The 55,851-nt window shown below is 32.0% G+C and overlaps 2 protein-coding genes across 2 annotated transcripts; one reads left to right on the top strand and one right to left on the bottom strand.

The window, feature by feature from the left end:
- Nucleotides 1-4,608: 4,608 nt before the first annotated feature.
- Nucleotides 4,609-43,971, bottom strand: LOC127729519 (structural maintenance of chromosomes protein 1A-like). The gene is made up of 27 exons (XM_052237357.1): nucleotides 43,693-43,971; nucleotides 41,595-41,671; nucleotides 40,202-40,348; nucleotides 39,375-39,523; nucleotides 37,175-37,343; nucleotides 34,675-34,887; nucleotides 33,500-33,585; nucleotides 32,905-32,953; nucleotides 30,851-30,967; nucleotides 30,135-30,349; nucleotides 28,805-29,018; nucleotides 28,300-28,511; nucleotides 25,695-25,857; nucleotides 25,019-25,077; nucleotides 24,270-24,465; nucleotides 21,096-21,164; nucleotides 20,526-20,659; nucleotides 19,985-20,106; nucleotides 19,630-19,715; nucleotides 17,131-17,349; nucleotides 14,460-14,657; nucleotides 13,867-13,979; nucleotides 13,145-13,313; nucleotides 12,392-12,570; nucleotides 11,941-12,010; nucleotides 8,863-8,973; nucleotides 4,609-5,173 (listed from the first exon to the last, which is right to left on the bottom strand). The coding sequence occupies exons 1-27, from the start codon at nucleotides 43,802-43,804 to the stop codon at nucleotides 5,072-5,074; spliced, it is 3,750 nt and encodes a 1,249-aa protein (XP_052093317.1). The 5' UTR covers nucleotides 43,805-43,971; the 3' UTR covers nucleotides 4,609-5,071.
- A 176-nt stretch (nucleotides 43,972-44,147) lies between these two features.
- LOC127729622 (RIB43A-like with coiled-coils protein 2) lies at nucleotides 44,148-50,528 on the top strand. The gene is made up of 6 exons (XM_052237476.1): nucleotides 44,148-44,363; nucleotides 45,918-45,999; nucleotides 47,014-47,244; nucleotides 47,423-47,655; nucleotides 48,427-48,654; nucleotides 49,540-50,528. Exons 1-6 carry the CDS (start codon nucleotides 44,247-44,249, stop codon nucleotides 49,786-49,788), a joined length of 1,140 nt encoding a protein of 379 aa, XP_052093436.1. The 5' UTR covers nucleotides 44,148-44,246; the 3' UTR covers nucleotides 49,789-50,528.
- The last annotated feature ends 5,323 nt before the right edge of the window (nucleotides 50,529-55,851 follow it).

Here is a 55,851-nt window from a genome sequence, read left to right as displayed (position 1 = left end):
CAAGTTTGGTTAAATTTTGCCCAGTGGTTTCAGAGGAGAAGATTTTTGTAAAAAGCTAACGACGACGGACGACGGACGCCAAGTGATGAGAAAAGCTCACTTGACCCTTCGGGTCAGGTGAGCTAAAAATAATCTCTATGGAAATGAGATATATCAATGCTAACAAAACTGCACACTAAATACCACTGACTAACCATTAGTGGTTCCCCTTAAACTGACCTACTCACAAACTTGAGCATGTGAGTCAAGGGTTCAAAGTATCATCAAACAAAAATTTCCAGTCTTGCAGATTTAGACATCTCTTAAAGGAATGACTGTAATATTTTTTCTGTCTATTCGAAATAACATAATAAATGTGGTGCACACTGAATAACCCGCGTAGCGGGTTATTTTAAAGTGTGCACCACATTTTTTATGTTATTTCGAATAGACCGAAAAAATATTAGTCATTCCTTATAATTTAATTCTAAATTCCATTTTAAACCGGAGTAAATCATGAAAAAACGTTGACGACGTCACGGTCACATGACTAAATTATGTCTATGAGCTGATAAACAAAACACTGTCCGCCAATCAGAAGACGCGTTACATCCAAAATTAAATTATTACAAAGTACAAAAAATATCATATTCCTTTATATAAGTCAAGAACTGTATATTAAGAAATTATTGTGTGCATTTATTATTGCGATTTGAGAGGAATGGACAAAAATGGGAGATTAATTGTTGCGATTGTAGAAACATCTGCATACAGATATATGAATCAGATTTCAGAATACGAAATCTTAATGTTGCGATACTCATCCAGTCGCGTTATTCGCATTAATAAAAACCTTGCAATAATTTCTGAATTTACAGTAATATGTAACGTAAATTAATGACGAACAAATCATACCTGTCAACTGACCCATATCCTGCGGGTGACACCCGAGAATTTCACCTCTCACCCAGGATTTTTAGAATACCCGGCATTTTAATAACCAGGGAATTCTGAAATTGACCTATTTTCACTCTGGTTCTTGAGCCTTTAGAAGGATTTCATAAGTGGTTTTCCTTTGAAATAATGGCAAATTTGTAATTCATCCTGGACAGGTTCAACTAGCTGTGTTAACTGTCAAATTAAGTGACCCATTAAGTGCATGGCTTTACTTGCTAGCTTTGGTGTCACACACAGTAAATTTATAACACCAATTACCTTACCTTAGTCATAAATAATTTAGGTATTTCAAAGTTGTTTGACAAAAAATTTGAGTTACTTCCCCTTTTCTGTCACCTTTCACAATATACTCCTTAAATTTATGTTTTTTTTTGTAAAAAGATTAAATCTAAGGCAAAATAAATGCAAATACATATCAGAATATTACTTTCTATTATTTTTTTTACCTAAGAACAAATAAAAAATTATATTTATTAAATTTATTTTTTTCATATCCTCTTCCTTTGAATGCTTAAACTATATACCATAATACCAACTACTTTATATTCAATGAAGTTGATATGAAAAGTGATGCTAAAAAGCCATATCAGACAGTGAAACTGGTGGCTTGTGCATGTACATAAATACAGAAGAGGGGGTATAGCTTGGCTTGAATAAAATAGTGTTACGTTACTAATTTGACGGCTAATATATGCATGAATGAAAAGTCTTAAATTATTTTCGGTTAATACATGTGAACATGTTTTGGAAACTGTTCAATTTAAAATATAAAAAAATACTTAAATTCAGCTGAAAGAAGTTCGTATGCATTATGACCTGAGATTTCCTTTTTCAATGCAGGTCATGACCTGCATTTTCATTTTCATAGGTTGACAGGTATGACACATGGATGGATGGACAAGGGCATTGCAGCATACAATCCAATTCTTGAGTGGGGATAAAAGGTATAACAAGGGTATAATCCTTGCAACTAGAACTTGCAATAAAAAAATTGCTTCGCTGAGAGCAGCTGGATACAACCGCAGATGTCCAACCCTGAAAAGTTGGGGCCAAAATGGACACAATATTCACGCTTGATACAGGTCTGAATTTGGATTGTAATTTAATTTTGGATAATAGGTTTCTGATACAGAATAACTGTAGTCAAAGAACTTCAAATTGGTTATACAATTTGAATTTATATTCAATTTTTTGCTTTTGTGCAATACACTACTGTGGATTCATTTTTATTCGTGGTATACCAATTTTCGTGGGTTTCGTGGGTCACAGCGAACCACGAATTTAAGAATTCAACGAAGAATAATCCCGAGAAATGTGTATGGAGTCGGATGTTTATTTCCAGTTATGTTATGCAGTTCTAGTATAGTGTTGACTAACGATAAACATTGTAACATAACACGTGTTTTTCTTGTAAGAAGATACAAGTATTTTGATTAAATCAATAATAAATATATCGAATATCAGTGACAATTTACTTTTTAAAATTGATTTAAACTGTTCATGGAAAATAAATGCAAGTTGTTAATTACCGTGTCATAGTTTGGTTTACTGGTGATTAAAAATCAATAGGATTAACGGTGCGGGGATATTGCCCGTAGGTAATATTATTTATGACAGGAACATTTATTTTCACACCTTTTACTTATACTTATATATTATATCGTGATTAGGGAAATGAGCTTTCGATCATAGAGTTTTAAATGCCTTATAAAATTCCGACAAGAATTTATAAATTGTAAAACAAACAAATAATTAGTTGTCTCTGTCCATTATTGTAATAGAAGTTTTCAATGAACACTTTAACCTAGAATGACCAAGCGAGGATTTTGACAATTCAAAACCTTTTCAATGAATTCTTTCTTTTTTGTTTGTTTTATTATTGATCAAACCAAGGAGGGTATATGATCTCCTAAATTAAAAAGAAATCCACGAATTACGTATCGGATTTTTTTTTTGTTTGTTATCAGCGATCCACGAATTTACGTATACCACGAAACGTCTTTTTTTCTCTATCCACGAAAATTGATACCCACGAAAATAAATGAATCCACAGTATGCGAATTGAACCCCCCCCCCCAAAAAAAAATTACCCTGTTTTTTTGCGTTGAATATTAACCCCCCAAAAAAAATATTTGAAGAAATTTTCTTTTAATTTCTGAAATCTGAAATGAGAAAAATTGCCCCCCTCCAATTTTTTTCACCTCCCCCCTTTCCCTTATTCCAAAAAATAATTCTTTCCCTCAAGTTATTGTCAGTATCTCAGACAATCATCATTTCTTAATACATAATTTACAAGCAGTGTAAGGGAGGTAATCAAACATTATTTAAATTGATTTGGATTTTGATTACCTCCCTTACACTGCTTTTAAATTGTCTCAATTGTCCTTTAACCAGAAAAACTCTTGTTTTCCCCCTTTTTTTGCCCCTTATTCCTAAATGGTTTGAGCCATAACCCCCCAAAGTCAACCAGTCCTAACCATCCCTTTGTAGTATGGAAACTTGTGGTATAATTTCAGAGATTCATACACTTTAACACAAGTTATTGTCTGGAAACTACAAACATGCTTATTTGGGCCCCTTTTTTGGCCCCTTATTCCTAAAAAGTTGGGACCATAACCCCCAAAATCAATCCCAACCTTCTTTTAGTGGTTATAAACCTTGTGTTAAAATTTAATTGATTTCTATTTACTTATACTAAAGTTATTATCCGGAAATCTTCAGACGACGCTGACGTGATACCAATGTACAACCAAAATTTTTTTTAATTTTTGCGGTCGTATAAAGATACTTCAGCTCCACAAACTTGATTATCTCCCCTTTAACATGCAGGATTAGATTCAAATTCCTTTATATTACAAATTGTCAGGTAGTGTTCTACAACTGTAAAAGTTCATCAATATCCATCTAGTTGTTAAGAAGTTGCACTTACATGAGACTATCTGCACATATTGCATATTTGAAGTAACTTAGATTATCTCCCTTTTAACATGTAAGACCAGGATTATATTCCTTTGTTCACATCCTCAGGTGCTATTCTACAACTGTGTAAAGTTATATCAATAAATGACTAGCTGTGAGGGAGGAGATGCACTTACAAGGCACATGGACAGACACCATGATTCCTATATTCTATTGAAAAAGAATGTGTTGGCTGGTCAGAGATTTTTGTTTGTTTTTGGTGCAGAAAAAGTATTTCTAATCTTTGAATCCTAATAAGGAAAAATTAATCCACACCTCTGGATATATATTTGTTTTCCCATGAAACTTGGTTCTTTAAGCTTTCATCAATTTTTTTGATAGAAAGTAGGGTTTGGCTAAAAAATTCATACCGAACACCACTGACTTATCAGACTTAATAGTTTCCTTTAAACAGACTTGAACACAAACTTTTAAAACATTTTAACTATGAAAAAGTTTCAACGTCAATGAACCATGAAGAGGGGATAGGGCCATATAATCTCCATGGAATGAGACATGTAAATGCTAATACAACTGCATAAAAAATATCATTGACTTACCATTATTGGATATACCGTTGAAAGTAAAATGTGATAAAAAATGGATTCACTTAGAAATAAACATAATTTCAAAATAATAAAGTGTTCACCTCATTTATAAAGGTAAAGACAATGAAGAGTCTTCTACTTTATAACAAAATAATGGCACAAAACAACAGCTTTAAATTGTTTTTTTTTTTTTTAATCGACAAGAATGTAGTAACAACAAAAACTAATGAATGTGATTCTTGATTCAGTCATGTTGACCTTCATATGAAATCATAATCTACACTATGAACACTTACAATGATTACATATATCTATGGACTATTTACAAAGTTGTGATCATTATGGTGTTGGCATACATTATTAACGATGAATATTGCAGTAGTTTTATGGAATTATCAATTTTAGCCTTCGCATTTAAAATTAACCCTTAGAAATTTACAGAGAAATTCATTTACAAGGTTAAAAGAAAACAGGTATGCTTTACAATAAAACGAAAATATATATTTCCAACTTAAATTACAAATATACAGCTTTAATAAAACCAATACTTGCTTTCTTCATTTTTTTTTAAAGAATAAAATTCAATACATGTTCTTTGAACTTTATAATCAAGTGCGGTTAATGTGATTTCACCGTTGTGGTTTATTAGGACTGTCTGTATCATTTTCTTGTTTCTCTGGGTAAGTGGTCAGATCTAATGTTAACACATTACTCACAATACAATCTCCTGGCTGAAAACAAAAATTATAATAATTAATAATTTTCTGCAAGCTGCCAGACTTAATATCTAAGACAAAACAAAAAGTGTAACAATATCTGAATACATGTTCTTGGCATTCTTTAGTTCTTAAAATATATTATTGTACACGCTATTGTACATACTATTCTTTTTTCTTATTTTTTTCTTTCGCAAAATAATCTTCAATATAACTTTCAGCAGTTTATCATAGTGACTCTTAGGACTATGTTTTTTATAAATCTTTTTGGTAATGGTTTTGAAACATTTCTGTTAATGTTGGCATTAGAACTTCAATTTGAACAATATAAACAGTTTTTTCAATAAGAACACCTGAAACATTGTATAAAATTTTGTCTTCTGTCAAAATATATTGCTCTTTTAATTATTCCTTTTATAAGGAAATGACCACAGCAATAAAAAATAAAATGCTTCGCTGGGCGCAGCTTGATACGACCGCAGAGGTCGAACCCTGAACAGTTGGGGCAAGTATGGACACAACATTCAAGCTTGATACAGCTCTGAATTTGGATTGTTATTAAATATTTGACACAGCATAGGTTTCTGACACAGAAAGAATGTGGTCTAAGAACTTCAATTTTTTTAATTTACCTATTATGGTCCAATGTCCAAAATCAAAATACATGGTTAGATTCAGCATATCAAAGAACCCCATATATTCAATTTTTGTTGAAATCAAACAAAGTTTAATTTTGGACCCCAACTTGGACAAACTTGAAAACTGGTCCCATAATCAAAAATCTAAACACATGTTTAGATTCAGCATATCAAAGTACCCGAAGAATTCAATTTTTGTTAAAATCAAACAAAGTTTAATTTTGGACCCTTTGGACCTTAATGTAGACAAATTTAAAAAACGGGACCCAAAATTAAAAATCTAAAAACACGGTTAGATTTGGCATATCAAAGAACCCTAATAATTCAATTTTTGATGAAATCAAACAAAGTTTAATTTTGGACCCTTTTGACCTCAATATGAACCAATTTGATAGCGGGCCCACAAATAAAAAATCTAAATACATGGTAAGATTCAGCATATCAAAGAACCCCATATATTCAATTTTTGTTGAAATCAAACAAAGTTTAATTTTGGACCCCAATTTGGACCAACTTGAAAACTGGGCCAAAAATCTAAAATCTAAATACATGTTTAGATTCAGCATATCAAAGAACCCCATATATTCAATTTTTGTTGAAATCAAACAAAGTTTAATTTTGGACCCCAACTTGGACCAACTTGAAAACTGGTCCCATAATCAAAAATCTAAACACATGTTTAGATTCAGCATATCAAAGAACCCCAAAAATTCAATTTTTGTTAAAATCAAACTAAGTTTAATTTTGGACCCTTTGGACCTTAATGTAGACCAATTTAAAAAACAGGACCCAAAATTAAAAGTCTAAATACACGGTTAGATTTGGCATATCAAAGAACCCCAATAATTCAATTTTTGATGAAATCAAACAAAGTTTAATTGTGGACCCTTTTGACCTCAATATGAACCAATTTGATAGCGGGCCCACAAATAAAAAATCTAAATACATGGTAAGATTCAGCATATCAAAGAACCCCATATATTCATTTTTTGTTGAAATCAAACAAAGTTTAATTTTGGACCCCAATTTGGACCAACTTGAAAACTGGGCCAAAAATCTAAAAAATCTAAATACATGTTTAGATTCAGCATATCAAAGAACCCCATATATTCAATTTTTGTTGAAATCAAACAAAGTTTAATTTTGGACCCCAACTTGGACCAACTTGAAAACTGGGCCCATAATCAAAAATCTAAACACATGTTTAGATTCAGCATATCAAAGAACCCTTAGAATTCAATTTTTGTTAAAATCAAACTAAGTTTAATTTTGGACCCTTTGGACCTTAATGTAGACCAATTTAAAAAATGGGACCCAAAATTAAAAATCTAAATACACGGTTAGATTCGGCATATCAAAGAACCCCAATAATTCAATTTTTGATGAAATCAAACAAAGTTAAATTTTGGACCCTTTGGACCTCAATGTGGACCAATTTAAAAACGGGGCCCAAAATCCAAAAACTTAATACACGGTTAGATTCAGCATATTAAAGAACCCCAAGAATTCAAGAATAAAACCCCATTGAAATTGATCAAGAAATAAGCAATTTATACAAAGTATCTTCTTTTGCACAATACTGTGCAATTGAATATTTCTTGCTATTGCGCAATACTGTACAATTGACAATTTCTTGCTATTGCGCAATATTGTGCTATTGGATATTTCTTGCTATTGCGCAATACTGTTAAATTGAAGATTTCTTGCTATTGCGCAATACTGTGCAATTGAAGATTTCTTGCTATTGTGCAATACTGTGCAATTGAAAATTTCTTGCTATTGCACAATACTTATTATATAATAATTTACACATCCTGTTTGGTGTGTATCTCCTACCATATCATTATTATTTGCTTTTAAATATAAATCAGAAATAACCAACTTAAAATGGAAAATTTTAAAAGAAAAAAAAAAGGAATAAAAAGAAAAAAAAAAAAAAAAAAAATCCCCCCCACCAATTTTTTGAACCCCCTTATGATTCATCACCCCCAAACTCAATCCCAGCCTTCCCTTTGTGGTATGGTACCTTGCAGTACAATTTCAGAGAGATCCATACACTTGAACACAAGTTATTGTCTGGAAACTAGAAAAATGCTTATTTTTGGCCCCTTTTTGGCCCCCAATTCCTAAACGTTTCGGGCAATTACCCCCAAACTCAATTCCAGCTTTCCCTTTGTGATATGGAACCTTGTAGTACAATTTCAGAAATATCCAAACACTTACACACAAGTTATTGTCATGAAACTAGAACAATGCTTGTTTTTTGCCCCTTTTTTGGCCCCTAATTCCTAAAATTTTGAGGCAATTACCCCCAAAATCAATTACAGCCTTCCCTTTGTGATATGGAACCTTGTGGTACAATGTCAGAGAGATCCATACACTTACACACAAGTAATTGTCTGAAAATTACAAAAATGCTTATTTTTGGCCCCTTTTGGGCCCCTAATTCCTTAACTGTTGGTACCATGACCCCCAAAATCAATCCCAACCTTCCTTTCGTGGTATTGAACCTTATGGTGAAATTTCATGGAGATCCATTCACTTAAACTAAAGTTAGAGTGCGAAAACCAATGTGTCTTTGGACGACGACGCCAACGTCATACCAATATACGACCAAAAAATTTTTAATTTATGCGGTCGTATAAAAACAAAAAAACTCAAAAAACCAAATAACTAAAAAAATTTGTCAGCGGTATAAAAATAAATATTTTCTGGTCTATTAATCATTTCAACAGAAATTTTTTTTCTATTCTATTCCCCCCTTCTTAAACTATCCTTATATACTCAATATCATGTTAACCCTGAGAAACCACCTACTATGTAAACTGATTTCCTGCCTATTCCACACAAAAGTACCCTTATGTATATAAATCAAATATCTAAGCATTCTGAATACATGTTCCTGAACCTTTGCAATAATTACTACTTAAACCTACTTGATCATTTCAATAATTGATATTGTCAAAATGTATGCATGTATCACAGAACAAACATGATTTATAGATAAGAACAAGTGCCTATGCTTCTGACATCTTTTTTAACCATACTGTAAAATGAATGGTTTACCTCAGGATAAATTCCTATAAGTGAATCTGCTCTGTTAAAGAATTCTTCCTTCAGAGAAATGACTATACACTGGAAGGAAGCCCTTGATTGTTCTGTGATGTAAGCTGCTACCTGATCAAAGAAAAACAATATCATATAATCATAAAGAATACAAACTTGAAATTGGTTATATGATTTGAATTTATATTCAATTGAAGATTTCTTGCTGTTGTGCAATACACTGTGCTGTTGCGCAATACTTAGTAAATCTGTTTTCAGACTATAAACAAAGAATTAGCAAAATAAATTGTGACCCTGAATTTTTTCTTTTGGAAGTTGATAATTTCTTAAATCTTGAGGAAAATAAAATGCTCCGCTGGGCGCAGCTTGATACGACCGCAGAGGTCGAACCCTGAACTGTTGGGGCAAGTATGGACTCAACATTCAAGCTTGAGACAGCACTGAATTTGGATTGTGATTAAATATTTGACACAGCATAGGTTTCTGACACAGAATGAATGTGGTCTAAGAACTTAAAATTTTTTTAATTTACCTATTCAAACCATATCATTATTAATTGCTTTTATATATAAATCAGAAATAACCAATTTAAAATGGAAAATTTTAAAGAAAAAAAAGGAAAAAAAAAATCCCCACTCAAATTTTTAGAACCCCCTTATGATTCATCACCCCCAAACTCAATCCCAGCCTTCCCTTTGTGTTACAATGTATGGTGCCTTGCAGTACAATTTCAGAGAGATCCATACACTTGAACACAAGTTATTGTCTGGAAACTAGAAAAATGCTTGTTTTTTTGCCCCTTTTTGGCCCCAAATTCCTAAACATTAAGGGCAATTACCCCCAAACTCAAACCCAGCTTTCCCTTTGTGATATGGAACCTTGTTGTACAATTTCATAAAGATCCATACACTTGAACACAAGTTATTGCCTGGAAACTAGAAAAATACTTATTTTTGGCCCCCTTTTGGTCCCTTATTCCCAAACATTTTGGGCATTTATCCCCAAACTCAATTCCAGCTTTCCCTTTGTGATATGGAACCTTGTAGTACAATTTCAGAAAGATCCATACACTAACACACAAGTTATTGTCCTGAAACTAGAAAAATGCTTGTTTTTTTGCCCCTTTTTGGCCCCAAATTCCTAAACATTTAGGGCAATTACCCCCAAACTCAAACCCAGCTTTCCCTTTGTGATATGGAACCTTGTTGTACAATTTCATAAAGATCCATACACTTACACACAAGTTATTGTCCTGAAACTAGAAAAATGCTTGTTTTTTTGCCCCTTTTTGGCCCCTTATTCCTAAAATCTTGAGGCAATTACCCCATAAATCAATCCCAGCATTCCCTTTGTGGTATTGTAGCTTGCAGTTAAATTTCAGAGAGATCAATACACTTGAACACAAGTTATTGTCTGGAAACTAGAAAAATGCTTGTTTTTTTGCCCCTTTTTGGCCCCAAATTCCTAAACATTTAGGGCAATTACCCCCAAACTCAAACCCAGCTTTCCATTTGTGATATGGAACCTTGTTGTACAATTTCATAAAGATCCATACACTTACACACAAGTTATTGTCATGAAACTAGAAAAATGCTTGTTTTTTTGCCCCTTTTTGGCCCCTAATTCCTAAAATCTTGAGGCAATTACCCCATAAATCAATCCCAGCATTCCCTTTGTGGTATGGTACCTTGCAGTTAAATTTCAGAGAGATCCATACACTTGAACACAAGTTATTGCCTGGAAACTAGAAAAATGCTTATTTTTGGCCCCCTTTTGGCCCCTTATTCCTAAATATTTTGGGCAATTACCCCCCAACTCAATTCCAGCTTTCCCTTTGTGATATGGAACCTTGTAGTACAATTCCAGAAAGATCCATACACTAACACACAAGTTATTGTCCTGAAACTAGAAAAATGCTTGTTTTTTGTCCCTTTTTGGCCCCTAATTCCTAAAATTTTGAGGCAATTACCCCCAAAATCAATCCCAGCCTTTCCTTTAGTGGTATGGTACCTTGCAGTACAATTTCAGAGAGATCCATACACTTGAACACGTTATTGTCTGGAAACTAGAAAAATGCTTATTTTTGGCCCCCTTTTGGCCCCTTATTCCTAAACGTTTTGGGAAATTACCCCCAAACTCAATTCCAGCTTTCCCTTTGTGATATGGAACCTTGTAGTACAATTTCAGAAAGATCCATACACTTACACACAAGTCATTGTCATGAAACTAGAAAAATGCTTGTTTTTTGTCCCTTTTTTGGCCCCTAATTCCTAAAATTTTGAGGCAATTACCCCCAAAATCAATGCCAACCTTCCTTTTGTGGTATTGAACCTTGTGGTAAAATTTCATAGAGATCCATTCACTTAAACTAAAGTAAGAGTGCGAAAACCAATGTGTCTTCGGACCGTGACGACGACGCCAACGTCATACCAATATACCACCACAAAAATTTTTTTGCGGTCGTATAAAAGATTGACCTCCCCAAAAGAAATATTTGAAGAAATTTTCTTTTTGTAAAATGTACAATTTAAGAGAATCCATACACTTAAACACAAGTTATTGTCTGAAAACTAGAAAAATGCTTGTTTTGACCCCTTTTTTTCCCTGAACGGTTAGGCAATTACCCCCAAAATGAATCCCCAACCTTCTACTTGTGGTATTGAACCTTGTGGTACAATTTCAGAGCAATCAAAATACTTATACACAAGATATTGTCCTGAAACAAGAAAAATGCTTGTTTTTGGCCCCTAATTCCTAAAAGGTTGGGACCATCACCCCAAAAAACAATCCCAACCTTCCTTTTGTTGTATTGACCTTTTGTTTAATTTCATAGAGATCCATACACTTAAACTAAAGTTATTGTCCGGAAACCAAATGTCCGCAAATTTTTTGCGGTCATATAAAAACATTAATCTCTTTTTAATATAATTGTATTTTGGTCTCACATTAACATAACACTAGAAAATCACAATTATTAGGAAAGCATTCATGTAGATAATATATACAATCAATGTATTGGAAATTTTTGTTATAACACACAATCAAAAAATAATTAGCAATAAGATAGTAATAGCTTACTTTGCCAATATTGGTGTTATCTAATGCAGCATCTATCTCATCTAATACGAAGAATGGAGCTGGTTGGAAACTGAAACAGATAGTGATATACAAAATTTACTATTACTGTCATAAACTTGTTTTTATTTAGCAATTATACATTTGCATTAACACCAATAATATTATTGAAGAGGAATTCATTGATTCTTGGTCAGTCATGGACAGATTGAATTTGTTTCTATAGTCTGGTCATTCCAAACATCACATTGAGGAATCTCATATTATTGCTTATATTTATTTTACCATTAATTAATTAAATCAAATTCACTTTAGCTTTTTAAGAATAATACTTGGAAGGATTGGAACTGTGACATTTTCTTTTTGTTGGTCACATACTTTCATAAATAATTAGAAGTTATGCAGATAATATCATGTCTGCATGCTTTATATATTGAAAAATTTAATATTTTACCTATGTATTGAAAATAACAAAGCTAAAGCTGCCACTGTTTTCTCTCCTCCAGATAAATTATCCATAGGTCTAAATCTCTTTCCTGGTGCCACACAATTATAGTTAACTCCATCTAAGTATGGTTCCTCTGGGTTCTCTGGACCTAGGAAAGCCTGAGCTCCCTGGTTTCTTGATAAAGCCTAAAACATAAAAGTTAATAAATTACGATCTGTTTCTTTAGTTTTATATGATTTAATTGATTTACTAAAAAATTACAAATAAATAGTCATCAATTGGAAAACTATTTAAATATATAACAGTAATAAAGAAACAGTGTTTATATTTGAGATCTGAATTTAAATGCAATTCCTAATTTAGGTCAATGCAAAGTAAAATGAACAATTTCTCATGGAAACTGCTATATTCTTCAACTTGTACCCTTACAAAGTAATGATTATTGGTCATTTAGTATTTGAGAGGTAAACATAGATGTTAAATTTGGATGTATATTACTTAGTACTCCAATAGTGCTGCAACTTCCTTGAGGGAAGCATAACATCTTATGGGGAAAAATTTGGACTAATTCAGCATAATTCAAAATGAATTTTAGTTGAAGATATATCATATTTAAACAAATTACAATCAGAAGATATATTACTGGTTTATAAAAAATAAATTTGTACCTAAAGAGTCTTTTGATACTGGGACCTCAATTGTTTTTGTCCATATCAAAAGTCATTGTAATAAGCTATTGTGTATGTTACAGCAACTTACCTTGTAAATTTCATCGATTCTTGTGGCTACATGTTCAAAACATGACATAAATCTGTCATATCTCTCTTTTCTCACTTTCTCAAATGCTTGCTTTGCTTTCTTGGCTCTTTTTCTGGCATTTTCAAATTCATCAGCAGTTTCTTGAAATCTTTCTCTTACCCCATCCAATCTTTAAAGAACAATTATACATGTGAAAAAAAAGAATCATCAAAGAGATTTCTTTATAAAAATAAGGAGATGTGCTATGACAAAGGACAAATTTGTAAACAACTATGAGTCACAAAACTGGTACCACCTTTGTAAATTTTGCTGAAAAATCACTAAGTTCCAAAGTTTGGAAAAATGGGAAAAAATTCCTCAACGATATTCTTTACACCAGTTGCACAACTTGAACATGCATGCAATCTTTCTGTAAAGTTTTGGAGATAACAGTTAAATACTCTAGTTGAGTACACACATAAGGTTCACGCTTTTCCACATCCGCCCAACATCCCCATACTATCATTTGCAATCTTCTTTTCCTATAGATGTGTGATGTACTTATGAAGTTAAAATTATTAGTCAGATCCTGCACAATACAGCCAGTTTGTGCCACTTGCTTCATATAGGCAGAGTTTATTCTACCTAGGAGTAATTTGCTTTTGCAAAGATTTTCAAATTGGAAACAAAAGTGGGTAATTTGTAGATGGACTATTCTATTTCAAAGTTGAAAGAGAACCTACTTTTCCATTGCTTTCATGTTTGGAGCATTAATTCTCTGTAAAGTGGATGTCATGTCTGTTACATTCTTTGTTAACTGTGTCATCATCTTCTTGATTTCTTCAGCACTATCCAACTGAAATAGTTAATATTTAAATATGTAATAGTTAACACTATAAGATTACTTGTAAAAGCATGATAAACTTTTGACATTTCAGATTTAGTACAGACTAATAGACATTTTTCATTTTACATTTTTCTCTTAAAAAACTAAATTTTTGAAACTTTTTTTTCATAATCCTTTAGTAAATGGTTGCTACATTCTGTTATATAAACACTAGTAAATGAATATGACTGTTCTTTATTATATTATACATCACTGTGTCAGTACTTCAATATGTGACTTCCTACTACCAAGGTTTTTGAGAAAATCATTTGATTGATTATTTGTAATTTTTAATTTCTGACTTTGAACATATCAAATCAATTGAAAATATGTGTGTGTTTCCTTGGATTTTGATTAACAATGAAAATCATGAAAATTTGTACCCCTACAAATAAGCATTTCACAGTATATCCCCATATTTATATGAGGTAACCTCTTCAATAAACTTACATCCTTCAAGTCATCATCCAACGAACTATAATCAATAGTAATCTGTGCTTCTTTAGCATATATTGTTTTAGCACCCTGACTACTCATACTGTCGGCTGGTGTACTTTCTGATGGAGGATCAACAGCGCTAGAAGGTTCATCCTCTCTGCTTATATCATCCATCGTTCCTTTTGACAGAGGTAACTTAATATCATCAATCTGAAATAAAAACCAAACATTGATTATGAGAAATTTTACAACTGTACAAGCTACAGTCGGGCATAAACCTTGGGAGTGTTTCATTGGTCTCTTCTGTACATCTCCAGAATGTCTTCTGGTGAAGAGTCCTAAAAAATGAATCTGGACCTCTTCTGAAGATATTCTGAAGAAGAAGCGAAAAAAACAAAAAATCAATTTGCCGTCGAATATATCAGATTTTTTTTATGTTGGATGACATAAACGAAGTTTACGATGATTTTTTAGAAGATACGTCAGTTCATTCGGTAGACATGTCTGTAATAGTGTGCTATGTTTTAGCTTTTGTGTAATTATACAATAAGTGTAAATACAAAGAAAATTGGTTGGAAGAAATCGCTGTGTTCGTGACATTTTTTCTTTATACTTGGTAGCTCAATTTTGCTAAACAAATCCGACTTGAAGCTCCGACCAATTGATTTTCAGGAATAATCTTAAACTGTACAAGAATTTGTCAATGTTTGTTTGGTATATGATCGAAAAGGACATCTTGTCTATCAAAATTTTTTAAAGTAAAGAACTGGATTATTTTTGTATATATAAAAGTTATTGCAGAATTCTCAAAAAAAAATTTTCCTGGTGGCCCTTGAAGAAAATCTGCTGGTCCTAACTATCATTTTTATTGCAAAATTTCGATGGTCAAAACCTTTCGGACCACGACTTTTTGAGAACTTTAATTGTATATGTATACAAGATATACATGGTCATGGCGTTTCTCAGACTGTTTATGACTAAATCCGTTGGTTTTGTACTGATTGATACTTTAGTCTGGGAGAACAAAATTTATTTGTTAGTTGTAATTGGCTTTGCACAAACTTTCAGTAACTGCAAATACTCTTATTTCGGTGCTTTGTGTCTATTGTCATAATGTTAGTTGTTTTTTGTGTCTCGTATCTTTTGGATTAATCCTATTGCAACTGATTTTTACAGTTTGTTCTTATGTTGTATTGTTGCACCACTGTCCCAGTTCAGGGGAGAGTTGAGCGGTCACACACATGTTTAACCCTGTCATATTCTTAATGTGCCTGTCCCTAATCAGGTGCCTGTAGTTCAGTGGTTGTCGTTGGTTCATGTGTGTTGACTCATATTTGATTTTTTGTAAATTGTTTTTGTTATATAATAAGGCCGTTAGTTTTTTCGATTCAATGTTTCACATTTTTCATGTCGGGGCCTTTAATAGCCGACTATACGGTATGGATTTTTGTCATTGTTGAAGGCCGTACGGTTACCTATAATTCCTTATATCCCCTTCACTTGAACTCCAATGGATAGTTGTCTCGTTGGCAATCATACCACATCTCCTTATTTTTATATCATATACCTGACTTTTAGACTCATGTTTTTCCTGAAAATGCATGAAATATTTGTCCCTGGACGTTAAAAATAAGCATCAAACAATCAATCAATTTAAACTCGTGTTAAATAAGGAGAAAACCATTTGATATTTTTTTTTTGGCTGGGGTGGGGGACATGAGGATTTTGAATAGGAATATGGTTGGCCTGGTAAGAGCTGAAAATAGGCATGCTTAGGGACCTATTAAAGTGAATCATAAATCCGCAAAAAATCCTCCTGCTCCCTCCCCCTCCCCAAAATATCATATAGTCGTCCCTTTACTATTATTGTCCATGTAGTTCTTATATTTATTAAGCTTATAGTCCCTACAGGGATGTTCTAAGGCTGCAATACTGTAAAAACTTTTATCACACAGCTCACATTCTATTATATCTACATACATAAATTTATTAATGTCATTTAGACTAAACAGAAATGGACCTCTTCTGGCTCACTACAAGAACAAAAAAACATGCCCCTTGTCAGTTTTGTGTTGTTGTTTCCACTTGAATACAACCAGCTTACCTGAAGGAATACTAAACACTTGTATTCATGCTGCTTAAATTTATAAAACTTAACATTATAACAGAAGTTTATCAAATCTCCTTGAGGTTTATTCATGAAATTCCCTAGAACAGTTTTTAAATGGAAAAGCCCCACTGACGAAAAACCTTCTCTATTAATTCCTTACAGCCTCGGTAGTTTCGTGTTTGCCTCAAGTGCGGGAGGTCGTGGATTCGAACCCCTAACGGGTCAAATCAAAGACTTTAAAATTGGTATTTGCTGCTTCTCCGCTAAGCAAGCAGCATTAAGGAGTAAGAGCAAAGACTGGTCAGCTCGGAGTTAGAATAATGTGTCCGGGTAAGGTGACATGTCTGCGGACTGTTACCTTGTGAACTAGCATGTTAAAAATCCGACTCAGCTAGTCGGTCTAGTACAAAGCAGGGCTAAATTTCATATTACATTAACATGTTCACGTCCTGAATATGCATATTAATTTGCCGCTGGACGTTAAGCAGCCATCCATCATCATCTATTAATTCCTTCAATTCATAAAATAAATAATGAACTATTTGTAGCACACATAACATGTGGATTACATACCTTACAAGCTTTTAAAAGACTATGTCTTTCTGCTCTCTTCTGTTCTAACTTAGTTTCTACAGAGGAGATCTGTTTCTGTGCAGCAGAAACTTCTTTCTGTTGAGACGACAGTCGCTTCTTTATTTCATTTACTTCTGACTCAAAATCATCAACTTGTGACTTAAGTGTTAGTTTCTGTGACTTGAATCTTTCTTGATTACTCATTTCTTCTTCTATAATCTACAATATCAAGCAATATAGTGTACACTAACTAGAGTTTCGAAACATATGTGGATGACATTTATGTGTACACTAACTAGAGTGTGCAATGTAGTTTTAAAACTCAAATTCAAAATTATCAGTATTTATGTTGCTAAATGCTATGGTATAACAAGTGATCATCTATCTATGTGCTATAGTTCATGAATATCTGTTACAGTTCATTTCAGAAATGCATTCATTTGGAATTTTTTATATTGGTCATTTGTCTAAATTTCAAGGGAAATCCTAAGGTGAGGGAGAGAACTCTTACACATGTATCTAAATTCATTTCTTTTGGTCATCTTACACATGTATGGAAATCATTTGCACATTTTTGTAAATCAGCAATTTTAACTTAATTTTAAGACATTCTCCATGATGCTTCATCCGAAAGCCATTGATAATAATATGTTTTACAGAGATGGACTGTTTATCTGTATAGAAAAAGCAGGAAAAGGTGAACAGTGATCACATGTATATATTCAAATGATAGAATTCAAATAAATGAGGGTAGAGAAGTTGGTGAGTCACTCTATTGACATCAAGTGATGAAGGATTGGTAAATGGATAGTATTACTTAATATTGTGCTGGGCTGTAAAGGTATTATGTTCCAGTGTAAAGAGGTTGTCTGGACTTCAATCTTTGTCATGGATACCACCCCCCCACCCCCCCCCCCCCCCAAAAAAAAAAAAGCCTTATCATATTACATATTCATCTTATAAAGAATAAAATGCTAATGTGAATTTCAACAAAACTTTGGCAGACGATATAAAGACACATACTTATTCCATAGTGCAAAGAAATATAAAACAAGGCCAAAAATTGGTGTTAAGTCCTGGCATCAAGTGATAATTGGCATATCTGCATTAAAATCGAGAATTTCCAAATAAACTTACTGTGTATATATGTAGGACTCTAATGTGCGATGGTACTCTAAAGTGCGATGGTCACGCTAAAGTGCGATGGTATACGCTAAAGTGCGATGGTATACACTAAAGTGCGATGTTGTCAAACGCTAAAGTGCGATGGTATAGCACGCTAAAGTGCGATGGTGTAACAGGAATGGGGTTCAGGCAATGGTTTTCGTTTGTTTCTGTGTTCCTATTATTGTAGTTTTTCGTTTATTATTATGTTTATTAATCAAGCTGTTGCCTTTCTCTTCTTATTTGTTTTACACTGGACATTGTGTGGCCCTATGTATGTATAATATATAGATTGCTATGCGGCGTAGGCTATAAGGCTCCGCGTTAAAGGCCGTAGTTATTAGTTGCATATATCAACGACATTTGGTCTTGGGTGTATATGTGTCTCATTTTTTTATTCAAAGTACGATAGTTGTCAAAAAAGTGTAATGGGTACATTGCAGTTGCTAGTATATACGTTCAAGTTAGAATACTTTGCGGTGATAGCCAATGCTCCGCGTTAAAGGCCATGCGGTAACCTATAGTTGCTTACATTAATGACATTTGGTCTATCTGGTCGTTAGGTTACTGTCTAGTTGACGTATATCCATATCTTTAACAGAAATGACGAACCATATTGTAAAAAAATGTTTTATAGTCTAAGAATGATTTCATTAGAAAGTAAAAAAGTAGACTTTATTTCACGCAAGTTCATAACATGGAATTACAAACATAGAAGGTGCTGCTAAATTAAAATTGGACGAATTTAATTCCTCAACATCCAAGTGAGCCAGCTCCAGAATCTTCTTTTCCTCTTAGGTTAAATTATATTTTGTAACCTTAACATGAATAGTAGAAATACTTAAATTATTTCAGTATAAATGATCAAATGGTCATGCGTATGATCGTCTTGTATATGCATGTGATATTTGCCACTGTACGTTCAACAAGCAAAAATTAGTTTACATTACTTTAATTTATTGATTTATTTTACTGAACTACTGGAAAATATGATTTTTAAAGTGTTTCATACACAGCGTCACTTTTACGGTAATCCGCTCTATCATTTTTGTTGATTTCCACTGTTATCGGGAAAACGCACTTTAGCGTATTGAGGCATCGGACTTTAGCGTGTTCCATAAAATAGCACTAACCATCGTACTTTAGCATATCAAACCATCGCACTTTAGCGTAGACCATCGCACTTTAGCGTGACTATCGCGTTTTAGCGTCCCCATCGCACTTTAGAGTCCTACATATATATATAAATTAATAAAGAAAACACAATTTGCATGCCTAAATTATATCATATAGTGTTTTTATTTTGTAACCTTTTATGGAAGTAATAAAACAAACCTTCATGTGTCGTGCTTCATCATTTTTTACTTTATCTAATTCTTTTTCGTCATTCTGTACAGCTTTTTCCCATTTTTTCACATTCACTGAAACATTTATATTGCACAATCAATTCCTAGACTGAAAGAGTTTGAGGTAAATACAACTCTGTTTCAAAAGGGGAAAAAAACCTCCCCTACATATGTTTTTTCTGAAATAGCCCTCAGCAGATTCCCACTTTGAGCTTGCTATCAGTAAACATAAGCATTCTTTAATGAGCATTATCTAGTATTTTTTTTTATTTGTAACATCATATTTTAAATAAGTAATTTATAAATTATAAATTAACAATATCTTTTTATGTATAAAATAATACCTATTGTATCCCTTGATCTTTCAAATTCTATTTGATTTTGAAGTCTGAACTTCTGGTTTTCAAATTCCAGTCTTTTCTTTGCCCTTTCTTGTTGTATCTGTAGTTCTCTTTCTTCGTATTGTCTGATAAAAAAAATTCATAGGAAATTTAAATCAAATGATTTTGCAAGTCTCAAATGATATAATTCCACAAGCATGTATATACTGTTTATGTGGTGGGTGACATCTTCATAATGAATTTAACAGAATTGTCAGTTAAATAGCGGTTAATATTTTAGGGTACTTCTCCAAGTCACAAACTAGTACTAGCCCCATGATGGAACAAAAATTTGATTTATAAAACTAGGATATAATTCTGATAAATTTTAAGTAATGAACTATATAATCTCTCTTTTCTACCTTGATATACCAATACCTCACGACATTCATGTAATTCACAATACCGCTTGACATACATGTAATACACGAATGTAATCAATTACAGAACAAAGCTGGGGATTGAAAGTCCTACATTTACATAAATATATATTACTACCACTCACCGTATATTTTCAACTCCAATTTGAGAACAAAATTCAGAAAATACTTCATCCTCCACTCTGTTCATTTTATCTTTTATAATTTTCATAGCATCCCCTCGTTCTTTCATTTTTCTTTCCAGTTCTGCCATTCTTGGCTGAAATACACACATATATATATATCAATCAATCTAAGATTGTTTCTCATCATAGATGAAACCAAATGTACCAAATGCACTCAATAATTTCTGAATTTACAATATTTCATAATACTTCAAATTAATGTAAAAAATATCAATATAATTGTTAGATTTCTTTGACTGTTTGAAGTATTAAATTTGTTAATATTACCATTCATCTGTCTTTAATACACATATTTAAGGTCATCCATAATGAGCAGAAATTTCCACTCAAACTATTGATAGGGCCACATTAAATACGCAGAGAGGTGTGAGCTGTTACTTTGTAAAAGACGTCACTGTGTCTTTGAAATAAATAACAGCAATAAAGTGCTTTTCCTTTCCTTCTGTTTGTTTAGAAATTGTGTACCATGAATTAATGAACTCTATCACTACTTTTTCATTTTGAACTTACAGCAAACTGTTTTAACATTTCATTATACTGGACTACATCTCTTTCTATGGCTGATACATTCTTGTTCATCTGGAAAAAAAACAATTTTCATGAAAAACAACTAGAATGTAAAGCCAAATCCAAGGTCATACAATAATTATCATCAAATCATGGTTTTCTTATTCAAAGCATGTCAGGTCTAGTTTGAAATTGTATATGTTTAATAATATATTGGTATTTTATTAAAGTAACTTTTTAGTAGGTAATATTATTCACAGTATAAAGTACTGTAAATTCAGAAATTATTGCGATGTTTTTATTATTGCGAAAAATGCAACAGGGTTGTAATCCAGGGCTTTCAAAACGGTCGTATTTTCCGGACAAGTCTGATAAATTTCATAAATGACTTGTTGTGTCGAGGCTGAAACAGACATTTTAATAACATAGTTGAAAAAATTTGTAAAGTTCATGCGATCTTTTCAGTTTTTTACCTGACCTTTCGCCTGATCCTGATCCTTAAACAGCCACACATTTCCCGTCATAAAAGTGACATGATGAATAATTACTATCAAAACAAACCCTACTGTAATACCCTCTAATTACAATCAAGGTTAATTAGTTCTCTGACAGCTGATTTTACCTGTTCAGGTGACAGGTAAAGTATTTTGAACCGGACATTGATCGGTGATCATCGGTCTATTAAAAGTTATTTATTAAATTTCAGCGGTTTGCATCTCATTAATTTAGTCAACAAGATTCAGATTAACAGAAAACGTATATAAATATTATTTGATGAGAATTTAAAAGGTAGTAAATAAGGTTTTAAATGAAAAACCGTCAGAACCACATTGTTTAAATAAGAACACTCGTGCGCATGTGCGCAGGTGCGTGATTTAATTATGCAAGCGATTTTTCAAAAATGCTTGAAATATCATTGATACCTTCATCTAACATTCATTTCGAGTATTTTCCTGTAGAAATAACGCGGAAAGAGCTACTTAAACTCAATTGTGCTTTGTAAACGTACACAGATTTTACGTATCCGTCTATGGTCCGTGTTTTACCATTGTCAAGTCAACATCCGGTATGAGGAAAATGAACTTTTCAAAAACGAAAGTGAAGTTACTGACAGCATAATTTGCACAAATAAACAGTCTTAGGCAGATATTAGTACGCTGATATTGCACACTTCGAATGGTGCACTGTCAATTTAAGTTAACACCAGAACATCGAATTTATATTAAAAAATCAATCAAATACCGTTTTTTTGTCAATCATAATTTATATGATGCCCAACTGATTACTATGGTTGCCTTTTGTTACTAAGTCTTAAGGGATTAAAATCGGGATGAGACAACAAAAAAATGTCCGGCTGGCTCAAATATTTTTTGGAAGCCCTGTTGTAATCGCAATAATTTAAATTCGCATTTTGGATTTTTTTTTTTATATGAATGAAGCGGAATTGTTCTATGTATCGCAAAAATAATAATCGCATTTTAGTCTAAAATGACAAAATCGCAATAATAAATGCACGCAATAATTTCTGAATTTACAGTAATCACAGTAAAAATAAAACAGTAATTGTACTGAATATATGATAAGTGCAGAGGTAATATTTTAATTCTCAAATATATTCTTCCTGAGCATTAAAAGCAGGAAAGGCAATTTGCTCCAGGCAAACCACACCCTATACTTACCCTCCATCAACTGTATACATTGTGAATTGTCTAAATTTTCTTGAAGTTTTTTAACAGTTACTTGTCTCAGTGAACTACAGCCAAACCTGTATTAAGCAGTCACTCTTGTTAAGTTATAACTAGAGGCTCCAAGCCTGTGTCGCTCACCTGATATTTTTGTTTATAAATGATGCATGAAACAATGCAAAAATTAATACTTTATAAAGGAAACTGTGTGGACCAAAATCTCATCTTTCTAATGATTTTAACTGTTTTCAACCCATCTATTATTTTAAGTTTTCAAGATTAAAACACACATTTTTGTAAAAGTTTACAACAATGCCGTATGCCAAGTGATGAGAAAAGGGCCAGATGAGCTAAAAAGTGACCGCTCAAGAGAGGTGACCTTTGAAACGAGGTTCCAAAAAATTCTGATTACAACATCGACCATGACGGGGATCGGGTAAAATTGTTTTAGTATTTTCAATCAGTAGAGTTATCGTACTTGCAAGCAGTGAAATAAAAAAATGACAGATCCCAGCGCTGTAAATTTGAAGAATTCAAAATATGTTAATATTCTTCGAAAAATAAGTTGCTGATACTGTATTCAATGGAAACTGAAAAGAATGGAATTATGTGAATTCAAAATTCACCTTCTATTGAGTGATCTCGGTTGCAAACGGGTTCGATTTTCATTTTGACTTCGATATTGACATTTACTTTTTATCATGAAGATTTTTGGTAGTTAAAAAACATTAAATTACCGTTATTAAAAGTTGAAATGACGATAATGTTCAAAAATACTGTGAGTGCTGACCGGTTAGACAGGTTCATTATAAACATTGATTTAAACATTAAAAGTTGATTTCTGACAAAATTTTCAGCATTGTTCCTAATGAAATTAGAGTTTTTTGTGTTTGTTTACTCATAGAATAAATTTAGGAAGGCCTTAATTTAAACATGTTCATTTTCCAGTTTTTATATGTCAAACACAAAAAAAACAAAAAACAAAATTTCAAAAGGAACAATGCTTAAAATTTTGTCAGAAATCAACATTTAATGTTTAAATCAATGTTTATATTGAACAGATTGAAAGTATATTTTTGATATTGAATAAATACAACATCACATGCAGTTTTGTGAGTGAATACATGTATTTTCATCCACTTAGAAGATAATTTTTTTCTCAGGTAAATTAATCATAGAGTGATGGATTTCTCTTAGAAGAAATTTTAAGGTCCCAGTGAATAAACTCCACAGAGAACAATAGCTGTTGTATTTATTCAATTGGACAATAGATCTAACAAAAGTTTAAATCGACAGGTAAATTACAGATGATTCTGTGGAAAACTTCCATTTCTTTTGTAATAATAGCTTTTTTGTGAATGTATTGCAATTATTTTTTTTTTTCAGTCAAAGAGGCCAGTAACAATTTAATTGTGTGAGGCAAACTAAAACCGGCAAGAGTCTATGAATCTAACTAACAGAATACTTTTCTTAACAGATAAAGCATACATACTGTATTATCTCTGTCAGTAATTGAGTATTTTAGACGTGTTTCTAAGCCTTTAATCTGAGATCTGTATGTGCTAAGTTCTGATTCTTTCCGCTTCATTTTCAAGTGTTCTTTTAATTCATCAGTTATTTTTTCTTTTCTTATTTTTAGCTGCCCTAATTGTTTCTCATCCCATCGTCTGGCTTTTGCCTTCAAATCACTGCAATGTACAAAATATTCTACTTATGCTATTAATTTTTAAATATGAAAAATAAAGTATTTGTTCATTGTAAAATCATATATTAACTACAGCAATTTTTACCACCTTCTTAAACTATGAAATAATCAATATAAATAATTAATGATAGTAACTGAAATGAGTTGAGAACAATTAACATATAATCTTTTGTGATCTTTTTTGTTTTAATGCCCCTTCCACTCAGTGGCCTGAACATAGTGTTACCCATGTCTATCATATTGCCCTTTTGAAAAGTAACAGCTATCTGTTCTTATAAAACAGTATGTCTGTAGATATTGAGGTGATTTTTGTACAATAGTGTATAATGGTGAGTTACAGATATTATTCTTATTATAGTTCTTATTACTTTCTTAATGACATACTTTCTCTAAATTAACATTGGAAATCAGCAGCATTTATGTTGTCCTGACACATTTAGAGTTTTATAATATTCAATTTTTATAGGAATCGTTTAAACAGACAAAAAAAAAGAGAAAATATATATCTTTAAATATAACAAATAATTAAGACCTACCTAGCACCACCTGAGATTACACCAGATTTCTGGAATAAGGTACCATCTAAAGCAACAGTCTGAAAAAAAAGGTTGGGATAACATACATCTTTTTTTAAAGATCATGTGAAATTAGATAATTATAAATGCAGATTTATAATAAAGATAAACAATCTGGTGAAGGGGAAAATGAATTAATTTAAACCACTTCATATTCATTAAAATACAGATTATAAATCAAATGAAGTTTACATTCAATTTTAATAATTTACAATAGAATTAATCTATTATAAAAGCTGAATAAATGAATGCGATTTAAGTATCTTTCATCAAAATATTCATACTAGTGTTATTATTTGTATGAGAAAATGTAGAATGTGCAAGTCTTATGTTGACAGTATTATTATGATTTAAACTTTACTAGTCTGGCTAATTTTAAATACTCAACAAGATTTTTCTTTGCATTCTCGTATATATACATAGTTGGGTATCTAAACATAAATGCCTGTAGCATGTCAAGAATATGAGTTGTTTCTCATTTGTTCTGTTGGGTGATATAGTCAGGCTTTTTATTTTGTCAGGTCTTATGGACTTCCCCTATTTTTAATTTTCCTTGGAGTTCAGTTTTTCTTACATGCCATTATTATTTTTCTGTTGTGTAGTTATTTATCCTAATACATTATCTGGCTATATTTACCTTGTGCCTCTCATGAGTACCAAATGCCACATGTCTAGCATCTTCAACAGTTTCACATACTAAAGCATTACCACAAGCAAACAGTAAAGCTTTTTTGATGGATGGTGGATTGTATCTTATAACATCTACCACTAACTTCACATTCTTTGGTTCTCGAATTTCCCTGCAAATGTATGATGCTTTAAATTTGTCAGTTCATAAAAATACTACATACAATGGCTTTCATACAATTTTCTCTGATTACATTTTTGTATTAATGTGTTGAATTTCTCTGTAAAAGAAACATTTTTTCTTCTTCATTTTAACAGAGTACAAGTAAAGTCAATTCTATTTAATAAGTTGGATTCTCTATTTCACTTATAATGTGTTTCAAATAAATTAATATCCTTATTCACTAATATTTTCCATTATCTTGTGAAATCTTGTTTTGCAGTGGAATGATTTTACAAAGTGAAATCAAACATTTTAAATTCTAATATTATGTTCTTTTGCTTTGTAAACAAAGCCATGTTCTGAATCCAATAGAACATTGAGTGCACATGATTGACATCGCAATTAAAATTGCAACGTCAGTTTTAAAATATACAACACTGGAGATCAAAACGGACATTTGTGTTGGTGTTGCCAACAAGGAAATAAAATAAAATCATTTTAAAAGTAAATTTACATTTAACTGTTCATTTTTTAATCGTGAAACAGTTTGTTTTCTATATCGTCAAGCAGAGTATATAGGGCGCACATTTATACCCTGGGTCGTGTTTCTTGTAAGAGGGGTGCGCATTATACATGCCTACAAACATTTTTTAGACTTTTTTCAGGTCCAAACTCAGACAAAGAAAATACCAGGTGAAGTGAAGAGTACGGAATTTTTTGCTAAAACCTTGATTGTTATTATATTTTACATGTAATATTTGTAATATGTATCTTATTGTACTTGATATGTCATGTTTTATTCAAATAAAATACATTTTATATCTCTGTAGTTACGTTTATCTTGTAAATTTGTCTATCTGTTTGCAATCCGGAAGTTTACCATGTCTTAATAAAGACACAATAAAGCTTTTGTTGTCGGTTAAATTAGCCTCTGTGTTTCTTGTTGTCATAACTTACTGTTTCTGTATATGTTCATCATGGAGAGTAGAAGATAAGTGTATGAAAATTGAATAAACCACGCTCGTTTTGAAAAGATAAACCGCCATTTTTTCTAATGTATCAGGTGATCACCAGTCATGTGACTTAATATTGTAAAGTGATGATTTAGTCTATGAGAAGTTTTTTTTTATAAATACGTTTCTACTTTGTAACTTTTAAACAACTGTTTAAAACCTTTCAAGAAATTATGATTGAAAACATAATAATCCCATAATTGTAACCTGAACGAATTTAATTAGGAACAAGGTGAACCTGTCATTGATTTGTTTTGACATCGATTAGAACCATTGATTGAGGTGTGATAATCCGGATTAACAGCTAGAATCAACAAACAAAAAATAGAAATAATGAGATTTTAACAATTTATTTCAGCTTACATATGTTTATTAATCATTAAAGATTAAGAAATAGATGTTAATGATAATTATTTGACTGGTTCATAATTGTTATTGTTTCAATCAGAACATTAATTAGGATATTTAATCTTGTCTTTGATACTCAAACAATTTATTAAATTTGGTTTTAAAAAACAAACTTAAATGAAGATTTATCTCAATCTACTTACATTTTAAAATAAAATTCTTATTCATTTGTCAGAATATTTGCAATTTCGTATTAATTACGTATTCCGTACGGAATTCTCCGACATTGGTGTCCATTTAAAAAACTTCCAGTTTACCTGTAGACTTCCTGTTTGCCGATTTTGGAGCTGTGACTTTTCCGAAAATGTCTATGAGTATTATACGAACAAGAAACTTTTTTTCTCAAGTTTCTTGGACCATAAAGGGGATGCGCACAATACACAAATGTGCACTATACACACCTAAAGACGGTAACGTTTTTGCTTTATTAAATTAAAAGAGAATTTATCCCCATGGACACAGATCATGCCCCCTTTGCATATAACATTATAAAGGAGCATAACTTAAGAACAGTAAAAGTGACACAATCCAAATTCAAACTTGAGCTGTATTTTGTGGTAATAAGCAATGTGTATAAGTTTCATAACATTTGGTTGAGGCAAACTAAAATTAGAAAATGGAAACTAATTTAGTGCACATACAGACAGACGGACAAGGGTAACACTTAATGCCCCCTCCGCAATGGCATGGGCATAAAAAAATTGTTAATAATAAGCCTGCTTTGAAGTTCAAAAGTTCTCAATTTTCCATTTAGAATTGAAATAATTCTATCATGCCTCCATGCTCATTTTTACCTGGGTAGGCATTATATTTGTCACCATTTTACAACTCAGTATCACGATACTAACAAATACAATGACTACCTATGTTAAAACAAGCAAAGATCATGGCATGAAAGAATTACTCTGCGCTTATGAATACAAAATATTGATGTGCTAAGGTGTAAATAACATTTTAAATAAAGTGAAACACATAAAATTTGGCTTACAACCTGAAGCAACTACCTCCAAAAATTAGTTTAGATTATTTACCTTAGTTTTTCATTAACAGATCGTACATCAAGATAGTCAAGTGGTAAGAATGTCTCTGGATCAATCCTTTGTTCTTTCATGTATTGGATACAATCTTTAGCTGTCTTCTCTGTATCACACACAATAGCATCCATGTATTTACCCAAAACTTTAGTGATAGCAATCTGGTACCTTTTATGACTGGGTTCACACTGGTCTATCAGTCTACCATGCTGTTTAAAGTATTAAATTTTAGATGTTTGGCTATTCTGTAATACATTGTGTGTACAAAAGATCAACCAGTGTAAAATGGAATTTCAAAACTAGTTCAGAGAAATTTGAGTTGATGTAATGGTATTAATTTGACAAAATAAATGCTTAAATTTTTTTAATTGAATGGCATATCTGTTTAAACTATACACATGGTTTTTGTGACTGTTTCTGGATTATACGAGTCTTTCAACATAAACAGAAAGTATTAAGGTCTGATTATTTTTTCTCAAATTTAACCCGCAATTTAACTTACAACTCCACTAAATAGACCTTTCAGGTTATCTAATAGTTCTTTTTTCTTCATAGCTCTTGCACTTTCATGTTTGTCAACTTTGGCCTCCCCTAACTGATCCATGATGGATTCTAGATCTACATTAATCTCTGAAATTCTTGAGTTAGCTTGTTCTACTTGAGCAGTAAGTTCTTCTTCTATCTTTTTTTGTTCAGCTACTGTCTGATTACTTGTTCTGAAAGAAACAAATAATCAAGTCTTTTTTTTTTAAATTTCTACTTTAGATACTTTCAAACTGTTGCTTAAGATGAATAGTATTTAGGACTTTTCCAGAAAATAGCAAACTATAAATAGGCTCTAAAGCACAGAAAGAACTTTAAGTATGTAAGTTCACACACCCAATCACCCCCCCCCCCCCCCCACCCCACTTAATTAACATTGGATATTTTTACAAGTCACCCTACATAAAAAAAAAAAAAATCAATTATTGACCTCATCCTAGATTTTATAAGGATCTGATAAAAAAAATAAAGGTGCGATCCCCCACCAAGAGTTTATATGAGATATTTTTACAGGTCTCTGTACACGACAATAATTTTTACCACTTCAATTTATTTTATTATCAAACTCATCAGAGCTTTGATGAGTGGAAACCTTCATCAAAATTGAAGAATGAAGGCAACAACAATTTTTAAAGCTTGAATTATTTACTCTATAATCAAATCATGCGTGTTTGCAGTTTTATGAAATGCATGCAATATTTTCTTTTAGAAAGAGATATTATAATCAAAGTGCTTGTGAGCACTGAAGGGTAAAGATTGCTTTCATTTTGCAATTTTGTGAATTTTTAAATAAAACATTGAATTGTATTTTGCTAAGCAAGTTAAATATTTGAGTTGGAGTTATCTTCCTTTGTTCATATATTTTTATAACAGATTCATATATCATGCATAACTTTTGTAATTTGCATGAAAAAAAAAAATTACTTGAAAAGTATGGTAATTCAAATACACATCATATTGTAACTTAAATAACTTAGTATAACATATCATCAATAAATTGCATGACATTGACTGGATAGGATCTAAATAATGATCACTTCACTGTACTATTTTGTTTAAACTATCAAAGGTAGCGATCAACCTTGAAAGATATAGATATCAAGTCAGTACCACAGGGTTTTGATTGCATTTCATGCAATCTTTACCCAAAAATACTTCAAAAATATAATCATAAATATTCCTGTATCTTTCACATTTTTTCTTTCATTTTAGCCCATATTTCATTTTTTCTCTCTAATTGTCCTCATCAGATTTTTGTTTTCCAATTATATTCTTATATGAAAGTTTACCTTATGTATTCATTCAACTTTTCCACTCTTTTTCTATTTTCTTCCATTTCACTTTCTTTCTGTTTGATTTTAGCACCCATTTCATTTTTCTTCCTCATTTCATTATCATATCTGTCCTGGTCAGATTTTTGTTCTCGACTGATAGTATCCATTTCCTGCATATATCTAGCAGCTCTCTTTCCAGCCTCTTCCTTTAATCTATGATATTCTTGTACCTGTCAAATTGAGCGGAGTTTAACATTGCAAATATGAAGGAATATTTTGAAATAAGTTGTACTGAAATCATTACTTACAGACAAATTGATGCAATACATAACTTGTAACATTTAAGAGTTGATACATTTCTAGTATGATTAAAAAGAAGAGATTTCTCTTTCTTTAAAACTGCCCTTATAATTTGACACCTTATAAATACATGTTTAGCATCACTATTTTCTCAGATGATTTGGTTGTTGGTGAAGTCTGATGTATGGTCCTGATATTTTTTTTAAAATTCCTGTTATCTTATTTATTAAATGTCCATAAGAAAATAATGTATATATAGTTCCTTGTTTATTTATTGTTCCATAGTGTGTCTTTGTATGCAGTAAATTTAGTGATAACTTAGTATTCAACAAGACATATAGAAAATGATCACAAGTTGATCAAAACATTTTATTCTTGTCAGCAAGACATTTAGAAAATGATCACAGGGTGATCAACACATTTTATTATACCTGAGATTCTTCTAGATTTAAATCTCTTCCTTGGGACTGAGACTCTTCTTCTATTCTTTCTTCAAACTCCTGCCTTTTTTTGTCAACTTCTTCCAATTCTTTTTCCAGTTCTCTTATCTGCATGTATTTAAAAGATCAATTATTTGAATGGAAAAAGCCCGAGATTTTCTTAGTGTTATAAAAATAAAATTTTCTAAAACATGTAAGGTCCTCATGCTAATGTTAATCCTTTCACATGCAACCACTAATCAAAGTGCTTGTAAGCACTGAAGGGTAAAGATTGCTTTTATTTATCAGTGGGAAGTAAAATTAAACATTGCATTGTATAAAGCATTGGACGTACTACAATTATGGACAAAGGAAGATAAACTCCAATTTTAAAGATTACTTCAACAACGACATCATTGATATTTTTAGAACAGATATTAGATTCCTGCACCTTGCACAACTGATGCAATTTTCTAGACAAGTATAACATTATTTTGTAACTTCAATATCTGAGCATATATTTTATTGAAAAATTTCTGGAAATGTTCATGGATAGGATGTTTAGAATGTTATGATCAATGCACTATATTTTGTGTATCTCAAAAGTAGTGAAAAACCTTGGAAGATTTAGATATCAAGTCAGTACCATAGGGTTTTGATTGCATTTCATGCAATCTTTACCCAAAAAATGTTAAGAAAAAGTATGTTGATGCTTATGAACTATAGAATTATAAAACAGGGCTCACACTACTTCAGAATCATAGGGAGAAGTGACTTCTCTTTTTGAAACTGAGGGGGAGAAGTGGTGAGATTTGAAAGTGAAGTGCTCGTTTGCTTGCGGTGCTACAATGTTTGGTTTTACTATAATACAAAGGGCCATATGTATCTTATTTTTTTATATTGTTCAATTTGTACCTGGGAGTACAATAAAAGTTACAGTTCAAATTCAAAGTTGTTTAATTTTATCATATCTAGTTGCACAATCATATTAGTCCTCTTGTCAGAAAAAAAACAGTTTAATATCTAGCAATAATAAAAAAGATTTTTTTTATATCAAAAAGGAAAAGAAAGTTGTTATTTCAATTTAAAATGTACTCTGTTATGTTGGTGAAATTCAGTGGTTAAAATTTTCATTTAAAAGATATATAAATTTAACACAGTTAAGCTTGGACATAGTATAGTAGTCCCAGAGTTGAGCAATTTTAATTAATAAATTGAAACAATTCATATATACATGGAAATATATACATTAATCAAGTAGATCTAACCAAAAGTATGTTAATGCGCATGGAATGTGTAATTTTTCCTTTTGGGATCAATATTCCTCTGTCAGCTGTGCCATTCATTCTTCAGTAGTCATTATCGTAAGAATCCAGATTTCGGTCATAGCTGGTCCGGTTCCGATCAGTAGTTTAGTACAAATAATTCAATGGCGGACGAAGAAAAATTTACAAAAATAAACGATGTTTGACACGCTATTTGGAAAGGAATATGACGTTTTTAATGCAATAGATGGATAACAAATTTACTTCAGGCAAATTTCATCACGTTCTAATAAAGTAACAAACTTATTTTGCCGAAAATTAGAATGATTTGATGTACACTCTCTAACAAGTACCGGAAGTGATAAAAAATTGTTTTTATGAAATAACATGCAACCAACTTTAAAATCAATGCTTTAACCTCTTTTCTGAAGAAAATAAATCGTTTATGTCTTTAAATTTCTTTACTTTTTACTGAAAAATTGCTATTTCATCGACTTGGTAAAAATTGAATATTGCCGATGACGAAAGCGACTGAAAGTGAGTATCGTAACACAACAGGGCGACTAGATTTCGCTACTGACATTCGGGCAAAGCCAAGTGACGGCCGGGAAAGCGACTTTGTCGCCCCAGTCACATGGTAGCGTGAGCCCTGATAAAACAATTTATTCAAAGCATTTCCAATTGCAAACATTACATTTTAGGAACAATTTTATGTCCTTTATTTAAGGAATAAATCTCACTCAAGATTTCAAATGTGTAAGGTTACTGTAAGTATACATCAATAAAATAAATCAAACTGACCTCCATTTCATGGTTATCATGTGTTTTCTTTGCTTGTTTCAGGGATTTTCTGAAAAACAAAATCTTAGCCATTAACAAGTAACCTTTGGTTACGGTAATAAAGCTACCTTCATATCTATAATTGCTGTAATACAACAAGTCAAATAATTGAGAAATTTGGCTTTAATACATTAAATAGTAAAAATTCGGAATCACTTTACACTGTACATGTATATTCAGAAATTTTTGCATGCATTTATCATTGCAATTGGTGAAAAGAGGACAAAAATGTAAGTTTAATTATTTCAGAAAAGGCTGCATATAAATAGTGATATAATAAAAATGTGAGTTATTATTTTTTGTTGAACCTATCCAGTTGCAATTTTCTCAATAATAAAGATATATCTAAAATTTCTGAATTAATGGTATGTGGTTTCTCTAACATTATGATCAACTGTTATACTAAATCACCTGATAAACTCAGGACCACAAGTTGTTTCATGATGTTTTTGTTCAAGGATTTAAGTCACAGATTACATAATAAAGGTAACATATGAACAATATGAACATGATTGTCATTAATATAAAAAACAAATATATAAAATGTAAAACTTACTTGTCGGCTTCAACTTTTTTTATCATGTGGGAAGTCTTTTCTTTTGCTTTTATGTATAAAGGACGTTTCTTATTCAGTTCAACTTCCTACAATATAAAATTGTTCACAGATAACAAACAGGTATATAGAAATAATAAGTTCTTATGTACTGAGAAAGAGGAAGGCATTAGATGTTCTTCTTATCAACATCAACCCTTGAAATTTGATTATAAAAGTAAAAGGAGAAGGTTCGATAAGGCCCTAAAATGGCCCTTATTTCTAGCTACCATTTCAAATTAGGATTTATTGACCAATATCACAATGAACCGTAGCTAAAACAATGACTAGATAGAAAATGTGTCTTTTTGTTGAAAATTTACGTACTTGGGTTCAATTTATGACGTCACAAATAGCGCTTATTTTGATTTTCCACAAATTCAATGAAAACGAGTAAATTTCAGTTAATTTTTGGGACAGGAACCATTGAGCGCATGCGTCAACAAAAAATATCTTTTAATATAATGTTTATTATAACATTTTACATATCTGACTTGAATATTTAGTTTGTCGACGCCTGCTCTCCATGTTTCCTAGACCTTAATTTGGTTGAAATCTGTAAGATTTTGTCAAATTTTGCAAAAATCTCTATTTTTTACCTATTTGGGATGTAAAAATCAACGCTTTACAATGAAACTTGGGACAAAAAAGGTATTACTTAACTTTCTACCATGTCTTTACATCAACTTAAAACATTCTTTATCTTGAAACATTGAACTTAATAACCTGGGCCAAATATGGCCCTTAACGAACATACTCCTTTGCTCTTATAAGAACCCCTCACCAACTTTTCAGTGTAAATTTCAATTTCATACCCATATCTCCATTCTTACAAGATTACAATGAGTTGTAATTTTCAAACTATTGGCAAACAGGAAGTTCCTGCACTGCAGATGTAAAAATTGATTACATTCTACAACTCAACATAATCAAGCTGCAGACCAAATATAAATCATTCCTTTGTATAAAAGTCCAGAAAAGTTTGAAGAAAATTTTCCTTGTACAATGAGTATTGTCAAATTTTAAACTATCAGCCAACAGGATGTGGCTGTACTATTTGGTGACATTAACTCTGTGACTTTATTCTATACCCAATCTAATGAATATATTACTTTGACATTAAAACTACATATACTAACAGATTCTCTTATAGACTGTTCAACTTTGGTCAGATCTCTACTCATTCTGCCTTGTTCCTTCTTTTTCTCCTTAATTTCATCATCTATTTTGTCTCTTCTCCTTGTTTCTTTTTCTAGCAAAGTATTTTTCCTGTTTATTTCATCAGCCAACTCATCTATGTCTCTTTCATTGTAAAATAATTTAAACAACTGAAGTTCCAACTGCTTATCATCCTGAAATACAAAATTACATAACAAGTAAGATACCAATAACTGTAAAAAGTTGTAGAAATATGTCAGCTGAACAACTAAGAAATGAATGTCTCTGAAAGCTTACATGGCCCAAAACATTTTACTTAACATAACTTGAATTAGATGGACAAGTGATCACAGATACTCATGTCTGCAGAAAAATTCTTTAACAGTAAAGTCTACTGTCAAAATCTTTTTAATAGTCAAGGTCAATTTTAAAATCTAAAAAGATTCTGTCAAGTGATACTTAAAGTTTTCATTGGGAAACAAAAAAAAAACTTTTATTTTTAAGATAATTAAGGGCCATTACTCTCAAACAGTACAGGCCAAAACAGTGAAAATCTAACTTTACCCGTATTCTTATGGTTCATGTTATACTGTTAAAATTCAAAAAAGATTTTGTCTAAGGTGCTTTATCAGTCGAAAACCATAGAAAAATTCAAATTTTAAGGTAACTTAGGGAATAACTCATGAAGGTTTATGTCCAAACCATCGAACTTGTAACTCATTCGTATTTCTATGTTCCATGACATGGTGTTCAAATTCTGTAAACCATATTTTTTTAATGGTTACAAAGTTGCACAACTCTTTAACCTTATGTCAAAACCATCAAAATTGAACTTGACCTGTATTTTATGGTCCATGACAATCTGTTCAAATTTCAAACGATTTGGTAAAGTAATACTTCAAATTCATCTGGAAACCTATATTGTAATAGGCGGACAGACAGGTTCATCACTATATAATCTCCCTATTTGGAAACTGGTACTTTAAAAAGGGGGAATGAAATGGTCTTGAGGGCTAAGAAAGACATCTCAAATGAAGGCAAAATTCTAAACAAGGAGATATAAAAAAATCTAAGATCTCCACGACGATGCTCTTAAAATTATGCTCACAAAATAAAACATGTTGTAATTCTTAATGTTTCTGTATTTGTATATAATTTCAATCTTCTGAAATCATATGTTAAATTACAATATTTTTCAAAGAATATGGTTTTTAGTGTTGGATTATCGTTTGAAATTACCAACCGATTATCTATTACTATCGGTTGACAGCAACCAACCAACTATCGGTTATAATCGCATCATTATACCTTGCCCTTTTTTGAAATGAAATCATGCATTGGGTCACATTGTACATATTTAATACGTATATTCCAATCATTGCAGAGTTTTATATGTTCATATTTGATCTTTTGTTTCCTTTTCATATTTTATTTAGCAATTAAAACAGTGAATCAATCAGAATCCAGATTCAGATTGAACTTATTTTGTTTTAAAATTACAACATTTATTACCAACAATAACACTAAAATTTCTTAATTTCAATGGTATCATTCACATTATAATTTTAAATACATAGCTGTACCAAATTTGAATGCTTCTCATTAAAAAAAGATATATAAAGTACTTAACTTTAAGCAATTTAAAATTAATCAATAAATAAAACAATTTATTTGCATTGAAATATATACATTTAACTAAGGGGATCAAACCAAAGTCTGTTCATTCGTGTGGTATGCATATTTTTCACTTTTGTGATCATTGTTCTTCTGTCAGCTGTGTCATTCGAGCGTCTGTACTTATAATCGTAAGAATGCGGAATTCTTTCATAGTTGGTCTGTATCCGATCTGTGATTCGTATATATTTCAATGGCAGACAAACCAGGAAAATTTACAAAAATAAACAGTTTGACAAGCAATTTGGAAAGAATTATGAAGTTTTTTACGCAACAAATGGACGAAACATTAGTAAAAGGCAATTTGCACCACGTTCTAATGTAGCAACAAATTTATTTTGTTGAAAATCAGAATGATCTGATGTACGCTCTCGAGCAGACATTTATATATATAAATGTCTCTGTCTCGAGTAACAACTACCGGAATTGAAAGAAAGTATTTCATAAAAAGTTATTTATTTTAAATAAAATATGATCAATCTGTAAAGTTAATGCTTTTACCATGTTTATAGAGAAAGAAATTGCTTATGTCTTTGATTATAGGATGTTTGACATTGTTATTGTCATCTACTGATATTTTTCTTTACAATTTGTTTGACTGCGCATGTAAAATGCAAACCGGAAACGGACTGGAAGTTGATATGCTAAAGGTCCGGAAACTATAATGACAATCAGTTATCGACATCGCCAAGCCCAACCAACTGATTTCCGACTTATTCCTATCATCAGAACAACACTAATGGTTTTAAAGTTTGCCTTCTTGTTCTAGTATATTTTTTGTAATAAAATGCCTGTTTCAAAACCAACCATTTGTTCTTGTAACTTTTGGAATCTTTCAGCTTCATCTTTTTCCATTTTAGCTTCTTTCCTTTCAGCTGCAATACCCTTCTTTTTGTGGTAAGTAAACTGAGTATCTTCTTCAGCTTTTAACATTTCTGCCTTGGCCTTATCATACTCTTCTTTCAACTCACCAGACCTGGTAACAATAATAGATTTAAATAAAGTTACAATAGAAATAATATTCCCCATCATAAATTTATCTAATTTACTTGTGTTCCTTGCAGAATTTGAGATACTAGTTTAACCTCTTCCCAAAAAAGTGAGAAACTAGAGGCTCTCAAGAGCCTGTGTCGCTCACCTGATTCTACTTTGGTTTTGGAAATCATGTAAAAATAGATTAAAATCATAACAGATACCCTTATAATGAGTGAGGCCAAATTTGGTTTAATATTGGTCCTGTAATTTAATAAAAAATCCTGGTGGCCATCTTGAACAGTAAATCGGCAACAAAGTAGCAACACTTAATCAGCACCTCATAAGAAACATTTATGCCATGTTTTGGTTTCATTCCATTCAGTGCACCTCTAGAAGAAGCATTTGTATGTATTTCCCATAGGTTCTTATGTTAAAGGAAGTCCCCCCATTGGCGGCCATCATGGATGAAGGATCAGCTTCAAAGTAACAAAACTTAGTCAGCACCTCATAAGGAACATTCATGCAATGTTTGGTTTCAATCCATTCAGTATGTGGTTCTCTAAAAGAAGACATTTGTATGTATTGTCCATAGGGTCCTTTGTTAAACATTGTCCCCATCTGGCAGCCATCATGGATGAAGGATCAGCTTCAAAGTAACAACACTTGGTCAGCACCTCAAAAGAAACATGCATTCCATGTTTGGTTTCATTCCATTCAATGGTTCTCTAAAAGAAAACATTTGTACGTATTTCTCATAGGGTCCTATGTTAAACTAAGTCCTCCGCTGGCGGCCATCTTAGATTATGGATCGGCTTCATAGTAACAACACTTGGTCAGCACCTCATAAGGAACATTCATGCCATGTTTGGTTTCATTGCATTCAGTGGTTCTCTAAAAGAAGACATTTGTATGTATTTCCCGTAGGGTCCTATGTTAAACTAAGTCCCCTGCTGGCTGCCATCTTGGATGATGGATCAGCTTCAAAGTAACAACATTTGGTCAGCACCTCATAAGGAACATTCTTGCCATGTTTGGTTTCATTCCATTCAGTGGTTCTCTAAAAGATGACGTTTGTATGTATTTCCCATAGGGTCCCATGTTAAACAAAGTCCCCCGCTGGCGGCCATCTTGGATTATGGATCGACTTCAAAGTAACAACACTTGGTCAACACCTCATAAGGAACATTCATGCCATGTTTGGTTTCATTCCATTTAGTGGTTCTCCAAAAGAAGACATTTGTATGTATTTCTCATAGGGTCCCATATTAAACTATGTCCCCCGCTGGCAGCCATCTTGGATTATGGATCAACTTCAAAGTAATAACACTCGGTCAGCACCTCATAAGAAACATTCATGCCATGTTTGGTTTCATTCCATTCAGTGGTTCTCTAAAAGAAGACATTTGTATGTATTTCCCATAGGGTCCTATGTTAAACTAAGTCCCCCGCTGGCGGCCATCTTGGATGATGGATCCGCTACAAAGTAACAACACTTGGTCAGCACCTCATAAGGAACATTCATGCCATGTTTGGTTTCATTCCATTCAGTGGTTCTCTAGGAGAAGTTCAAAATGTAAAAAGTTTACGCCGACGCGGGACGACGGACGCCAAGTGATGAGAAAAGCTCACTTGGACCTTCGGGCCAGGTGAGCTAAAAAAAGAAGAAAAAACGACAAAATAATTTTCATGCGCATGTACAAATTTTAGAAGACAAATCAACATTATGAGTCAAATAATACTTCTCGACTTCTAGCTTGCAAAAAGAGTATTTTTTTTCTTTCAAGTAAGCTTAGATTAAACTTCCGGTAAGATAAGTCTTGGTAAATTATCTTATGATATAGAATGCATAATTCATAATAAAATCTTTGAAATCTGTCTTTCATAAATCTTTTCAGGACAATTTTACTTGTCTGTCATTTCAGACTGGTTTGGGTGGTTAGTATTGGGTTTAGTCCTGTAGACTGATGATGCATATGACATTGTTACATAGATATACACAGTTTTTGTTAGCAAGAAGTATGTTAAATTTTACCTGCTTATTTCTTCAAACATCTGTGTTCTTTCTTTAGCATTCTTCATAGCAATACTTTCAACTGTACCTTGGAACACTAAGAAGTTCTTGGATTTCACTATCACCCCTATCTTCTCAAGTTGTGTATTATATTCAGTGGCAGATACTGTCTGTAATAAGGAGGGGGTATTTTTTTACTAACAAATATTTTTAAAGTTAAAGAAATTAAAGAATTTGAGTGAATTAAATTATAAAATAACATGTGGTGGCTTTTTTAAATTTTTTATTTAAAGGATGCATTTCAGAATGTGTAACAAACTGAATTTAACCCTGCCACATTCAATATTTGCATGTCCCAAGTCAAGAGCCTTTATTTGAGTGGTTGTCATTTATTGCTGTTTACCTATTTGTTTTTTGTTTATTGTTTTGTTCAGTTTGTTTTGGTTTGATATTGTCATTTTGGGGCCTTTATAGCTTGCTATGCGGTGAAGGTTTTGCTTATTGTTGAAGGCTGTATGGTGACCTATAGTTGCTTACTTCTATGTCATTTGGTCTCTGGTGGAGAGTACATGTAGGTTCTCTTGGGCAATCATACAACATCGCTTTTTTTATTATGGCTACATAAAACCATAAGGTGCAAAATTCTTTTGATTCCTTTGGCTTTATTGTGCTGTTTTTTTAGTGTAATATTTTGCAATTATTTGTAACCAGGGATTGCATGGGGCTTCGCCAATTGCAATTTTTTTATTTCAGCTGGCAACAATATTTTGATGCTGCTGAAAACATTTTGGAGGCTAGCACAGTCCCTGACAACAGCTATACTTTTTACTTATTCTCTTTTTTTTTACCTTTCCATTAATTTTATGATCTGATGAAGAACCATGAATTACTCTTGTAAAGTGAGTATCCTCATCTGTTTCTTCATTAACATAGACAGCTGTAACTGTGGCCTTGTTAGCAGCAGGTTGACCAATTGGTGCTCCATGAATGAGATCCTACAAAAATTAAACAAATGTTGTGAAAAAAAGGACTCAAAAGGTCAGGTTGCACATTAATATAAATTGGGGAGCAAAAAAGCATTAAGCAACTTCATAATGGAAGGTGAACAACATCAGTTGCTTTGCAAACTTTCTGTGATGTTCCAAAGATCTAGGTTAAAAACAAAATTTTTTTATCATCTTTTGAAAATTATGCAAAAGAAATGACCAACATGTGTAAGTCATGAAAAAATTTCTCAAAAAATTCCATAATAGCAGGTTCACAACTTCAACATGTGTGCAATATTTCTGTATATTTTCAGGACCTTGGTTGAAAGCTAGAAGATGAGACTATTACATAACTTCAATCCCCACTTTTCCCCGACTGCCAATCAGCACAATATACTCATACTATAAGCTTGTTTGGGACTTTGCCCAACCCACCCAAAAATTACTTTATATATGGTTTAACTTTAAGGGAATGAGATAGGGTTGTGAGTGAATATTAACATACATAATGATATTGCAAATGTTCATTTACACTTGAAGAATTATGATTTACATGTACATGGTTTCATGTTTGGATTGGGTTAAAATGACAACTTATGAAAAGTAGTCTGGTGATTTTTAAAATAAAAAAAGTTTTTACTAAAAAAATATTAACAAACAAGAAAACCCTAGGTATAAATGTACATCTGAATAATCCGATTCTTTTCCATCATTGTTTTGAAAAATGTTGGGTTCAATAACATACATTTGAGATGCTCTGCAGGCACCTGGATATATTTTGTATTGTCAATTTATCTTATCTTATCAAAATATAAACAGGAATATATAACAACCAGTTAATTCTTTTCTTAGATACATTAATGGTTTCCATTTTCCTTAATATTACAATGTCATAATTTTTGTTGACATAGTTTTGCTGGTGTTGAACTAAATTTTTCCACATCTTAATTTTGTTTCCATCTATATTTTGTACATAAGCATACTGATGAAAATACATGCATGTGAAATATAAATCAAAATGAATAGAAGTTTATATGTACATGTAAGTGTAATTTTCTTAATCATTTTCGAAAGGAAATAATTAAGATCCAAATCTGACAACAAAAAAAACACTCTCCGAATTTGTGTGTGTTTGAAAGGCTTTTTACAAGCCAGCTAATTTTACCTTGGCATATACACTTTGTTATCTGTACCTGTGCTCATGTGTATTTCTTATAAATAAAAACATTTGAAAAGTGATATTCTTGAGACTCACACTTAATCTTTTTACACGTAGGTTTGATGTTTTTTCACCAAGGACAAAACTTATAGCATCCATCAAGTTAGATTTTCCTGAAATGAAATATAAATATACATTTTAATAAGTTTTAATTTCAAATTCAAAATATGTCATTACCAGGGAAAATAGATTTTTTTCTCTTAATGTCATACATGTACATATCACATAGTGAGGTCATGAAGATGTGTCACTGTTTAAGAAAATATTGACTTTTTACATTAAAATGTATACAGTATGTTTATTTTATATTTTTTTTAAAAGTTTTATGAAGTGGGAAAACGTTCACAATTAGTGTCAATTGTCAACATGTCCAATTAGTTTGCATTATCAATGTGATTATTTTTCACCAATCTGTCAAATTAATCATATGCTTTTCAAAGAGGATTATAGATCTCATCAGAGGGATCCTCAAATATTTATCATGTTGGAATTTTATATATTCATTAATTGCTGTTTCACTGGACAATTAGATGGTGTTTCAGTTCATCTATACAAAATATTAGTGGACTTTTTACATTGTGTACTCTACGGTTCTCTAAGATAGAGGAATACATGAAATACTAAAACAGAACAAAACAAGGTAAATAAGTTAACTGTTTGTCAATACCTTATGTCATCACTTCATTCAATATTATCATTTATAGTAAAACTTTACAAATAGAGTTTTTTGCATACAGGAACCAGTAATTTGTGGTAAGGTAATTAAAAAGAGATTCAATGGATGTCCTTCACAGGTAGTATCTTTACCATGTAATTTTATTTATTTGTGCTGAACAATATATTTGTTTCCTAATCAATCCTGTGCATTTATTATGAGTTTGATAGATTCTTCATGCCTCACGTCTCAAAGTCACTGACATTTAATCAATAACATTTATTATGTTAAACATTGTGCATTTGTATCAAAACCATTGAATACAGGAGTCTGTATCTGAAACAATGGGCATTGAGCTAATTTAACAGAGTCATTTGTAATTTAACATGATGCAGCCACAAGAAGGATGGGGTTTGTAGACGATATATTTTATTTTTGTTTTGTTTCTCTTTTTTTATCTTTCCTTAGAATTTTATATATGCAGTAGAAAATTGTCTCCAGAAGATGCAATATGCCAACAATATGTACTTCTTTATTACATATGTTTTGGGCTTTTGTTTTCTTATTTAAGTTTTTGAAAAATAAAACATAAAAAAACTCCTTGAGAAACATCTTCATTGTTTTTACTCATACCAAACCAAATACATGTAGTTCACTTAACCACATACATGTATCAATAATACCAAATTAGCTTTGTAAATACAATGTACCAAGTAACAGATATCATAAATAATCAACAATAAATAATGAATCAACTTAACAAAAAAAAAATTTATAAAAAAATTCATCAATTTTTATTTATGAAAATATAAATATGTTGATACATGTATATATACACCAGAAGAAACCCTGTAAAAATACTAACGGAGAAATAAAGTACCAGGATGAAAAAATCCAGCACAAAGAGAACAGTTGTGTCATAATATTGACCGTAGGATTAGGATCAGAAACATCTAATAATTCAACCTGTAATTGAATAGACATAGGGTGTGAACGTGTAGGGAGTAAACAAGTTAAGGGAGCAAAGGGACCCAATACCAGGAAAGTGATTGCTGTATGACAATATAGTTCAAGTGTTACACATTCCTAAATAGTGATAGCTTGAAGGTCTTTACATGTAGATGCTGAATTGAATACTGAATAGGTACTGATTTTACCTGTAAAATGCACTGGTTTGAGGTTTCATAACTTATCAAAACATGAAGATGTGTTTTAAAAAAATATATGTGGCCGTAAATGGTTTCTTCACTCGTCAATACATCCAGATATGTTTTGAGTGGCTGTGATGAGGATATCATAGGCGGCACATCATCCAAAAAGGGATTACCTCCCCTGTGATTGGCACATAATTGCAAACTTAAAACATCCTGTACTACATTTGGATAAAATATTATAAGGCCGTTTTCAACTGAGACATTTTATCATTTTGTATGTTTCGTCACATGATACTTTGCCTCAAATCAAGCAAGTATAATTTACCTGAACCATTTGGACCAATGACAGCAGTAAATTTGTTGAAGGGTCCAATCTTTTGTTTACCACGATATGATTTGAAGTTTTCCACTTCGATGTATTTCAAGTGGCCTGGCATTTTGAACTAGAAGATATTTGTCGTTAGCTGTCAGGTGAGTGATTGGAAGAAATCACGAATTTAGCTTCTACGTTAAAAAATGTAAATATTTTGGTTTACATTATGAATGCAAATTTTTAGCGCCAACAGACGTCGCTTCCCATTGTTCTCGTTTTTCCCGAGATTAGTACGAGACTAATCAGCGGTGAAAAAATCCTCACAAAAAAATTGTTAAAAACGTTATTGTAATTAAAAAAAGACAAATTATATCATCTCATATAAATTGGATTTTTCAAATTGACATATTTATATGCATATTGTTTTTATACATGATCAGACATTTATTAATATGTTTTATAGATACGCAGTCAACTTCCGGATAACAACCGTGTAAACTTAGCAACGAGATAATCAGTGAAACTGTCGGATTTCTTCCAGTGTTTATCTTCAACTTGTTTTCAAAATGTACAAACTCGATCTTCCAGTAGATTACAAGGAAGCGGCTGCAATTGAGCGCCGTAGGTTGATGGAAGAACAAAGAAAATCAAGAATTTTTAATTCTAAATGCAGAACTATTGGGGTAAGAATATACATGTACCCATTATGCTAAAGTTAAGGTTTACTTTTCTGCATCTAGATTGTATCATCATTTAACCAATCTGTAGGTCTCTATCCACTTTAAGTACACATACCAGTACCACATACAAAACTGGTTTGCACAGTTTCCCGTTTGCTCTTCACGATGAGTAATATGAAGCATATACTATAACGTAACCCTTAATCTACAGCTCTGCTACTCTCCTTTTCCGATTACCGTTATCTATGTTGGGCAGATGCTACCTGTTGAGCTTGTAAAGGTTATTAGTTTACAAAACTGCAGAAAATATATGTGTTCCTTTATATGAATTATACAACTAGCTATAGAGTTTGCTACATATGAATTATGAAATTAGCTAGAGTATGGTGCATGAGATTGAATGATTAAAAGATTATATAGATGACTTTCAAATTAATTTTCCTGTACATTTCCTACATGTATGTTACAGTAAGAGCTGATTATTTAATGACTTCATTTACACCAATTGCAATGGTATCCGGTCGTTCCGTCCCCAAACCGATCCGGCCCCAAGTCGATCCGGCCCAAAGTCGATCCGTCCTAAGTCGATCCGGCCCACGTCGATCCGTCCCTACGTCGATCCGGCCCCATAATAAAATATGAATAAACTATATTGACTTTGGAGGATTTTGTGACAAATTTTAACAGTATAAATGGAATTTGTAAAAAGTATCGATGATGGATGACAACAGGTAAGTGAAGTATTGGAGTACCAGTCAAAGAATTATTTTAAATCGATACGAAAATGAGTGTGATTGTGTCTGTTTGTATAGCAGCTTCAACATATTAACCATCTTGTAGAAGTGGGGTTTGTATGTATCAGCTTGGGGATCGGCTTGTACCGTTGTGTATGTAACTATTTGTTATTACACAGGATGAAAGACTTGTTAAGATCACAGTCAATTGAAAGAAAATGCTAATTACTGCTGATTAATGTTGATGTCTGTTGATTGTACTAAATTCTTTTATATACGTTTTTATTATAATTATACTCAATAATCTTGAAAACTTGTAATGAAAACATAATCAACATAGTTGTTTTAAACTCATCTAAAGAAAATATTTGTCAAAGGCCAATTTTTTTTTACCGTACACCTTTTACATTATAATAAAATTCATAAACATTTATGAATTACAATTAATATATATCTTTATTTTTATTCCTTATAAATATATTTTTTTATTGGGCCGGATCGACTTTAAATATGGGCCGGATCGACGTTGGGCCGGATCGACGTGGGACGGATCGACTTGGGCCGGATCGACGTGGGGCCGGATCGACATGAAACCATTGCAATTGACCTCAGGTCAACCAATGTAACTCATTCATTTAAAACAACTTAAAATTGGTCTATAAGAGCAGATCAATTGTTTAATTTATTAAAGGAGGCAACCACCTATGTTGATTTAATAAAAAAAGATTTTTTTCAAAATTTTGAATATTAACATGATTAATAAGCTGTAACCTTAGTAAATGTATTGTAATTGAACTGTTTTCATCTTTTTATTTAATTTTAGGTAGACTTACAAGCTATTGAACAACAAGTTAGAGACAAAAAGGAACAGGAGGATTATGAAAGGAAACGTAGTGAAGCCTTTGGTAAATTTTTCTTAAAAAGATATTCCTATTGTTAAAAAAATACTCATAAATATATGAAATAAGCAATTTAATAGATATAGGAAGATGTGGTATGAGTGCCAATGAGACAACTCTCCATCCAAGTTACAATTTATAAAAGTAAACCATTATAGGTCAAGGTACGGCCTTCAACACAGAGCATTGGCTCACACCGAACAGCAAGCTATAAAGGGCCCCAAAAAATTTAAGCATGTTTTAAGGATGCTAAAGAATCTGAAGAATATTCTTTTACAGTATTACAACTTACAAGTAACAAATGGCATATAGGACATATAGGGTAAGAGTTTTACATGCAGCTGATTTATTTCACACTGAAAAAAGATTTAATTAATACATGTTCAGAAAAATAAAGTACTTCTTATAATATGAAAAATATTGAAGTCATATTAAAAATTGTATCATTATAACCTTGCTGACATGTATAAAAGGAAATATATACATGTATCTAGACTCTAGAGAATGCATTAAGAAGACTCAGAAAAAAAACATTAAAAAATCAAAAGAAATCTTGAGGTCAACATACTTTCTTCAAAAATATACAAGTGTCTTGACCATATGTCTAAGATGGCTTAATGTTTGCCACTAAGTTCTTTAAAGGGAAATAAACACAATATTACTATATAGATATAAGAAGACGTGGTATGAGTGCCAATTTGAAAACTCTCCATCCAAGTCAAAATTTATAAAAGTAAACCATTATAGGTCAAAGTACGGTCTTCAACACGGAGCCTTGGCTCACACCGAACAGCAAGCTATAAAGGGCCCCACAAATTACTAGTGTAAAACCATTCAAACGGGAAAACCAATACCATATAAACACATTAAAAGACAACAATTTTGTAGAGGTTCTCATCTTAGGACAGACTCACCATTATATGACAGAGCCAAACTAAGTGGAACAATAGAGGTAAGAACATTTGGATTCTCTTCAAATGCTGTAATTTTTATATTAATTTTATATCATTTTATTTTCAGCTGCTGATGCTGTTAGAAATGACAAAATTTCTCAGATGTTGGAGAAAAGACAGGAGCAAGATGTGAGAGCATTAAATCAGGCATTAAATGATTTCCGATCTTTACACCAACAGCCAGATGGTCGTAGAGAGTTTGATTTATATGACCCCGATTATTTGAAGAAGGACAAACCTGGCCGTGTCAGTGATGATGATCCAAGATGTGGTATTTCAAGTATTCAAAAATTTGAAGGTAAAGACTGCTTTGTAACATTAAATATTTTTACTGTAAAGGTTTAAGTATCAAGTTGAGTTGGTAGTCACTAGAATAGTCCAACATATTTACATTCTTTCTTATTGATCTTAGTGTGAAATTAAATGCAGTCTAGTGTAACATTCATTTCTACATGTTAATCCTTTTCTTGATACAGGTGAAGACCTTAATAATAAAGCAAGAACAAAATTCCAACAAGAACAATTGCGAGAATGGTCAACACAACAAGCCAATGAAAAAGAACAAGCAAAACGTAATCAGGATGAAGCAGATCGTTTATATCAACTGAAAATGAGAGAATTAGATCAACGAGGAATGGAACTTGAGAAAGCTGAAGATGACTGTAAAAGAGCAATAAATATGGCTACAACAGATTACAATAATGCACTAGTAAGTAGTATATGTGCAAAAAAGCATTTTATAATGAATTGGTTCATAAAAGGTACTGACAAAGAAAGGAATATTGTAACATTTATATAATATTTAGGGGTTTTCAGTTCTTGATCATATGGCTTTAGTTGTAAAAGGAAAAAAAACAGCAAATACATTACTGGTACTATAAAATTATAATTTACATCTTTAATCTATTTCTATATTTATTGCATAATGATTTGATTAAGCACACAAAGATTTCACTCAGTAAGATTTTTAAAAGTTATGATCTCTATACAAGATTGATATAAAATGATTCATATGTTCCAACATAATGAGTAGTTCTCATTACTGACATTAGAATGTCTTTTATTTCTGGAAACATTGTTATGTATGTATTTTATAATATGTGATTTGTTTACAATAGTTTACCAGATATTAACTTTATTGGTCACCACACATCACAGACAAATCCCCAAAATAAGTAAATATTTTCTTTGTCTGGCCAAGTATACCATCTCAATTGCACCCTTTAAGTACATGCCACTTTTTTCCTTATCTATGAATAAATGTGTGTTTCACGGAGCATCTATTGGCAGTACCAACATTTTACTAGTTTTCATTGTTACATATATAATTATCAGAAAAATTAAATAATAGTGCTAGAGTTACCTCCTCTGAAATTTATGAATATGTCCTTTGAAGTAAGTATTTCTGGATTTATTAATCGAACATTTAGTTTTGAAATATGATGATAAAAAATGTTAATTGATATATTAAATTGTATAGGCAAGAGAAAGAAATGAACGTGAGAGACTTAAGAAACAGCAAGAATTTGATGATAATATGACAGAAATCGCCAATCACATATTTGGTGACACTTTAACGGAGAACCCTGCTGTTGCTCAAAGTGCATTTGGTCCTCATCGTGTCATCCCAGACAGGTGGAAAGGAATGAGTCCACAACAGCTAGAGGCTATACGAAAGGAACAAGAAAAACAAAGGCTAGAGAAACAGGTTTGTGATAAATTATCCCTTTTCTCAAAACAAAATCAAGATATAGCGTTTTGCGTTCTAATTCCAAAGATAATCAATATTTTTAAAGCATTTAAGATAGTATGAGTGTTTATTGACCAATTAGTAGTACAGGAACTCAGGCGCATATGTTTTGAAGCGTGACAGAGAGGAGCAGTAGCCCTTTATTTAAGATTACCTGGGACATTTAAACTGATACAATTATATTTAGAGAACAACATTAGCAAGTACATGTCCTTCAAAATAGAATTTATGCTAAGAGTCAATAAACTCCCAAAAGCAATAACTTTACCTTCAGATATGTAAATATACTTTAAACTGACCTGGACATAGGACTCTTTTTTTGATTATCACAATTTCATTCTCTTCTCTTATACTTCTTTGCACATTTTAACCAAAAATTAGCCTGAATGATGTATGGAAGGTCCTTTCTGATTGTATGATAAACATGACCACAAGAAGCAATTTTTGATTATGATTGGCAAATTTTCTTTCCTCTAATTTTGCACATTCAGCTTCAAAAAACCATGCTCCTTTCAAAATTGTACTAGACCATAAGTCAATACAGGCTCTTAGTTTTATTCAAAATTAATTTTATTGCTTTTATTTTAAGTTTCTTATTACATTAATACATATTATAGTATAGACCATTTACTCAGTATACACTATTAAGGCACTTTAGACTGTAATATTATCTACTATCAAGGGAAATTGGTATCCTTAACTTATTTATGTTGTCAACAGGACTATAAATATGGAAAAAAAGCATTGAATTGAATACTCATGCAAACAAATGATTTGTCAGGTTGATGTTGAAAATTTAGAATTTAATTGGTCATTTTAACTTGAATTTTCTTTTGTTTATAGCGAAGAGACCAGGAAGATACACTGAGAGAAATTGAACATGCAAGGCAAGCAAATGCCAATGCCAGAGCTGGTATGTTGTTAGAGAGAGAAATGGACAGGAAACACAAAGATATCAACAGAGAAATGGCAGACGAAAACAGACGTTTAGGTCTTGAACAGGAATCCCACAAACAGTATTTGGAGAAAGAAGTTTACACCAACCCACCCACAGCCTCCTATTTCATGCAGTTCAACACAAGCACACGATAATCTGGACACAACTTAATTATTTGTTTTTAAATTTACTTATTCATATGTGTTTTATGCAAGAAGAAAAAAGAAATATACTGTCCACAATTAAGACAAGCCATTCAAATATGACAGTTGAAATCAGACAGTTGACTTGGCTAGTCTGATTTATATTGATGAATGTGATGAGTGAGAGGAATCTGTATGACTGTGAATCTCAAATGTTGGCTTTTACACTTCTGTAATAGGCTAATTGATAATGAGTGGATTTTAATACATATATATTACATGACATAGCAGTGTTCCATTTTATGTCACTATTCTGCTCTCATGAAGACAGAGAAAAGGTGAATGACATGTTTTTGAAAACGGAAATAGGATACTGATTATTTTATGTTATTTTCAGAAAAGTTCTAAATTTATACTTTGCATCAAATTGTCAATATCTATTCTGTTAATGAAATTTGAAAGGGCTGATTACTTCTTTCCAGCAAAAGCAGTTTGATTCATTTTCCTGTTGTTTTAACTGCTTGCTAATATATCTCATTGTTGCAGTTTGCAAATATTCATGTTAATGATTGTTTAACATTTAGCATATTAATTTCATAAGTTGGATAAATCCCATATTGATTGATATCAAGTTTTAGGGGCACATATTTGCCATTTTTGTTATGTACATATGTATAGAATAAATTGTACATTCCATTGTAACTGTGATATAGTCTATAAACTATTTATAAAGAAGTAAAACAGAAAAGTAATTGATATTTGTTTCTAAGCCAAAAACTAATATAAAAATTTGCACTTATTATGAGTGCAAAAAAACAATTTTTAATGTTACAGCTTTCTGCATTGTATATTATACTTAGTTGATAAATTGAACTCTTGTTTGGAATCCAATATTGAACTACTTATAGCAGGTTTGACCTTTTCAAACAATTTTTAGACCCAGAGGAATAAGTTTAAGGCAGGTTTTACCGTAAAAGAAGCTTGGCCTAACGTCAGTTTTGTGCAAACATCCACCAGTTTTATCCTTATTAGTTTCCTTAGAATCTTTTGATTTCAATAATTTCAAAATATGTTATTAATTGAAGTATTGTGAAAAATATATTAATAGGGAGGGGGGGGGGGGGGGGGGGGGGAGTTGAATAACAATAAGAGCCTTTGTCGTCTACCTGAATTTGTATATCTTGTCTTGATGATAATTTTTGCTGCTTACAGTTTCTGTCAATAAATTAAATGTTCAAGACAATAGGCAAAAACTCGAAAAATTGATAAAAAATTGTCATTTACAGACAATTACTCTTATAAAGATGTCAATCATAAGTTTCAGGTTATAATGGCATTTTTGTAGGTGTTTGTGTTGTAAATAATTTTTGCTTTTATATTTTCTAAAATCATCAGACGTCTTCTAGCAGTTCTTGTTCGCCTGCGACAAAAGTCGCAGAAAGCAAGACATTTGGATTGCTTTTCTGGCAACAATAATGATGTTGGCGTCAACAATTGTTAAGTTTTCTGCTTAAGTTAGTTTGATAGGAACTACTTGTGATAGATAGTTGATATTTAATATAAAGTTGCATTACTATCACTTTAAGTACATATCAGTTTGACAACTATTTTGAGGCCCTGTCCCCTAGGGATGGTCTAGTAACTTTGAATTAATTCAAATTTTCAATGTTCAGTTTTCTGCTTAATTTAGTTTGATATGACCTACTTGTGATAGATCAATGATATTTTGTATGAAGTTGCATTACTATCAGTACATATCAGTTAGATGACCATTTTGAGGCCCTGCCCCCGAGGACATGGTCCAGTGACTTTGAATTAATAAGCAATGTTGCTGTCCATCAGATTGTCTTTTTTAGCTCACCTGGCCCGAAGGGCCAAGTGAGCTTTTCTCATCACTTGGCGTCCGTCGTCCGTCGTCCGTTGTCATCGTCCGTCGTCGTTAGCTTTTTACAAAAATCTTCTCCTCTGAAACCACTGGGCCAAATTTAACCAAACTTGGCCACAATCATCATTAGGGTATCTAGTTTAAAAAATGTGTCCGATGACCCGGCCAACCAACCAAGATGGCCGCCATGGCTAAAAATAGAACATAGGGGTAAAATGTAGATTTTGGCTTATATCTCTGAAACCAAAGCATTTAGAGTAAATCTGACATTGGGTAAAACTGATTATCAGGTCAAGATCTATCTGCCCTGAAATTTTCAGACAAATCTGACAACCTGTTGTTGGGTTGCTGCCCCTGAATTGGTAATTTTAAGGAAATTTTGCAGTTTTTGGTTATTATCTTGAATATTATTATAGATAGAGATAAACTGTAAACAGCAATAATGTTCAGTAAGATGTACAAATAAGTTGTCATGACCAAAATTGTCAGTCGACCCCTTTAGGAGTTATTGCCCTTAATAGTCAATTTTTAACAATTTTTTGTAAATTTTTGTAATCTTTTACAAAAACTTTCTTTTCGGAAACTACTGAGACAAATTTAACCATACTTGGCCATAATCATTATAAGGGTTTCTAGTTTAAAAAATTTGTCCGATGACCCCGCCTTCTAACCATCATGGCTGACTTGGTTAAAAATAGAACATAGGGGTAAAATGCAGTTTTTGGTTTATATCTCTGAAACTAAAGCATTTAGAGCAAATCTGACAGGTGGCAAAAATGTTCATCAGATTTAGATTTATCTGCCCTGAAATTTTCGGACGAATCCGACAACCCGTTGTTGGGTTGCTGCCCATGAGTTAGTAATTTTACAAAAATTTTGCAGTTTTTTGTTATTATCTTACATATCATTATAATATCTAATATCTAATACTATTAATTATGATTTTAACCTTATTTTACATGATTTCCAAAGCATCAGTAAATACAGGTGAGCAACACAGGCTCTTGAGAGCCTCTAGTTCTGAATTATATGCCGACAGAAGCGACATATCTCTGTGTCAACAGTTTATTTTAACTTATTTTAACATTTGAGTATAACATCTTGAAAACTGTAAAGATCAGCAGTTGAGGGTCTAAAAATTATTAATATGACTGTAATCATCAATTGACTCTATATGAGTTATTGTACAAACACTATGATTTTTTATCAATTATCTTGAAAACTTAACAAGATAGATAAAAACTGTAAAACAGCAAAAATGATCGGCAATACAAGTTAGATCTTCAAAATGAAGAATTTGATGGAAACCATTAATTGACTCCATTAAAAAGAGTTATTATTCTTAATTATATATCAAATTTTATAATACCGTACTCGGCCGTGTATGTAACACATTTGTGTATAATACACACTTCCTTTTCACCCCCCCCCCCCCCCCCAAAAAAAAAATCGTGAAAAAATTCTAGTTCACTGTAAAAAGTCTTTAATAGAGAACTAACACACCATTTAGTTGAAAGATATAAATGATTTATAAGCTTGTTTGTTCAATCAAATATAATTTGTAATATTTTTTGTTTAATCAATTAATTTCATTAAAGTCATAAACAATTAAATGGTCGAGCCTTTATCATGTGATTAACATTTATTTATTTTATAAAATTAAAGTACTTGATCAAAGATCCCTTTTAAAATCAACATTTGCCTAAGCTTGTCAAAGCTGATGCACTGTTCAAATATTATAAAAGAAACAATTTGAATGTTATGGAACAAAAGAAAAGATATCAAACATTTATCTAAATTGATTAGCAGTAATTAAAAATTTTAAAACTCTTTAATCCTATATTTTCTTTTCATTGACCATGTTAATTTGGAGCCTGATGTTATATTGAACACCTGTCAAAAGTTCACATTATTATTTTATTGCTACACACCCATATTTTATCCTTAATTACCTATTTAGGAATATTCAATAATGAAGTAAAAAATAATGTTTAAAAAAAAATAAAATTTGAAAACCGTCTACAGTTGTGTATAATAAGGGTCCCCTGTTCCAACTACATATTTTGGGGTAAAAAAGTGCTGATTATATTCGACCAAATATGGTACAACTTTGAATAATTTTATAATACCAGTTAATGTAATTATGATATTGATTGGTTAAATAATCTCTTGTTATTGTTTGGCCTGCGACGAAACGTTGCAGAATATGAGACATAGGGATTACAATCGGTAAGGGGGGGGGGGGGGATGTTTGTAGACCTTTTGTATTAAACTTTATATTTCAGAGAGTAGTAGACTTGGAGGCTTCATGCCTTGTTTACAGATGCCTTATATTACGAACTTTCCATATGTCTGTTGTACTTAACCTTATTTTCAGCAACTGCTTGAACAAAAGTTAAATTTTCACTTTTTATGAGTAATAGGATACCTATATTTGGCATATGGGTTCCTAGCAAGGTTTACATGTCCGTCAGACAGGGTTCACCTGACCTTGACCTCATTTCATGGATCTGTGGTCAGTGGCGGATCCAGAAATTTTCATAAGGGGGGCCCACTGACTGCCTAAGAGGGGACCCGCTCCAGTCATGCTTCAGTGATTCCCTAAATAATCAACCAAATTTTTCCCACAAAAGGGGGGCCGGGCCCCCGGAAAATCCTCTAAATCCGCCTCTGGTGATAAAGGCTTCAATTCCATGATTAGGTCTGTTTCTGGGATACTGTAAGCAGTAGGTCAACTATATTTCGTGTATGGAATGATTGTAAGGTGTACATGTCAGTCTGGCAGGTTTCATCTGACCTTGACCTCATTTTCATGGTTCATTGGCTAATGTTAACTTTGTGGTTTTTCTTCTTCTAATACTATAAGCGATAGGTCAACTGTAATTGGTGCATAAAGTGATTGCAAGGTGTACATGTATGTCTGGCAGGTCTGGCAGGTTTCATCTGTTCTTGACCTCATTTTCATAGTTCAATGATCAATGTTGCGTTTCAGTAGTAAAGTCCTTTTCTAAGATACTGTAAGCAATAGGTCAACTATATTTGGTGTATGAATGATTGTAATGTATGCATGTCTGTCTGGTAGGATTCTTTATGGTTCTTTATTTAATGTTAAGTTTTCTTGGGTAAGTCTGTTTGTCAGATACTATAAGCAATAAGGTCAACTATTTGTATGCCCCACCTAGGGGCATTATGTTTTTCGGTCTGTGCTTCCGTTCGTTCGTTCGTCAGTCCGTCCGTCTGTCCCGCTTCAGGTTAAAGTTTTTGGTCAAGGTAGTTTTTGATGAGGTTGAAGTCCAATCAACTTGAAACTTAGTACACATGTTTCCTATGATATGATCCTTCTAAGTTTAATGCCAAATTAGAGTTTTTACCCCAATTTCACGGTCCAGTGAACATAGAAAATGATAGTGCGAATGGGGCATCCGTGTACTATGGACACATTCTTGTTGATATATGTAATGATTGTATGGTTGACTTGTCGTCTGGCAGGTTTTATCCTACCTTGGCCTTATTTTCAGTTTTTTGGTCAATATTAAATTTTTATGGTTTGGTCTGTTTTTGTATACTATAAGCAATAGGTCAACTATATTTGATGTATGTAATGATTGTATGGTGCATATGTCTGTCTGACTTGGTATATCTGACCTTGACCTTATTTTCATAAATCATTGATAATATTAAGATTATGTAAGTGTAGTAAACTTATATCTTTAGGACTATCAACATAAAATAAATTATTGATAGTAGAGCAGGAGAGGCATTTCAGCCTGTGCACTCTTGTTTAATCACATAACATTCTCACTAATAATGAGTAATAAGACTCCTATATTTGGTCTAAAAATCATTGCAAGCTATAAAAGATCATCAGACAGGGTTCACCTGGCCTTGGTCTCATTTTATTGCCTAATGATCATTGTGAAGCCAGATACTACTAGTATACACAAAACGTCAACTACATATGTGTATAGCATGACTGTAAGGTGTGCATGTCCGTCTGGAAGGGTTCATCTGATCTTGTCCTAATTATCAAAAGTTCATTGGTCAATGTTAAGTTTTCTTGGTTAGGTCCTTTTCTCAGAAACTATAAACAATAGATCATCTTTATTTTGTGTATGAATTTGAAAGATGTACATGTTAATATTAACTTGATCGCAATTTCATGGTTGGTTTGTTAACGTTAAGTTTTTATG

This window comes from Mytilus californianus, unplaced genomic scaffold, assembly GCF_021869535.1.
Source record: "Mytilus californianus isolate M0D057914Y unplaced genomic scaffold, xbMytCali1.0.p SCAF_1, whole genome shotgun sequence".
NCBI lineage: Eukaryota > Metazoa > Mollusca > Bivalvia > Mytilida > Mytilidae > Mytilus > Mytilus californianus.
Note: the sequence above shows the minus strand (reverse complement) of the source record. Positions and strands in the feature narration are given on the sequence as shown.

Excerpts from the sequence above, each read along its gene's own strand:
- LOC127729519 (XM_052237357.1), bottom strand. The coding sequence starts at position 43,804 with ATGCCAGGCCACTTGAAATACATCGAAGTGGAAAACTTCAAATCATAT. Across the intron at positions 19,716-19,984 it reads AAGATCAAGGGATACAATAG|TGAATGTGAAAAAATGGGAA; the intron begins GTATTATTTTAT and ends TAAATGTTTCAG. Across the intron at positions 5,174-8,862 it reads TTATAGGAATTTATCCTGAG|CCAGGAGATTGTATTGTGAG; the intron begins GTAAACCATTCA and ends TTTTGTTTTCAG.
- LOC127729622 (XM_052237476.1), top strand. The coding sequence starts at position 44,247 with ATGTACAAACTCGATCTTCCAGTAGATTACAAGGAAGCGGCTGCAATT. Across the intron at positions 47,656-48,426 it reads CAGATTACAATAATGCACTA|GCAAGAGAAAGAAATGAACG; the intron begins GTAAGTAGTATA and ends TAAATTGTATAG. Across the intron at positions 48,655-49,539 it reads AACAAAGGCTAGAGAAACAG|CGAAGAGACCAGGAAGATAC; the intron begins GTTTGTGATAAA and ends TTTTGTTTATAG.